Source organism: Callithrix jacchus, chromosome 17 (genome assembly GCF_049354715.1).
Source record: "Callithrix jacchus isolate 240 chromosome 17, calJac240_pri, whole genome shotgun sequence".
Lineage (NCBI taxonomy): Eukaryota > Metazoa > Chordata > Mammalia > Primates > Cebidae > Callithrix > Callithrix jacchus.
The window spans coordinates 1,138,230-1,210,318 of NC_133518.1; the positions used below are offsets into that span (position 1 = coordinate 1,138,230).

Genomic DNA, 72,089 nt, shown 5'->3' on the forward strand with positions numbered 1-72,089 from the left:
ATCTTTAGTTCTGTTTATGTGATGAATCATATTGATTTGTGTATGTTAAATTAACCTCACATCCCATGGATGAAGCCTACTTGACTGTGATGAATAATTATTTTGATGTGCTGCTGGATGAAGTTTGCCACTATTTTGTTAAAAATATTTGCATCAATGTTCATCAAGAATATTGGCCTGAAGTTTTCTTTATCCCTTGTGTCTCTGCAGGGTTTTGGTACCAGGATGATATGGTCCTATAAAAAGCGTTAGGGAGAAAATCCTCTGTTTTAATTTTTTGAAATAGGTTTAGTAGGAATTGTACCAGTTATTCTTTGTAAATCTGATAGTATTCAGCTGTAAAATCGTTGGGTCTGGGCTTTTTGTGGTTGGTAGAATGTTTGTTACTGCCTCAATTTCAGAGCCTGTTATTTGTGTTTTCAGGGATTCAATTTATTCATGGTTTAGTCTTGGAGGGTGTATGTATTCAGAAATTTACCCATTTCTACTAGATTTTTTAGCTTATGGGCATGGACTTGTTTATAGTATTTTCTGATGGTTGTTTTTATTTCTGTGAATTCAGTGGTCACCCTTACTCTTTCTGATTGTGTTTATTTAAATTTTTTCTTTTCTTTCTTATTAGTCTATCTGGTTGTCTGTCTATATAATTAGTTTTTAAGAAAAAAACCAGCTTCTGAATTTGTTGATCTTTTGAATTATTTGTTATATTTCTATCTCCTTCAGTTCAGCTCTTATTTTGTTAATTCTTGTCTTCTACTAGCTGCAGAATTTCATTGCTCTTATTTCTGTAGTTATTTCAGTTGTGATGTTAAGTTGTCAACTTGACTTTCTGGCTTTTGAATGTGGGCATTTAGTGCTATAAATTTTTCTCCTAGCACTGCTTTAGCTGTGTCCTAGAGATTCTGGTATGTTTTGTCTTTGCTTTCATTGGTTTCAAAAAATTTCTTAATACTCGCATTAATTTCATTATTAACCTAACAGTCATTCAGGAGCAGGTTATTCGATTCCTGCTTAATTTTATGGTTTTTAGTAAATTTCTTTATTTTCTGCTCTAATTTGTGCTGTGGTCTGAGACACTGTTTATTATGATTTCAGTTCTGAAGAATGTTTCACTTCAGACTATGTGACGGATTTCAGAAATAGTGCCATGTGGTGATGAGAAGAATGTACATTCTACTGTTTGGAAGTGGAGAGTTCTGTAAATATTTATCACATCCATTTGATCCAGAGCTAGGTCCGGATCCTGAATATCTTTGTTAATTTTCTGTCTCAATAATCTGTCTAATATGGTCAGTGGGGTGTTAAAGTCTGCCACTTTTTTTTTATAGGTCAGAAACATAATTTTTTTTAAATTGCATTTTAGGTTTTGGGATACATGTGCAGAACATGCAAGATAGTTGCATAGGCACACATGTGGTCTGCCACTATTATTGTGTAGAGGCAGTCTAAGTCTCTTTAAACATCTCTAGAGATTTATTACATGCACCTGGGTACCCTTGTGTTGGGTGCACATATATTTAGAATAGTTCGTTCTTGTCGAATTGAATCCTTTGCCGTTATATAATGACTCTCTATGTCTTTTTTTGTTTGTTTTGTTTCTTCCTGTGTTGGTTTAAAGTCTATTCTGTTGGAAACTAGGGTTGCAACCCTTGCTTTTTCTGTTTTTCATTTGCTTGGTAAACTTTTCTCCATCCCTCTATTTTGAGCCTATATGTGTCACTTCATGTGAGATGGGTGTCTTGAAGACAGCATACCAATGGGTCTTGGTTTTTTATTTACTTGCCGCTCTGTGTGCTTTAATTGTGGCATTTAGCCCACTTACATTATTTTTATATGTAGATTTGATTTTGTTATCTTATGCTAGCTGGTTACTTTGCAAACTTGTTCATGTTGCTAATTGATAGTGTCAATGGTCCGTGTACTTCAGTGTGTGTTTGTAGTGGCTGGTAATAAGTTTTCATTTCAACATTGGAGAATCTGATAATTGTATGTCCTTGGTATGATCTTTTCATGGAGTATCTTACTAGAGTTCTCTGCATTTTATGGATGTTAATATTGGCCTGTATAGCAAGGTTAAAAAAGTTCTCATGGATGATATAGTGAAATATTATTTCCAAATTGGTTTTGTTCTCCCCAGCTCTTTCTTTCCTCTTTTTTTTTTCTTTTTTGGAGATGGAGTTTTGCTTTTGTTGCCCAGGCTGGAGTGCAATGGTGTGATCTCATCTCACCACACCCTCTGCCTCTCATGTTCAAGCAATTCTCCTGCCTCATCCTCTTGAGTAGCTGAGATTACAGGCATGCACCACCACACCCAGCTAACTTTGTATATTTAGTAGAGATGGGGTTTCTCCACGTTTGTCAGACTGGTCTCAAACTCCCAATTTCAGGTGATCTGCCCACCTCAGCCTCCCAAAGTACTGGGATTACAAGCATGAGCCACTATGCCAAGCCTCTCCCTAACTCTTTCAGGTATACTAATCAGTTATAGATTTGGTTTTTTTACATAATCCCATATTCCTCAGAGATGTTGTTTATTTCTTTTTTTTCTATTGTCTGCCTGTCTTATTTCAGAAACACAGTCTTTGAGCTCTGAGATTCTTTCCTCTGGTTGGTCTATTCTGCTATTAATACTTGTGATTGCATTATGAAATTATTGTGTTTTTCAGCACTATCAGGTTGGTTAAGTTCTTCTCTATTCTGGCTAATTTGTTTATCTGAAATGTCATATATATTATAATCTTTAACTTTCTTGCATTGAGTTAGAACATGTTCCTTTAGCTCAGTGAAGTTCACTTTTATCCACATACTGGAATCTACTTCTGTTATTTCAGTCATCTCAACCTCAGCCTTATTCTGAAAGCTTGCTGGAAATGTGGTCATTTTGGGGAAAGAGGGCACTGTGATTTTTGAGTTTTTAGTATACTTGAGCTAACTACTTCTCAAATGTGTGTGCTTATCTACCTTTAATCTTTGAGGTTACTGACCTTTGAATTTTTTTTTTTGTTTATTTGTTTGTTTCCCTTTTAATAGTTTGGCTATTTTGTGTAGGGCTGTTACAGTTTGTAGGGCTTCTACTCCAGTCTCCAGTCATCTCACATTTCCCAGTAACTGGAAGTAGCACCAGTGAAGTCTGTAAAACAAGAAATATAGGAGCCCACCACTTTGGGAGCTCCATCCCAGGGGAGGTGCAGACCTGTTGCTGGCTTAAATACACCTGTAGGAGGTGCCTGGAGACCCTGGTTGGTAGGTATCACCCACAAAGAGGAACAGAATTGGAGACACACTTAAAGAAGCCATCTAGCTTCACTTTCATAGATTAGCCATGCTGTGCTGGTACCATTTCTACCCCTCATCAGATTGGGCTCTCCATAGCTGAAAGACTGAAAGAGCTAAGTTGCTGAAACAGCATAGATGGTAGCCCACTCTTTCTCTAGGAACTCTCAGAAAGTTTTTAAACCTCTGTTGGCCAGACAACATCTGGCTCACCCGGAGATGAGGAGCATATCAGGGTCCCACTTAAAGAAGCAGGCTGATTACATTATGTTGGAGCCACTGTGCTGTGCTGGGGTACCCCTTCTGCTCCTGAATGATTTGGATACTCCTAAGCCAACAGGCTGGAATGGTTTAGTTGTCCAAACAGCAAATATGGGAAACCACTCCTTCCACTGGGCACTGCATCCATGAAGAAATCAAAACTCTGTCTGCTGGAGAATATGAAAGGGGCTGTCCAGAGGCTCTGGCAGAAGGCCCCACCATTAGATTAAAAATGCCTCAGGGTCCCACTTCAAGAAGCAGTCTGGCCACATTTTGGTAGAACCACAGTGCTGTGTTGAGGGTTCGCTCCATCTGCCGTCAATTTTATTTGGACTTTCCTAAGTCCAGGCTAGAATGGCTGAGTCATTCAAATAGCAAACATGGCAGCCTGCCTTGACTCCGAGAACTCTGTTTCATCCCAAGTAGGTGCAACACTGTTGCTGGCGGCTGGCTGGAATTCCAAGCCAATGAGTCTTATCATGTAGGGCATCATGGAAATGGGGCCCACAGACTGACGCTGCTCAGGCCCATGGATTCAGCTTCCTCTCTAGGGGTGTTTACAGAGGTCCAACCTCCCACCTTGTCTGAGTTGCAGTCATCTTTTCCAGAGATCCCGGAGCCAAAGCACGTAAAGCTCCTGAGATCCTGTTTGTGTCTGAGCAGTTGTTTTGCCAAGACCATGTAGCTGTGTGTGTCAGACCAAAGGCCCTGGTGGAATGGGTTCATAAGAAAATCTCCTAAACTGAGGTTGCAGAGATCCATGGGAGAAGTGTGGCTTCCCAGGGTCACACATTTGCTCACCACTTCCCTGGACAGGGCAGGTTCCCTTGGGTTTGTGTTACTTCTGGGTGAGTGGTTGCCATGGCTTGCTTTTCTCCATTCTTCATTAGTCCCAATGCAAATGCCTGGGTGTTTCAGTTGGAGGTGTTGTATTTACTTTCCTCCTTTGTTTCTTTCCATGAGAGCCACACCCCATAGCTACTTTTAGTCAGCCCTCTTGGCATCATTACCTGCTACAATCTTTTGGTAGACGGTTTTATCCTGTAGGCTGTCTCTGGCCCTAGATGACTGTAGGAGCACCAGCCTGCACCAAAAACTACGTGCATTTCAGAGAGCAAGAAAGAGAAAAAATAAAAGGTCAAAGTGACTCACACAGCTGTGTCAGCTCCATCTGAGGAGTCTTCCCAAAGTCCCATCGATACTTCTGATTATTTATGCCCAGTTGTCTAAAATGTCCTATAGTCATTGTTAGCTTCAATAGTGGTCAGGAGCTACAACTTTTGTGTTTGGTAAGTTGCTGTTTGCATAAAAGTGAATCTCTGTTTTGAAGAATGAAAGAAAAATAAGAAATGTGGCAATGACAAGTGCTCTTTTTGTACACTAAATTTAAAGATAAACAGGAGAAGATGGAGCTTTTCTCAGATAAAGTGGGCGTTCATTTTCAAAACAAAAATTCTTTTGGTGTTTATTACTTTTCAGACCCAATGAGAAAAAGTCTTGGTTGTGATAAAAATGTCCTTTATGACCAAAGGTTAGTCAAGATTAACTGAACCCTTTCTTTGACTATTCCAACCTTGATTTATTACCTGGCTTGTGGTTTAAGAAGCTCATTTTCAGAAATCGTGTTATGACTTAGCATATTGCACATATCTTCTGCATCCACTCAGATTCAGACTCCCCTTTCTTGATATTTAAGTCCTCAGCCAGCCTGTAGCCAGAATTCTGTTAGAAAATATTCTTCTTCCTTTGATATTTTAGCGAATGTTTTTCAGTAATTTCTTATCCACTGATTTATTCCACTTATTGAGTACAAATTCTGAGTTGTCGGTGTTCAGAGTTATGATCAGTTTCTGAGCCCTATTACAATGGCCATAATAACTACTGCAATTGTATTAAGGTCTTCCTTCCCAACGTTTAACAAATGTCAGAATTTTTTATTTGATAGTTGGCCAACAAAATGCTTGTGTATAAAAACAGTTTTAAGTTCTCCTCAGAAAATGATGTGAACCACCGTGTAGCTGCATCTGCCTGACCCTTGTGTGTCCAAAAAAGGATGTTTTTTATTCAAATGGGATGAGAGTGGAAGATATAGAAAAGTGGACTTGTAGAAATTATGGTCCCTATAGACAATGTGTAGAAGCAGAAGCTGTAAATTTTGATATAAAAAATCAGGTAATTTTTATTTCAATGTAGTGATCCTCATGAAAATAATTCAATTTAATTAAAAATTAGAGCAAGTTAACTTGAATTAATTATATTTTTGAAAAATATAAATTCATGAAGTTAAAATGTCCTATCTAATTTTGCTCTGGAAAACACATTTTCAAATGAATAAAATCTGTTTTATTTGATTGTTTCATTTTATCTGTTTATTAAATCCATAACAAAATTATTTTGTGTGGTTCAGTTTCTTTTTTTTTGTTTCTTGAGACAAAGTTTCACTCTTGTTACCCAGGCTGGAGTGCAATGGCATGATCTCGGCTCACTGCAACCTCTGCCCCCTGGGTTCAGGCAATTCTCCTGCCTCAGCCACCTGAGTAGTTGGGATTACAGGTACGCACCACCATGCCGAGTTAATTTTTTGTATTTTTAGAAGAGATGGGGTTACACCATGTTGACCAGGATGGTCTCGATTTCTTGACCTCGTGATCCACCTGCCTTAGCCTCCCAAAGTGCTAGGATTACAGGCGTGAGCCACCGCGCCCGGCTCATGTTCTTTTATATAACATAGTATGGTAAAAATGGAAGGGTGAAAATTGCAAGACCAACTTCACATTTTTCATCCTAAATAGTCATAAGAATGCATTTTAAATTAATTCAGTAATTTAAAGTATTCAAGTGCATGTTTTAGCTTATGCTGAAGTGTCAGATGCCAACCCTCTAATTTGCAGTAGATTAACAGCATATTTTATCACACGTAACAGTGCTGTTGGGTGACCAGATTGAAAAGGCCCCTCCTCTCTATGTAGTCATTCAGGAACTCAGAGTTCTTTCATTATTTTTCTTTACCATTCATGACTCTAAAATATAGACTTGATTTGTTATGATTTGATTTGATAATGGAAAGCATGGTAAGTCCACTGGATTCCGTAAAGATGAGCACATTGCTACACTTTGGTTGTGAAGTGGATTTCTTGGTCCGAGCAAGGCTGAGTGGAATACCATGTGGGTGGATAAAGGATTCTGTGAGTCCATGGATGGCAGTTTTGGTAGAAGAATTTTATGCACGGTAAACAAATTTATATCCATGGTGAGAGCCTACTCCATTGAGTACAAACTATTTCCCCTTATATTATGTAAATTATTAAGTGTAATAAACGTAGTATCAGGCACCTGGAGAATCACTGCAGAAACGACATCATATCAAAAACTCAATGTTGATCTGTGGTGCTGTCAGATTGAACACTCAGAGTTGGCTGTATAGAGACTGGGCTTTTGGATTCCAAGTTCATGTTGCTCAGGCTGTGCATTGCTTCTATTTCTGCTACTATGTTCACCTTGTTCATAAGTCCATGGGGTGATGACGGGAGTGGGGAGGAAAATAAGAAAAATCAATACCCATAGAACAAGTCATTCTGTCCACGTTATTATCAACATCCTACTCTGACGCAGTCACCCCATGGTGGGCATTCACATGGAACATACATATCTTTTGTTTGGAAAACTCTGTCCCTACCGTGAAAGCTCTCTCTCTCTCTCCCTCCCCCACAAAGAGGCTCCCTTATTTCTCACTTTACATACCGGCCCGAGCCCTTCCGCCGCTTCTGCCTTATCAGCACTCCCCAGCTCCCCTCCCGCCACTTCTGCCTCATCAGCACTCCCCAGTTTCCCGCCGCCCGGTTTCTGCCTCATCAGCTCTCCCCAGCTTCCCACCCCCTGGCTTCCCGCCTAGCGGTTCAAACTGACCAACAGTTGCCCACCACCTCAGCCCTCGACTTCCCCACTCCTTCAGCCCTTCAGCTTCCTATAAAACAACCCTGCCCCTCTGAGCGGCACAGCCATTTTTCCTTTTCATCCCGGCTGGCCCGCCCGGAGGCTCTTTCCTCTCAATAAAGCCTGAACTTAAGGAATTTCCTCTAGCCTGTGGTCCGGTTTCTTTCCCAATGAGCCCAGTCCTCCCGCAGAGGGTAGGTCGGACAAGTGGTGCCAGAAACCCAGGACGGGAGAGGCTGTTGGTCCAGCCACGGCCCCCCTCCCCGACCTACCCAACACTGGCCCTGCCACCACGCTCCAATTAAGGTAAGCCAAGTTTTTATCTTGCTTTGCCTTCCCCCGCTTCCCGTCTCCTCTTCCTACGGCATGGTGCAGTTGCTCCCTCTCCAGCGTTCCGCACGGACTCCTTGCCTAGTCTCGGCCGAGCCAAGGTAGTCTTCTGTTCCGGCTCCAGGAGCCTTCTGAGGGACAGCCGCCAGACGGGGGACGCCCCTCTGACCACTTCCCTATATATACTTAATTGTACTCTGGGGAATTTGCAGTGAACGGGGACGCCTTTTCGTTGCATCTGCCCATCCGCACCAGAGAGTCTGTAGCTGCGCCTACCATGGGAAATTCGGAGTCCAAAATACCTCTGAGCACCCCCCTTGGGTGCTTGCTGCGAAATTTTACCAAATTGGGATATTCCCAAACCGTCAGAAAGAAAAAGCTTATCTTCCTGTCCCAGGTGGCTTGGCCCCAATACAAACTCGGTAACCAGTCACATTGGCCCCCGACTGGCACATTTGATCTCAACACCCTCTGAGATCTCAACGATTTTTGTCGCCGCGTGGGCAAGGACAATAAAATTCCTTACGTCCAGGCTTTTTGGGACCTCTGTACCCACCCCGACCTATGTTCTTCCTGCTCCACCTACCAAATCCTCTTAGCTCGAACCCCTCGCAAATCTTCCTCCACTACCTCTCCCCCTCCCTACTCCTCACCGGAGGATCTGCCTGAACATCTGTCCTCTCCTGCCAATCTCAGCAACCAGTTGCCATCAATGGCACACCCTTCCCCCACTCCCTCTCCACCTCCTACCTCAGAGGCCATGCCTTGCTCTTCCTCTACTCCCTCCGAGACCCTCCCTCAGAGGCTGCACTTCCTCTTGCCTCTCCAGTGGCGGCCCACACCCGCTTTCACCAGCCAGCTATCCTGGCCCCACTCCGAGAAGTAGCAGGCGTGGAAGGTTTAGTCAGGGTCCATGTTCCTTTCTCACTCCAAGACCTGTCCCAAATTGAGAAACGTTTAGGATCCTTCTCAGCTGACCCGTCCACCTATATTAAGGAACTCCAATACCTCACTCAAGCCTACAGCCTCACTTGGCATGATATTCGCGTTATCTGTTCCTCCACCCTCACAGTGGAGGAGCAAGAGCGCATCCTCGCTGCAGCCAGAAACCAAGCAGATAAAGACCATGCTATAGATAACCAGATCCCCCTAGGCCCCGAAGCAATCCCAGGTGAAGACCCCCAATGGGACTATCAGGCTAATCGAGGGTCTGATATACCCAAGAGGGACCGCATGATTAGATACCTCCTCAGGGGAATGGATGCTGTATCTAACAAAGTTGTAAACTATGATAAACTGAGAGAAATCACCCAACTACCTGATGAGAACCCCGCCCTCTTTCTCGCCCACTTGCAAGAAGCCCTAGTCCGGTACACTCGGTTAGATCCAGCCTCCCAAAACGGGGCCACTGTATTAGCCTCCCATTTTATCTCCCAATCAGCACCCGACATAAGAAAGAAACTAAAGAAAGCAGAAGAGGGGCCAGAGACTCCCATCCAAGACCTGGTAAAAATGGCCTTTAAAGTATTCAATGCCAGGGAGGATGCGGCTGAGGCTGCCCGCCAAACTCGCATGAAGCAGAAGGCTGCCCTCCAGACCCAAGCCCTAGTGGCGGCTCTAAGGCCGGCAGGAAACCAGAAGCCCAAGGCCGAAACCCATGCCCCTCCGGGAGCATGTTTCAAATGTGGAAAGGAAGGACACTGGTCCCAAGCCTGTCCACAACCACGGCCACCAACTAAGCCTTGCCCTATCTGTCGGCTCCCGGGACACTGGAAGTCAGACTGCCCCAGCTTCCCCAGGGTGCCGGTTCCTCAAAACAGACACACTGGCGTTACGCAGCCGGCGGTCAACCTCAGTAGGGAGGAGCCTGCTTGCCAGGAACCGACCTCTGAGGGAGCTCCATTCCCCAGTCTATTAGGCTGCTAGACGACTAGTGGGGCCCTGGCTTTCCGACTCCGGTTACCCTCGCCGAGCCTAGGGTCACAAGACATGGGGGCTACCTACTCCGCTCTTCCTTCCTATTCTGGCCGTCTCACCCCTTCCCAGGTCTCGGTCATGGGAATCGATGGGACCCCGAGTATCCCCTACCAAACCCCACCACTCATGTGCTCATATAACTCCACTCCATTTACCCACTGTTTTTAGTAATCCCCACCTGCCCAGTTCCCCTTCTGGGGCGAGACATCCTTTCAAAGCTGAAGGCCGTCATAACCTTCCCCACCACCAGCCCACACAGCCTCTTTCTCCTAGCCCTCAATACTCTGCCTCAGAACTCCAGGCCCTCCAGTCTACCCCCAGGGTACGGTTCAAGGATGACTGGGCCTTCAAGCATATCCTCCTCATCCTCCCCGAAAAGCAAAAGTACCAGATAATCCAAGACATCCACAATTCACTCCACATTGGGCCTAAAGCCTTATACCGGTTCCTCAACCCACTTTTTCACCCTCACCATCTCCTCAGTACCATACAGGAAGTCCAGTCCTCATGTACTGTCTGCGTGAAAACTAATTCCCAGGGTTCCTGTCATCCTCGGCGCCAGCTTCATCAGCTACGTGGGTTCCTACCTGGCCAAGACTGGCAAATTGATTTCACCCATATGCCAAAGCACAAACAGTACCGGTATCTGCTAACCATTGTTGACACTTTTTCAGGCTGGATTGAAGCTTACCCCACAGCCTCTGAGTCTGCCGGGACAGTAGCCACTCATCTCATTCAAGACATCATCCCACGCTTTAGACTCCCAGCCACCATACAGTCAGACAACGGCCCAGCCTTTATCTCCAAAGTCACTAATGCTGTTTCTACCTCTCTAGGAATTCAGTAGAAGCTACACGCTGCCTACCATCCTCAGTCCTCTGGTAAGGTGGAACGGGCCAATGACCTAATAAAGGAGCATCTGACCAAGCTCATGCTTGAGCTCTGCCAATCCTGGGTAACCTTACTTCCTATCGCCTTCACCAGGGTAAGAGCAAGCCCCCAGGGCCCATCACAGCTTAGCCCGTTCGAGCTGCTGTATGGTCGCCCCTTCCTACTTTCAACTCCCCCACCTCCAGAGACCACTCCTCTAGACAGCTACCTCCCCTACTTTACTCTCCTTCGCAGCCTTCTCAGAGAACACACCAACGCTTCTCTTCCCCAACCCACCCAGCCATCTGAAAATACACAGAAAGTCTCCCCCGGGGACTCAGTTCTTATCAGGTCCCTCTCCCCAAAGCCCCTCGCCCCCAAGTGGGAAGGACTATACACAGTCCTCCTTACCACTCCATCAGCTATAAGAGTTGCTAAAATCCCATCTTGGGTCCACCTGTCTCGGGTAAAAAAGGCCCCTCATGGACCCTCCCTATGCTGGAAGGCTGTTCCTACTGGCCCTTTATCTGTCAAACTTACCAGGGCCTAGCAGCCACACTCCCTACAGATGGAGATTCTTCCTAACTGAAAACTATACCAAAACCACCTTCATCTGTAATACCCCCCCATACAGCCGCAACCATCTTCTTGAAACTTCCGACTGCCCCGCAGCCAGATGCCAAAGTGCCATATATATGAACTTCACCAAATTCCGCAACGTCCATACTAATATACCTCTCATGTGCTTCAACCATGACCAACCATCAGGAGCATGCAATAATACTCCTTGGCGCTCCTGCATGGGATGTACTTGGATGAACTGTCGACTACATATAGCCGTCAAGTCCACAGTACCTGCCTGATCTCAGCTCAAAATCATCCCAGACATAGATGGAGAAGGAAACACCATTATCGGTTCTACACGGTATTCCCTTCTCATACCTGACCCCTGGGACAACCGGTGGAAAAGCCCCCAGAAAGCTGCCATGTATGACCACATAGATACCAAATATCCCTCTTCCCACCTGTACATCTGGCGGGCATACGTACGTACAGTCCACCAAGTCCACTCTGATATTAGCCTACAAGAAAAATCTCTGAATGACCAATTGCAACCACATTTGCCTCCGTTTTCCTGGTTAACTTTTCTCCAAGAAGGAATCAAGTTAGCTAACCTCTCAGGACTAACTGACCTAACCTCATGCCTCATGTGTGCCTTCTTAGGACAGACTCCCTTCGTTGCAGTCCCTTACCCCATCCCTCTCAACCTTTCAGCCTCAACTTCTTCCTTCTCCCCCGTCAGGGAAGTTGATCTCTACACTCCAGCTGATTTTGAACAGCTACCTGTGTGCTATTCCCTAGGCCGAAACTTCCCTAGCTGTAACAGAACTATACTGGTAACCACTAATATAACAGCCCCACGAGGAACGGTTTTTTTTGGTGTAACAGGACCTTAACAAAAACTCTCTACATCGGTCTTTCCTCATCTCTTTTATGCCTCCCAGTAACCCTAGTCCCTCGACTCACTATATATTCCCCAGCCGAATTCCAGATGCTGCAAACTCCCCATCGCCGCACCTGACGAGCTGCCTTCCTACCCATTGCCGTTGGAGTCTCCCTTGCTGGTTCAGCACTTGCAGCAGGATTAGGGGGAGGGGCACTAGTCCTCTCTCACCTGGCCTTAGCCCGACTGACCTCACAATTCCAAGCAGCTATTGATGATTCTACTGAGTCTTTAGCATCAGTAGATTTTGAACTTCCAGGATTCATGGAACAAGATTCCTAACTGATTCACAAGAGAGTGAACGTTGTGAAACACGATTAAGTAACAAGCACTGTGGAAGAAACAACTGGCCATGGACAACAGTGAGTGTTCACACCGTCTTATCTGTGAAAGGCTTTGCTCAGAGCACGCTTTTTATTCACTTCATTCTATGGTGATGCATATTGCTACTCTGAGTCGGTGAGAGATTGAAGCTGTGGTCCACTGTGAAACCCTGAAGACTGGCCTTCTGTCTGAGGTAGCTCCTGCCTCTATCCGTACCTGTGCCACACACCAATGGAGACTCTTCTCTCTGGATAAATGGAAGTTCCCAATGATCCGACTATCATTCCTAGGGGCTCTGGTTGAATTGTTTTTGGAACCGTCTGGGAGGATGTCCTGCATTCCGAAACAATGGCCAAGGGAAATCACGAGAAAACGTTCGACTGCCTGTGCCTGTGTCCCCTGCACTTCGTCGCTTACCCTTCCATCAGGGATCCAACTTATTCCAGGATGACATTTGTTTTGGTTGTCGTTGGGTGTCACCTAGCGGCGGCCAATATTGAAAATTTAAGCAGCGCTCATGACCAGCCTGGCCAATATAATGAAAACCCGTGTCTACTAAAAATACAAAAATTAGCCAGGCGTGGGGGCAGGTGCCTGTAATCCCAGCTACTCAGGACGCTAAGGCAGGAGAATTGCTCGAACACTGGAGACAGAAGTTGCAGTGAGCCAACATGTTGCCATTTCCCTCCAGCCTGGGCAACAAAGCCTCTGTCTCAAAAAAATAAAGAATAAAAAATAGAGAAAGAGAAGAAAATTTAAGAAGCACAGAACAGAAAAAGCTCCGGTCGCCTGCACACAGCACACTCACTGCAACAGTGAACTTCTGTGCTTAAGCACTTCTCCTGCCTCAGCTTCCTGCGTTGCTGAGAATATAGGCATGTTCCACAATGCTCGGCAATTTTTTTAAGTAGTGCTAATCTCTCTCGTTGTGTTTCCCAGGTTAGTCTCAGACTCCTGGCCTCTAGCCATTCTTCCACCTTGGTCTGTAGAAGTGTTAGAATTACAGGCATGAGCCACTGTGCCCATTCCTATAATTTGATATTTTCAACAATACTTTTAGTGAAATCCATCACGAAGGCATTTAGCAAAGAAAGTTCACTATTATGATACAAAGTTTTATACATATTGTGTGCTCATGTGAGCGTTCCTCCGTGTCTGTTTTCTAAGAAATGGTATTCTTTTACCTAGGGGCATTTGTTGAAGAGCTCCCAGTGGGGAGTGTCTGGGAGGGTGCTCTTGGCCAGTAACATAATGAAAAGAAATCAGAAGACTGGCGACCCCATGTGCCTTCATATCCTTCCCCTTCATCGCTCACTCCTAAACCAGGGATCCCAATTCCTGGATGACATGTCATTCGCTTGTCATCTGGCGTCACCTACCGGTCACTTTTATTGAAAACGTAGGTGTTAAATTTGTAGGCAAAACTTCTGGCTGCCCGAAAACAATCAGGTAAAGCCGTGTTTTCTCTGGAGCCCCACCCACCCTGAACTCAGAGGCACTCCTTTCCTCCCTTCCCACGAGGCCTTGTTGTCTAGGAAACCTCCACACTGGCTGGGCTCCATTGTTCTATCGTTATTTATCTTTCTTTGTTTTGTTTCTTTTTCATTTTTTTTCTTTTCTTTTCTTTCTTTTTTTTTTTTGAGACTGGGTTTTGCTTTTGTTGCAAAAGGTTGGAGTGCAATGGTGCCGTCTGGGCTCACTATAACACCCACCTCCTGGGTTCAAGCGATTCTCCTACCTTGGCAAAGTAAATTTTCTAAAATAAGTGAGACCTGTCTCAGGTGTTCGAGGTTCACAATGATAAGTGCATTGTAGCTCCATACTTGGAGTTATCATGAACAAGAACGATCCTAAATCTCTACAGATGCAGCGAAGCCGGGTATTTGTAAACTAAATGAAACTAAATGGCACTTCCTGGAAGTAAATGAATGCATGTTGGGAAAAAACAATGAACCTCCCACCTTTTAAAAAAGCGATAACACTGAATTATTTGTCATTTCCAGAGTCAGCTTTTTCCTTGAGTCATCCCCACCCAGGTTGGAAACATTCCAGAGTGAGCTAAGGTGCCTCCAGCCTTTGCTCCTCCCCACTTTGTCCCCTGGGCCCTCCTCTCAACCTTTGCCCCAATCACATTTCAGATCCTGCAAAAGCAGATGGGAGCCCTGGAGAGAGTTCTCTTTTCTTTTTTCTCCAGTACAATGGCGTGACCTTGGCTCACTGCAACCTCCACCTCCTGGGTTCTAGGGATCTCTTACCTCAGCCTTCTGAGTAGCTGGGATTACTGGCCCTCACCATCGCGCCCGGCTTTTTTGTATTTTTAGTAAAGTGGGGTTTTGTCGTGTTTTCCAGGCTCGGATTACAGGCTTGAGCCACCGCGCCCGGTGAGTTATCTTTTTTTTTTGAAGGGCAAGGCAGACTGGAATAGATTCACCCCAGAGCAGTGCATATGCTTGGAAATCATCATGGTTAGACGTGTGAGACAGGTTAGTTTCACTGTATCTGTGCCCCATGTGTTGTTACCTATGTGTTGCCACAGTACACTAGAAACCGCAGATTCAGAGGTTTGGTGTATGTGCTTGGCTGAGTAGTAAATGGGGCAAAGCTACCCTCTGTGAGATTATTATTGATGCCTCTAAGTCAGAATTCCTCCTAGGCAGAACTATAGGGCAGCCGCAGAGCCTCAATTGGTCTCAGATAGAGGGTCTCTTTCATCTCCTCAGCGGGCCGGTCCACCACAGGCATCACTGGGACTGGGGTCCATTTCGGAGAGCCCTCCTCCTGGGAAATGAGGTGTGACCAGGAAGACGGTCATTCCATGGGCCATCACATAATGAGATTGTGGGAAGCCTGATGTTAAACTATTTTTGGATGCCCTGCTTCAGGGGTCAGCGTTTTCTTTTTTCATTTTTCTTTTTTGAGATGAGGTCTTATTCTCACTGAGTGCAGTGGCATGATCTCAGCTCACTACAACCACCACTTCCCGGGTTTAAGCAATTCTCCTGCCTCAGCCTCCTGAGTAGATGGGATTACACGCATGCACTACCATGCCTGGCTAATTTATTTATCTACTTTTCTTTTTATACGGAGTCTTCCTTTGTCACCCAGGCTGAAGTTCAGTAGGGCAAACTTAGTGCACTGTAACCTCCACCTCCCGGGTTCAAGTGATTCTCCTGCCACAGCCCACTAAGTAGCTGAGATTACAGGTGCTCACCACACCAGGCTAATTTTTGTATTGTTAGTTTCCCCATGTTTCCCAGGCTGTTTGGCTTTTGTGACTGCCGGTGATCCGTCTGCCTCGGCCTCGCAAAGTGCTGGTATTACAGGACTGAGTCACCACGATGGGCCCTGAGTCAGAATTTTCTATGGAGCAGAGCAGCTGCCTCACTGCAATCTACTGAAACTCAGCCTGAACCTGGAGATGTGGCATGATCAGTGTAAGTTAGCTGTGCTGCTCTGCCTTTCATTCTCCCTCCTTTTGCCCCGGAGACATCCCTGCAAACCTGTTTACATCCACTGTACCTGGAGCCCTGGAGCATGCAGTCTGTCTTTCTTGAAAAGAGCCCATCTGGGGCTATCGGGTCATTGGGAGGCTCCCATCCTCATTCTCCGGCTTTCCAAAGTGCCTTGTCGATGGTTGCTGAAGTAAAGATGGCATCTTTGCTTGGCTTTTGCCTCTTTGATTCTGCCTTATCCCTCCGCCACACTGGAAACTACTGCATGGGCTGAGAACAGATTCATCCAGTCTGGTAACAATGACTGAGGTGCACATATCAGATGGCATACTCTTACTAAAATCTGTAACTGACACCTCCGGAATCGTTGAAAATGGTGGGTGCAAGTTTTTCCTCCTTGTTACATAAAATGTGGTCACTGTTTTTTTATTTTGGTACTCTGTCGACCGTCGAAAGTTGGGGGGGGAACAGAGAAAGAACTCGGACTTTGGTAGGTTTCACGAGAGACATAGGAGACCCAGGAACGTAAGATGAGTGCTTTGCTGAATGTCCCGCTTGTTCTTCCGACTAGGCTCGTAAGAGTACAAACACGGCCGGTGCGTTGGGAGACCTCTATGTGGTCATGACTCTGCTCTTATACTTGGCGATAGTGGCGATGGCTCGGAAACGTGAGCTTTTTTGGTGCCGATTTGGCACGGTGACGACAGATTCCAAAGGGCCTGTGTCTGTTCCTGATGGTACCGTGTATCCGCTCTGGTGTTTAGAAAAAGGTGGAGCTTCCCCATACTGCACCGTTTCCTTGCATTTTTCTTTTGATGTTAATTTATTTACTTATGTGTTTGTTTATTTGAGATGAAGTCTCAGCTGGGGCTGTCAGCGTGGGCCTATAAAATGAATGAATGAATGAATGAATGAATGGACGAACGAGTCGGTTTTCGGAAATACTTACAGGCGAGGTGGGGTGCCTCAGATAACCGCAGGGTTTTGCTCTGAAATCCTCGAGGCCTCCGCTGTGAGTTGGAATGGTGGCCACCTCAAGAGGATGGTCCTGTTTATCTGCTCTGGTCTTTAGGAACGAGCGGAGCCTTCCCGTGCTCCGCCACCTCCTTGTATGTCTTCTACGACCGTCCATGCTTCCATGTACTTTTTTAGAGATGGGGTCTCCCTGTGTCGCCCAGGCCGATCGTAGGTCACTGTGACCTTGAACTGACTGGTGGGCTTAGAGAGATCCTCCCCTGCCTCAGCCTCCTGAGGAGCTGGGCCTACCGGCCCGGGCGGGTGCCAGGACGCAGCACGACACAAAATGGCCGGCTGATGATCTATCTATCTTCCTTCTTTTTAATTGTTTTCTTCTGCGACAGAGGTCCCGCTCACTCGCTCGCTCTGTCGCCCGGGCTGGAGTGCAATTGGTCCCGGACCCAGCAGGAGGGTCGGGTCGGGTCGGGTCGGGCTGCTTATTCTTGCGGCCTGATGATGAGCTGAAGACGAATTGGGAAAGGAGGGAGTTTTCATTTCTGTGACTGCTTACGGGGAAACGGAAGGCCTGGAAAATATCGCCAGACCGACTCAAAACCACAGAGAGGAGGTCAGAGCCTGTGTACCTTCCGAGCTCTCTGTGTACGTGTCACGGTGCGTGGTCACCTAAAGAGGGAAGCGAATCCCCCCCACCACCCCCCCGCCCCCGGAGTCTCGCTCTGTCGCCCAGGCTGAAGTGCGGTCGGTGGTGAGATCTTGGCTCACTGCGACCTCCACCTCCCGAGTTCCAGCGATTCTCCTGCCCCTGCCCGGCCTTTCGAGGGCCTGGAGGCGGGGGTTTCGCCATGTTGACGGGGATGGTTTGGAACTCCTGACCCCGGGTGACCCGCCCGCCTCTGCCTCTGACTACCGGCGTGCTGGGGTGAGGGGCGTGGGCCGCCGGGCCTCGGCCTGCTTTTTCTTTTGTTACTAGAGAAGAAAATGGCGTGGGCCCTCTCGCTATCACGGTATACACTCTGCTATTCTGTGGGATACGCCGTGCGTGTGAGTGCGTGCGTGGGTACGTCCGTGCATGCGTGCGTGCGTGCGTACGTACGTACCTACGCACGTACGTAGGTGCGTGTGTTTCTGCGCGTATTGCCGAGTCACGGTGCTTCCTTCCCCCTCAGGGTCTCCGCTCCATTAGTTGTGGGGGAAATGCCTGGGAGGGTGCTGGGCTGACACTTGCATATGTTGTCATCGGGCGTCACCTAGCGGTCACCGGTTCTCCGAAGTCTAGGCGGCGTGACGGGACGCTCTGGCCGCCCGCCCACCGTCAGGAGAGATTGTGGCTTCTCTCTGCCACCCGCCCCCCACCTCCCCCCACTTAGAGGCCCGCCCTCCCTTAGTCCATTCGTCCCCCACCCCCACCCCCACCCCCGACTCCCTCGTTGCCCAGACGCCCCCTGGAGACCCTGGCCGGGCCCGATTGTTCTTCTCTTTGATCCGTTGTTTCCCTTTCTTTCTTGGTGTCTTTCTTAACCCATATGGACCCTTCTGCCTGGGTTTTGTGGATGACAGCTCCACTTTAGGCCTTGTCGTTAGTGGGGACTTTCCCGATTCTCCCCAGATGTAGTGAAAGCAGGTAGATGTCCAGAGTGTGCTCGTAAATGTCGTTTCCCAGAAATCATCGAATGAGTGTGGAGGAAGAAACATGCGGTGCCCCCCTTTCAAGGCAGCGATGCCAGCAATCATGAATTAGGTGTCATTGCTGGAGTCGGCTTGTTTCCTGAGTTGCCCTCCGTGCCCACCCCCACCCCAGTCTTGAATACATTTTAGAATAACCTACTGTGCCTCCGTCTTTTCTCCTTCCTCTTTCTGTCCCCTCCTGCTCCCCTTGGTTTCTCTCCTTCCACTCAGGCACATTCCCCTCCCCCCTCTTTCTCTCTCTCCCCCCTCCCCCCCACTTACCACCCCTCCTTCCTTCCCTAGGTAAACTCACTCAACCACCCTGGCCCGGGCCCTCATAGTCTTTTTTTTTTTTTTTGAGACAGAGTCTCACTCTGTCACTGAGGCTGGAGTGCAATGGCGAGATCTCGGCTCACCGCAACCTCCGCCTCCCGGGTTCAAGCGATTCTCCTGCCTCAGCCTCCTGAGTGTCCGGGATTACAGGCGCCTGCCACCGCGCCCAGCTAATTTTTGTACCTTTAGTAGAGACAGGGTTTCAACATTTTTGCCAGGCTGGTCTAGAACTCCTGACCCTGAGATCCACACAACTTGGCCTCCCAAAGTGCTGGGATGACAGGCATGAGCCACCTTGCCCGGCCTCTCTCTTTCTTTCTTTTTCTCTCTCTCTTTCTCACTCTTTCTTTTTTTCTTTCTGTCTTTCTTTCTCTTTTGCTCTTTCATTCTCTCTGTCTCTCTGTCTTTCTTTCTAGACGGAGCCTTGTTCTGTTGCCAGGCCAAATTACGTTGAGTACAGAGTTTTATTTTCTCTATTTTCTGTCGTTTTGTTCCTTCCTTTTCTTTTTTTTTCTTTTTACCCGGATACAGGTGGGCTAACACCAAAAAGAACATTAGCCTCTTCTTTCTTTCTTCTCGTATCTTTTTCTTTCCTTCCTTCCTCCCTTCCTTCCTTCTTTCCTTTTTTCTTTCTTTCTTTGTCTTTTATACTATCTTTTTTCCTCTCTTTCGCCCTTCTTTCCTTCATCTCTTTCCTCATTTCTTCTCTTTTTCATCTTTCTTCATTTTCCACCTCTCTTGCATCATATATTTTCTCCAGGTTTTAAAAATTCTGTCTCTCTGTTTTCTCCATCTCCTTCCTCCACCTTCCCTGCTTTCTTTCTTCCCTCCCTCCTTCCTCCATGTGTCTTTTTTCTATCCCCTCCCTCCCTCCATTCCCCTACCTTGTGGATTGTGAAAGTGTCCTCATTCTGTGTCTCTCTGTCACCTGAATGACTCGCGACCGAGTCCTGTGTGTTCTTTCTCCCTCCGAGATGCCTGTCTAAACACCCACACATCATTGGCTTGTCTTTTGAGCCTGTCTCAGTCTACGCAGAGACACGTTTGGAGGACGGTTTCTGTGGAGTTGGGGTGGAGGGCTGCATTTTCGGCCGTGGGAAGACTTTCGGTTTTGCCGTCCGCCAGCTGCCTTGCCATCCGGATCTATCTTTGTGACAGGTTTGGAAATGGTTGTCACCGATTGTTGGTCTCCAACTGGCAGCCACTTTTATATAGTTCTCTTGGCTTCTGGACCTTCGTTGGCAGCTGCCGAGGGAGGGGACCATTCCCGCTGTGAGCTAGGCAGTGCTCCAGAAAGCCTGCGGTCATCAGGAGTGCTGTCCCTCTGGCACCAGAGCTCTGGCGAGTCACTTGAGAGTCAGAGCTTGGGTGTGCAGGCTATTACAGGGGCAGGCTTTTGCTGAGTTTCCAGGCCTGAGAGCTGTGTGAGGGCTGCCCAGGCTGTTCGACCAGCATGCAGTAGCTCCCGAGGCTCCACCCGCGACCCGCGGCGACCCTCTGGGCATGGCGCTAGTAACCGGGGATCCCTTCCCCGGCGCTATCACGGGCCTGTGTGGGCCCTGGCCACCTAAGGCACCCACCAAATTTCTTTTCCAAGTCCCCACGGGGAGTCAGTGGCTATCCTGCTCCATCCTCTCAGGGTTCTGCGCCCGGCAGTGGTCCCTCTGCTGTGACACTTTTCTTCCAAGTCCGCGTTCGTAGTCAGAGAGTGGTCCCTGAGTACCTTGAGCCTCTTGTGTTCCCCTCGCGTGTTAGGGGACGGACGAAAGAGTCTTGCTCTGGAGGCACGGGCTGGTCCCTGCATGGCACCAGTGGCCCGGAGGGCATCCCTGGCACCACGGATGCTCCAGTGTGTCTTGGGGTTGACCAGACACCCCTGGATGCTTCGTGTCTGGCTGCGATGGTGGACTTTTTGGGGACGGATGTCTGGGTCGCACATTTCTGAGTCAGTGATGTGGCAAGTGACTCAAACCCCTGCCCCCTGGGTGGGGTATATCTTTCACTCTGAGTTGGCATTTTGGGCCACCGGGTTATTGCTGACACACTGTCCTCTGGCGACCTGTCGCTGGAGAAGTTGGGCGTCTAAATGCCTGGGGGGGGTCTCTGGTCTACTGGTAACCTGGGTAACCCACCCTGCTCTCGCTTGAGCCGCCAGTTGGGGCCCGTGTGCCTAGCCTCCTGTGCGTCTGCCTGAGTGTTCTGACTCCCTGGGGGCACCCTGGGCTGGGGTCTTCTCTGACCCAACTAGGTGTGGCAGGGAAAGGTCGAGGCTGGCGGGCTCCCCACTGCTTGTGTGTGCGCTCCCTGCTGCGGGCACCCAGGGCAGTGGTGACAACCCCACCCTGTTGGCTCTGTGCCATGTGTGTCAGGCGTTCTCCTCTCCCCTGGGGTTGTTCACCGTCTCTTCCGCAGAGTGGGGCTGGCCAACTGCAGGCTGGTCAGCTCGGTGGTTTTGGTGAGGCTGACCCCCATTGCTCTGCTCTGGGTCTTTTTTCGATCGATGTGGTGATGTCATGCTCTCCTGGGCCGCAAACGATTCATGGTGGGCCAGTGACGGATATTCACAGGGGATGGTACTGTTCTTGTCCTGCCTGTGGGGGCCCCTTGCTTCTTCTCTCCCCTCCTTTGGGGATTGTGTCAGGAGGTGTCGGGGTACGGGATCTGGCCCGACTTCGCTGTGCTATCCCACCCTCTACCTGGTGAAGGCAGCGGAGTTCTCTGATGCAGAAGGCATCCCTCGCTGTCGCTTCCTGTGATTGTTGCCCTGCATCAGTGGCCCCTCTCCACGGCGATGGAGGCTTACCTGCTGGCGTGTCATGTTGCCCTTGTTGGGGTTGTGCGAGTGTTGGCTCCTCTTGGGCTTTTGAGGTTCTCCAGGAGCGCTCTGGGTTGTCCCTCAGGTGTCCCAGGTGGAGCGGTGTTGTCCCCGCAACCGGGGCCTGCTCCTTTGGTTGCTGCATCGGGGTCTGCCTGTGGGTCCTAAGGAAAAGCTCAGCTTATCAGGGGGTGTCATGGAGGTGGTTGAGAGGGGTGCACCCCTCCCACGTGTGGTCAAATTTGCCTCGGGTTTTCCCCCTCTCACCGTAGACTGCACCTCTCCCTTCACCAGGTGTCCCTGAGTGCTTTCGTGGGCGGCCCAATAAGGGGAGACTGATGGGTAGGGGAGTGTGACCCGCACTCGGTGAAAAAGTCTTTTCTAGCAATCCGAGAGGTGTGCCTTGGGATACCAAACTCCCCCTTGCCTGCTGCTTCTGTTGTGGTAGCGCTACCATAGTGATTGGATTCATTTATGTGAAGCAGAGTTCCCTCTTGGTGACTGGGAGTAGAAGGGTGTGCTGGTCCCTGTGCTCAGGACCGAGCGCTGCTCATCTCCTATTGTGGCCCGCACCGTTCCCCTCTGGGTGGGGGGAGGGTCCCAACAGGCCTGGCCCTGCGTCCTAGCTGTTAGGGAGGTCGTCGCTTGAACGCTGGGTGCACGTGGTGCTCCATCTGGCTCGTGACCCACTTCCACTGCGAGCCGGCCCTCTGCTTCCTCCCGTGCCTAGCCGTGGCCAGTGCCAATGACTGTGATGTGTGCAGGGCAACAGGTCGGGCCGCCTGGGCCCAGGGAAATGTCCCCATTGTGGGGTGTGTCAGTCACCCAAAGTGAGACCGAGTCAGGGATAGATAAGATTCTGGGCATGTTGCCCTGGTGTAGGGTTTGTGGCTGGAGTCTCTTCGGGGCCCCCAGTGGTGGGCTCAGGGTCCCATGAGGAAGCTCTGCAGTGTTGCCAAGGGCCGGCCGGCATTCCCGGCAAAAGAACGTGGGACCGCCATTGTGTCTTTGGCAGTGGGATGCTGCGGTCGTATTTTCTAGGTGACCCAGCTGTGCCAGAGATTTCTGCCTGAGCTCTTGGCTGAGATGCGTGCCCCTGCCCTGGTGAGCACTGGCCTTGCATGTGTGCTCCTTCCCCGCTGCCACCTGCAGATCCTTCCCATGTGAAATGCTCTTTGGCCATGCTGGCGAGGCCCAGTATCGAACCCAAGCAGGCTCAGCCTTGTGGGGTGTCAACCCCAGCAACCATAAACTAATGTCCGCATACCAGTAGTGTGTGCCTTGGCTTCGTGACCGGTGGTGGTCGGCCCCGTGCGGGTCTGGTTGATGTCAGAGTGGTCAGGTATGCCTGGCCTGTGTGCAAAAAGACGGTTCTCAAGCGATGGCTGCAGCAGCAGTAGCAATAGGTGGAGCCCTGAGATCCGAAGAGGTGTGAAAGGGTCGCTGAACAACCCAGGAGACAGGTGTTGCACTCCAGCCTAAGTGACGAGAGGGAGACTGACTGTACGTCATAATGAAAGGCGTGGCAGGGGGTGGAGTCACCCGACTCCTCGTTTTCTTACAATTGTACACGCTGCTGTGTTGGACTACTTTTCGTTTTCTGTTTCTCCTTTTTTCAGTGAGGTGGGTTTTCACCGGGCTGCCCAGGCTCACCTCGAACTCGTGACTTCAGGTGACCCACCCACCTCGGCCTCCCAAAGGGCTGGGATAGCTGGCATGAGTCACAGCACCCAGCTCAGTTACTTGGACACCTTTTCTGACCATAAAGTCGGCGGGCCAGGCACAAAGGCTTTTGGGAACCTGTCCTCCAGGCGTTTCAAAGACCAAGGCGGGCGGATCACGTGAGGATGAGGGTTCGAGACCGGCCCGACCATCATGGTGAAATCCCGTCTTTAAAATGTATACGAAGCTTGGGTTGGGCTTGGCGGCAGCTAACGCCTGTGATCTTAGCACTTTGGAATGCCGAGGTGGTCCGATCGTGAGGACACAAGTCCGAGACTGGCCTCAAACAAGATGGCTCAGCCCATGCCCTATAAATAAATGTAAAAAAAAAAAAAAAACGAAAATTAAAACGCTGAGCCGGAAATGGCATGTGCTCGCTTCAGCAGAACCTACACTAAAATTGGGACTCCATGCAGAAGGCCGCCATGGCGACGGCCCTACGATGATACTCAAATATGTGCAGCGGTTTGTACATTTTCCTTTTTTTCTTGCCATTGTGGCCGTTCTGGAGAAATAACATAGAGGGAGATTTTAGGTACAAAAACGAAAGAAAAATAGAAACTTAGCTGGACGTGGTATTGTGAACACCTGCAATCCCAGCTACTGGGGAGGCGTTATCAGGACAATAGCTTTAACCCAGGAGGGAGGTGTTACAAGAAGCCAAGATCGCAGGGTTGCACTCCAGCCAGGGTACAAGAGGGAGACTGTGACTGTACGTCATAAAGAAAGGCGGGGTGGGCGGTGGAGTCACCTGACCCCTTGTTTAGTTACAATTGTACACGCTGCTGTGTCAGACTACATTTCTTTTTCTTTTTCTCCTGTTTTAAGTGAGGTGGGTTTACACCAGGCTGCCCAGGCTCACCACGAACGCGTGACCTCAGGTGACCCGCCCGCCTCGGCCTCCCAAAGGGCTGGGATTGCTGGCATGAGTCACAGCACCCGGCCCAGTTCTTCAGATTTCTTTTCTAACCATAAAGTCCGCAGGCCGGGCACAAAGGCTTTCGGGAGCCCGTCCTCCAGGCACTTCGAAGACCAAGGCGGGTGGATCACACGAGGTTGCAGGTTCAAGACCGGTCCGACCGTCATGGGGAAGCCCCGTCTGTAAAAGGAAAACAAAGCTTGGGTCGGACTCGGCGGAGGCTCACTCCTATGATTCCAGCACTTTGGAATGCCGAGGTGGGTCGATCGTGAGGTCACAGGTTCGAGACTGGCCTCGAACGACACAGCGCAGCCCTCTCTATATAAAATAACGTTTAAAAAAAAACGAACGAAAATTAAAAAGCTTAGCTGGGCATGGCATGCGCTTGCTTTGGCAGCACCTACACTAAAATCGAAATGCCATGCAGAAGGCCGCCGTGGCCGCGGCCCAACGATGACACGGAAAGGTGCAGTGCTCTGTATATTTTCTTTGTTTGCCATGGTGGCAATTCTGTAGAAATAACATAAAGGGAGATTTGAGGTACAAAAACGAAAAAAAGAATAGAAAGTTTGCTGGACGTGGTGGTGTGGACACCTGCAACTCCAGCTACTGGGGAGGCCTTATCAGGACAATAGCTTGAACTTAGGAGGTTGGTGTTGCACTCCAGCCTGGGTGACAAAAGGGAGACTTACGGTACGTCATAAAGAAAGGTGGGGCGGGGGACGGAGTCACCTGACACCTCCTTTTCTTACAATTGTACACGCTGCTGTGTCGGACTATTCGTTTTTTTTTTCCTTTTGTTTAAGTGAGGTGAATTTTCACCAGGCTGCCCAGGCTAAACTCGAACTCGTGACCTCAGGTGGCCCGCCCGCCTCGGCCTCCCAAAGGGCTGGGATTGCTGGCGTGAGTAAAAGCTCCCGGCCGAGTCCCTCGGATTCATTTTCTGACCATAAAGTCGGTGGGCTGGGCACGGAGACTCATGGAAGCCTGTCCTCCAGTCACTTCGAAGACCAAGGTGGGTGGATCACGCGAGGTTGCGGGTTCGAGCCCGGCCTGACCATCATGGTGAAACTGTGTCTTTAAAATGAAAACAAAGCTTGGATCGGGCTTTGCAGCAGCTCACGCCTGTAATCCCAGCACTTTGGAATGCCGAGGCGGACCTATCATTAGGTCACAGGTTCGAGACTTGCCTCGAATGACAGCGCAGCCCACTCCCTATAAAAAAAATGTAAAAAAAAAAAAAAAACAGAACGAAAATTAAAAAGCTCAGTTGGGCATGGCGTGCATTCACTTCGGCAGCACCTACAATAAATTGGGACGCCATGCAGAAGGCCGCCGTGGCCGCAGCCTAACGCTGACACAAAAAGGTGTGCAGCGGTCCGTACATTTTCTTTTTTTTCCTTCTTGCCGTTGTGGACATTCTGTAGAAATAACACAGGGAGATTTGAGGTACAAAAAAGAAAGGGAAATAGAAAGTTAGCTGGACGTGGTGGTGTGGACACCTGCAACCCCAGCTACTTGGGTGGCGTTATCAGGACAATAGCTTGAAACCAGGAAGGAGGTGTTGCAGGAAGCCAAGATCGCACTGTTGCACTCCAGCCTGGGTGACAAGAGGAAAACTGTACGTCATAAAGGAAGGCGGGGCAAGGGGTGAGTCACCCGACACCTCGTTTTGTTACAATTTTACATGTTGCTGTGTCAGACTACTTTTCCTTTTCTTTTTCTCCTTTTTTAAGTGAGGTGGGTTTTCACTGCCCAGGCTGACCTCGAACTCGTGACCTCAGGTGCCCCTCCCGCCTCGGCCTCCCAAAGGGCTGGGATTGCTGGCGTGAGTCACAGCGCCTGGCCCAGTCTCTCGGATTTATTCTTTGACAATTAAGTCGGCGGGCCAAGCACAGAGGCTCACAGGAGCCTGTCATGAGGTGCTTCGAAGACCAAGGTGGGCGAATCATGCGAGGTTGTGTGTTCGAGACCGGCCTGACCAACATGATTAAACCCCGTCTTTAAAACAAAAACAAAACTTTGGTTGGGCTCGGCAGCTCATGCCTGTACTTCAGCACTTTAGTATGCTGAGGCGGGCCTATCATTAGGTCACAGGTTCGAGACTGGCCCGGAACGACACAGTGCAACCCACTCCCTATTAAACATTAAAACAGAAAAAAATTAAAAAGCTGAGCCGGGTATGGCATGTGCTCACTTCGTCAGCACCTACACCAAAATTGGGATGCTACACAGAATGCCGTCGTGGCCACAGCCCAACGATGACACGCAAAGGTGTGCAGCGGTCTGTATTTTTTTTTTTTTTTTTTTTTTTTGCCATTGCGGCTGTTTTATAAAAATAAAATACAGGTAGATTTGAGGTATAAAAAAAAATAGAAAGCTGGGCATGGTGGTGTGGACACCTGCAACACCAACTACTTGGGTGGCAATATCAGGAAAATAGCTTCAACCCAGGAGGGAGGTGTTGCAATAAGCCAAGATCGCACTGTTGCACTCCAGCCTGGGTGACAAGAGGGAAACTGTACGTCATAAAGGAAGACGGGGCAAGGGGTGGAGTCACTCGACACCTCGTTTTGTTGCAATTGTACACACAGATGTGTCAAACTACTTTGTTTTCTTTTTCTTTTTTTTAAGTGAGGTGGGTTATCACTGGGCTACCCAGGCTGACCTCGAACTTGTGACCTCAGCTGACCCGCCCACCTCGGCCTCCCAAAGTGCTGGGATTGCTGGCGTTTGTCACAGCACCCCGCCCAGTCTCTCCGATTCCTTTTTTTACAATAATGTCGGCGGGCCAGGCATGGTGGCTCACAAGAGCCTGTCATTCTGGCGCTTCGAAGACCAGGGCAGGCAGAACACGCAAGGTTGCAGGTTCGAGACCAGCCCGATCGACATGGTGAAACCCTGTCTTTAAAACAAAAACAAAACTTGGGTTGGGCTCAGCAGCTCAAGCCTGTAATCCCAGCACTTTGAAATTCCAAGGGAGGCTGATCGTGAGGTCACAGGTTCAAGACTGGCCTCAAACGACACAGCACAACCTGCTTTCTATAAAAAAAAAAACAAAAAAATTAAAACCTAAGCTGGGCATGCATGTGCTTGTTTCGGCAGCACCTACACTGAAATTGGGACTCTACATAGAAGGCCACCGTGGCCACAGCCCAACGATGACATGCAAAGGTGTGCAAGTGGTTCGTATTTTTTGTTGTTGTTGCCATTGTGGCTGTTTTGTAGAAATAAAATACAGGTAGATTTGAGGTGCAAAAAAAAAAAGAAAAATTGAAATTTAGCTGGACGTGGTGGTGTGGACATCTGCAACCCCAGCTACTTGGGAGGCATTATCAGGACAATAGTTTGAACCCAGGAGGGAGTTGTTGCAATAAGCCAAGATCGTACTGTTGCATTCCAGCCTGGATGACAAAAGGGAAACTGTAGGTCATAAAGAAAGGCGGGGCGGGGCTTGGAGTCACCCGACACCTCGTTTTGTTACAATTGTACACATTGATGTTTCGGACTATAAGTTTTCTTTTTCTCCTTTGTTAAGAGTGGTGGGTTTTCACCAGGCTGCCCAGGCTGACCTCGAACTCGTGTCCTCAGGTGACACATCAACCTCGGCCTCCCAAAGTGCTGGGATTGCTGGCGTCAGTCTCAGTGCCTGGCCCAGTCTCTTATTTTTTCTCTTGACAATAAAGTCGGCAGGCCAGGCACAGAGGCCCACAGGAACCTATCATCCAGGTGCTTCGAAAACCAAGGGGGGTGGATAACGCAAGGTTGCCAGTTCGACACAGGCCCTACTGAAATGGTGAATCCTCCTCTTTAAAAAAATAAAATAAAATTTGGGTTGGGCTCAGCGGCTCACGCCTGTAATTCCAGCACTTTAAAATGCCGAGGCGGGCCGATCGTGAGGTCACAGGGTGGAGACTGGCCTCGAACGACACAGCGCAACCCGCTCCCTATGAAAAAAAACAACATTAAAACAGAAAAAAATAAAAAAGCTGAGTTGGGCATGGCATGTGCTCGCTTCAGCAGCACCTACACAAAAATTGGGATGCTACACAGAAGGAAGCCATGGCTGTAGCCCAACGATGACAGCAAAGGTGTGCAGTGGTGCGTAATTTTTTTTTGCCGTTGTGGCTTGTTTGTAGAAATAAAATACAGGTAGATTTGAGGTACAAAAAAAAGAAGAATATAGAAAGTTAGCTGGACATGGTGGTGAGGACACCTGCAACCCCAGCTACTTGGGAGTAATCATCAGGAAAATAGTTTGAACTCGGGGGGAGGTGTTGCAATAAGCCAAGATCGCACTGTTGCACTCCAGCCTGGGTGACAAGAGGGAAACTATACGTCATAAAGAAAGGCGGGGCAGGGGGTGGAGTCACTCGACCCCTCGTATTGTTACAATCATACACACTGATGTTTTGGACTACTTTAAGTTTTCTTTTTCTCCTTTTTTAAGAGTGGCGGGTTTTCACCGGGCTGCCCAGGCTGACCTCGAACTCGTGACCTCAAGTGACCCGCCCATCTTGGCCTCCCAATGTCTGGGACTGCTAGCGTGAGTCACAGTGCCTGGCACAGTTTCTCAGATTTCTTTTTTTGACAATAAAGTTGGCAGACCGGGCACGGTGGCTCAAGGGAGACAGTCATCCAGGCGCTTCGAAGACCAAGCTGGGCGGATCATGCGAGGTTGCGGGTTCGAGACCAGCCCGACTGACATGGTGAAACCCCGTCTTTAAAATAAAAATAAACTTGGGTTGGGCTCAGCGGCTCACGCCTGCAATCCCAGCACTTTGGAATGCCAAGGCGGGCCGATTGTAAGGTCACAGGTTCGAGACTGGCCTCGAATGACACAGCGCAACCCGCTCCCTATAAAAAAACATAAAAACAGAAAAAAATAAAAAACCTGAGCCTGGCATGGCATGTGCTCACTTTGGCAGCACCCACACTAAAATTGGGACGCTACGCAGAAGGTCACCATGGCCGCAGCACAAGGATGACACATGAAGGAGTGAAGCGTTCTGTATTTTTTTTTTTTTTTTTGCCATTGTGTCTGTTTTGTAGAAATCAAATACAGATAGATTTGAGGTGCAAAAAAAACGAAGTTAGCTGGACGTGGTGCTGCGGACACTTGCAACCCCAGCTACTTGGGAGGCATTGGCAGGACAATTCCTTGAATGCAGGAGGCAGGTGTTGCAATAAGCCAAGATCACACTGTGTCACTCCAGCCGGTGACCAGAGGGGAACAGTACATCTTAAAGAAAGTTGGGGCGGGGGGTGGAGTCACCTGACACCTCCTGTTGTTTTGACTGTGCACACTAATCTGTCTGATTTCTTTTTCTTTTTCTCCTTTTTCAAGTGAGGTTGGTTTTTACCGAAATGCCCAGGCTGACCTCGAACTCTTGACCTCAGGTGACCCATCCACCTTGGCCTCCCAAAGTGCTGGGATTCATTGCATGAGTCACAGTGCCTTACTGTATCAAATACAGATAGATTGGAGGTACAAAGAAAAAACAGAAAGTTAGGTGGATGTGGTGGTGTGGACACTTGCACCCCCAACTACTTGGGAGGCTGCCCCAGGACAATCACTTAAACCCAGGAGGCAGGCATTGCAATAAGCCAACATCACACCATTGTACTCCAGCCTGGGTGACAAAAGGGAAACAATACATCATAAAGAAAGGCGAGGAGTGTGGTGGAGTCACATGGTACCTCGTTTTGTTACAATTGTACACACTGATGAGTCTCATTTTTTTTTCTTTTTCTCCTTTATTAAGTGGGGTGGGTTTTCATTGGGATGTCCAGGCTGACCTCGAACTTGTGACCTCAGGTGAGCCACCCACTTCGGCCTCCCAAAGTGCTAAAATTGCTGGAGTGAGTCACACCGTCCGGCCCAATCTCTCGGATTTTTTTTTAACAGTAAAATCGGCCAGCCAGGCATGGTGGCTCATGGGAGCCTGTCATCAAGGCACTACGAAGACCAAGGTGGGCAGATTATGCCAGGTTGCAGGTTCTAGACTGGCCCGACCAACATGGTGAAACCCCATCTTAAAAAAGAAAAGAAAACTTGGGTTGGGCTCGGTGGCTCACGTCTGTAATTTCAGCACTTTGGAAGGCCAAGATGAGCCAATCCTGGGGTCCCAGGTTCGAGACAGGCCTAGAATGACACAGTGCAACTTGCTTCGTATAAAAAACAGTAAAACAAAAAATAAGAAAGCTGAGCCGGGCATGGCATGTGCTCACTTCGGCAGCACCTACACTGAAATTTGGATGCTACAAAGAATGCCAGCGTGGCCACAGCCCAAGGATGACACGCAAAATGTGCAGCGTTCTGTAATTTTTTTTTTTTTTGCTGTTGTGGCTGTTTTGTAGAAATCAAATATAAATAGATTAGAGGTACAAAAAAAAAAACCTGCCCGGCAGTCAGGTGTTGCAATAAGCCAAGATCGCAGCATTGCGCTCCAGCCTGGGTGACAAGAGGGAAACAGTATGGCATAAAGAAAGGCAGGGGGTTGAGTCATCCAGCACCTCGTTTTTTTTTTTTACAATTGTACACACTGATGTGTCAGATTTCTTTTTTTTTCTTTTTTTAAATGAGGTGGATTTTCACTGGGATTCGCAGGCTGATCTCGAACTTGTGACATAAGGTGACCCGCTCACCTGGGCTTCCCAAAGTGCTAGGATTGCTGGAGTGAGTCACAGCGCTCAGCCCAGTCTCTCTGACTTCTTTTTTAACAATAAAGTCAGCCGGCTGGCCACGGTGGCTCACGTGAGCCTGTCATCCAGGAGCTGCGAAGACCAAGGCGGGCAGATCACACGAGGTTGTGGGTTCGAGACTGTCCCAACCAATGTGGTGAAACCCTGTCTTTAAAACAAAAACAAAACTTGGGTTGAGCTCGGTGGCTCATGCTTGTAATTTCAGCTCTTTGGAGGGCCAAGATGGGCCAATCCTAAGGTCACAGTTTCGAGACTGGCCTCGAACGACACAGAGCAATTTGCTCCTTACAAAAAACATAAAAATAGAAAAAAATTAAAAAACTGAGCTGGGCATGGCATGTGCTCACTTCGGTAGCACCTACCCTAAAATTGGGATGCTACACAGAAGGCCGGCATGGCCGCAGCGGAAGGATGACATGCAAAGGTGTGCAGTGTTCTGTAATTTTTTTTTTTGCCATTGTGGCTGTTTTCTAGAAATGAAATACAGATAGATTGGATATACAAATAAAAACACAGAAAGTTAACTGGACCTGGTGGTGTGGACACTTGCAATTCCAGCTACTAGAGAGGCTGTGGCAGGACAATCGCTTGTACCCAGGAGGCAGGTGCTACAATAAGCCAAGATAGCACCATTGCACTCCAGCCTAGGTGACAAGATGGAAAGAGTACATCATAAAGAAAGGCGGGGAGAGGGGTGGATTTCTCTGGCACCTTGTTTTTTTTTTTAGAATTGTACATACTGCTCTGTCTGATTTCTTTTCTTTTTCTTTTTTCTTTTTTTAAATGAGACAGGTATTCACCAGGATGCGCAGGCTGATCTCGAACTTGTGACATCAGGTGACCCGCCCACTTTGGCCTCCCAAAGTGCTTGGATTGCTGGCAAGAGTCACAGCACCCAGCACAGTCTCTTGAGACGTATAGTAAAAACAAAATTTCCCAGAATCAAAACTCATAAAATATACGGTGAAAATGCTTTTTGATATGTGGATTCAGCTCACAAAATTGAACATGTGGTTTGACTTGGAATTTTGAAAACACATTCTTTGTAGAATTCAGAAGGGATTTCAGAGCCCATTGAGTCCTATAGCTAAAAACAAAATATACCAGAATGAAAAATAAGAAATGTTCAGTGAAAATGCTTTTTGATGTGTGGATTCAGCTCACAGAACTGAACATGTGCTTTGACTTGAAATTTTGGAAACACTTCATTTATAAAATCCAGCAGAAAGAATTTCAGAGCTCATTCAGTCATATAGTTAAAAACAAAATATCCCAAAATGAAAACTAAAATTGTATGGTTAAAATGCTTTCTGATGTGCGGATTCAGCTCACAGAATTCAAAATGTGGTTTGACTTTGAATTTTGGATACAGGTGCTTTGTAAAATTCAGGAGAAAGAATTTCAGAGCCCATTGAATCTTATAGTTAAGAACAAAATATCCCCTAATGAAAAATAAAAAAATGTACGGTCAAAATGTTTTTGATGTGTGGAATCAGCTCACAGAATTTAACATGTGGTTTGACTTGGAATTTTGGAAACACTTTCTTGTAAAATTCAGGAGAAAGAATTTCAGAGCCCATTGAGTCCTATAGTTAAAAACAAAATGTCCCAGAATGAAAACTAAAAAAATGTATGTTAAAAATGCCTTTTGATGTGCGGATGCACCTCACAGAATTGAACATGTGGTTTGACTTGTAATTTTGGAAACAGTTCCTTTGTAAATTTCAGGAGAAAGAATTTTAGAGCCCATTGAGTCCTATAGTTATATACAAAATATTCCAGAATGAAAAATTTTAAAACTGTACCGTGAAAATGCTTTTTGATGTGCAGATTGAGCTCACAGAATTTTAAATGTGGTTTGACTTGGAATTTTGGAAACACTTTCTTTGAAAAATTCAGGAGAAAGAATTTCAGAGCCCAATGAGTCCTATCTTTAAAAACAAAATATCCCAGAATGAAAACCAAAAAAAAAAAAAAAAAAAAGCACAGTGAAAATGCTTTTTGATGTGTAGATTCAGCTCACAGAATGGAAAATGTGGTTTGACTTGGAATTTTGGAAACACTTTCTTTGAGAAATTCAGCAGAAAGAATTGTAGAGCACATTGAATCCTATAGTTACAAACAAAATATCCCAGAATGAAAACTAAAAAAATCTATGGTGAAAATGGTTTTTGATGTGTGGATTCAGCTCATAGAATTGAAAATGTGGTTCGACTTGGAATTTTGGAAACACCTTCTTTGAAAAATTCAGGAGAAAGAATTTCAGAGCACTTTGATTCCTATACGTGAAAAAAAAAAAAAAAAAAATCCCAGAATGAAAGCTAAAACACTGTATGGTGAAAATGCTTTTTGATGTGCGGATTCAGCTCACAGAATTTAACATGTGGTTTGACATGGAATTTTGGGAACACTTTTCTGGTAAAATTCAAAAGAAAGAATTTCAGAGCACATTGAAACCTATAGTTAAACAAAATATCACAGAATAAAAACTAAAAAAAAGTACTGTCAAAATGCTTTTTGATGTGCAAATTCAGCTCACAGAATTTTACATGTGGTTTGAGTTGTAATTTTGAAAACACGTTCTTTGTAAATTCAGGAGAAAGAAATTCAGACCCCATTGAGTCCTGTAGTTAAAAACAAAATATCCCAGAATGAAAAATAAAAAATTTACGGTGAAAATGCTTTTTGATGTATGGATTCAGCTCACAAAATTGAACATGTGGTTTGAATTGAAATTTTGGAAACACTTTCTTATAAATTTCAGGAGAAAGAATTTCAGAGCCTATTGAGTCGTATCTTTAAAAGCAAAATGTCCCAGAACTAAAAAAAAAATAAATACCATAAAAATACTTCTTGATGTGTGGATTCAGCTCACAGAATTGAAAATGTGGTTTGACTTAAAATTTTGGAATCACTTTCCTTGTGAAATACAAGAGAAAGAATTTCAGAGAGCATTGAGTCCTATAGTTAGACACCAAATATCCCAGAAAGAAAACGAAAAAAAACGGTATGGTGAAAATGGCTTTTAATGTGTGTATTCACCTCACAGAATTGAACATGTGGTTTGACCGGGAATTATGGAAACACGTTCTTTGTATAATTCAGGAGAAATAATTCCTGAGCCCATTGAGTCCTATAGTGAAAAAAAAAATCCCAGTATGAAACCTAAAAAAAGTAAGAAAAAAATGCTTTTTGATGTGTGGATTCAGCTCACAGAATTGAACGTGTGGTTTGACTTGGAATATTGAAAAGACATTCTTTGTAAAATTTAGGAGAAAGAGTTTCAGAGCCCATTGAGTCCAATAGTTAAAAACAAAATATCCCAGAAAGAAAACGAAAAACATGTATAGTGAAAATGCTTTTTGATGTGTGGATTCAGCTCACAGAATTGAACATGTGGATTGAACTGGAATTTTTGAAACACTTTTTATGTAAAATTCAGGAGAAGGACTTTCAGAGCCCATTGAGTGCTATCATTAAAAAGAAAATATCCCAGAATGTAAACTAAAAAATGTACGGTGAATATACTTCTTCATGTGTGGATTCAGTTCACAGAATTGAACATGTGGTTTGACTTGAAATTTTGGAAACACTTTCTTTGTAAAATTCAGGAGAAAGAATTTTAGAGCCCATTGAGTCCCACAGTTAAGAACAAAATATCCCAGAATGAAAACTAAAAAAATGTACGGTCAAAATGTTCTTGATGTGCAAATTTATCTCACAGAATTGAACATGTGGTTTGACTTGGAATTTTGGAAATACTTTCTTGTAAAAATCAGGAGAAACAATTTCAGAGCCCATTGAGTCATATAATTAAAACAAAATATCGCAGAATGAAAACTAAAAAACTGTACAATGAAAATTTTTGTTGATGCGTGGATTCATCTCACAGAATTGAACATGTAATTTGACTTCACATTTTGAAAACACTTTAGTTGTAAAATGCAGGGAAAAGAATTTCAGAGCCCATTGAGTCCTATATTTAAAAGAATATAAACCAAAATGAAAATTAGAAAAATGTACGGTGAATGTTCTTGTTGATGTGTAGATTCAGCTCACAGAATTTAAAAATGTGGTTTGACGTGAAATTTTGAAAAGACCTTTTTTGTAAAATTTAGAAGAAATAATTTCAGAGGCAAATGAGTCCTATAGTTAAAATAAAATATCCCAGAATGAAAACTAAAGAACTGTACGGTGAAAATTTTTGTTGATCTGTGAATTCAGCTCCCAGAATTGAACATGTCGTTTGACTTGAAATTTTGTAAACACATTCTTTGTAAAATTCAGGAGAAAGAATTTCAGAGCCCATTGAGTTTTATAGTTAAAACAAAATAACCCAGAATTAAAATTTAAAAAATGTACGGTGAAAATACTTGCTGATATGTGGATTCAGCTCACAGAATTGAACATGTGGTTTGACTTGAAATTTTGAAAACAGTTTTATTGTATAATTTATGAACAAAGTATTTCAGAGCCCATTGATTCCTATAGCTAGAACAAAATATTTCAGAATGAATACTAAAAAAATGTACGGTGAAAATACTTGTTGATGTGTAGATTCAGCACACAGAATTGAACATGTGGTTTGACTTATAATTTTGAATACACTTTCTTTGTAAAATTTAGGAGAAAGTATTTCAGATCTCATTGAGTCCTAAAGTTTAAACAAAATATCCCAGAATAAAAACTAAAAAACAGTTTGGTGAAAATTCTTGTTGATATGTGGATTCAGCTCACAAAATTGAAAATGTGGTTTTACTTGAAATTTTGAAAACACTTTTTTTTGTAAAATCCAGGAGAAAGTATTTCAGAGCCCCTTAAGTTCTACAGTTAAAACAAAATATTCCAAAATCAAAACTAAAATAATGTACAGTGAAAATTTCTGTTGATGTGTGCATTCAGCTCTCAAAATTGACCATGTGGTTGTACTCGAAATTTTGAAAACACTTTTTTTGTAAAATTCAGGAGAAAAAATTTCAGAGATCATTGAGTCTTACAGATAAAACAAAATATTTCAGGATGAAAACTAAAAAAAACATATAATAAAAATCCTTGTTGATGTTTGGATTCAGCTCTCAGAATTGAACATGTGGTTTGACTGGAAATTTTGAACAGATTTTCGTGTAAAATTCAGGAGAAATCATGTCAGATCCCATTGAGTTGTATAGTTAAAACAATATATTCCAGAATGAAAACTAAAAATTTTCGGTGAAAATTCTTGTTGATGTGTGGATTCAGCTCATAGAATTGAACATGTGGTTTGACTTCAAATTTTTTTTTTTTAATTTTTTATTGGATTTTAGGTTTTGGGGTACATGAGCAGAGCGTGCAAGACCATACGCACATGGCAGTGTGCTTTGCTTTTCTTCTCCCCTTCACCCACATTTGGCATTTCTCCCCAGGCTATCCCTCCCCACCTCCCCTTCCCACTGGCCCTCCGCTTTTCCCCGCAATAGACCCCAGTGTTTAGTACTCCCCTTTCTGTGTCCATGTGTTCTCATTTTTCATCACCTGCCTATAAGTGAGAATATGTGGTGTTTCATTTTCTGTTCTTGTGTCAGTTTGCTGAGGATGACGTTCTCCAGATTCATCCATGTCCCTACAAACGACACGAACTCGTCATTTCTGATTGCTGCATAATATTCCATGGTGTATATGTGCCACATTTTTCCAATCCAGTCTATTATCAGTGGGCATTTGGGTTGATTCCAGGTCTTTGCTATTGCAAACAGTGCTGCAATGAACATTCGTGTGCATGTGTCCTTATAGTAGAATGATTTATAGTCTTTTGGATATATACCCAGTAATGGGATTGCTGGTCCAATGGAATTTCTATTTCTAAGGCCTTGAGGAATCGCCACACTGTCTTCCACAATGGTTGAACTAATTTACACTCCCACCAACAGTGTAAAAGTGTTCCTTTTTCTCCACATCCTCTCCAGCATCTGTTGTCTCCAGATTTTTTAATGATCGCCATTCTAACTGGCATGAGATGGTATCTCAGTGTGGTTTTGATTTGCATCTCTCTGATGACCAGTGACGATGAGCATTTTTTCATATGATTGTTGGCCTCATATATGTCTTCTTTCATAAAGTATCTGATTATATCCTTTGCCCACTTTTGAATGGGCTTGATTGTTTTTTTTCTGTAAATCTGTTTGAGTTCTTTGTAAATTCTGGATATCAGCCCTTTGTCAGATGGGTAAACTGAAAAAATTTTTTCCCATTCTGTTGGTTGCCGATCCACTCTAGTGACTGTTTCTTTTGCCGTGCAGAAGCTGTGGAGTTTCATTAGGTCCCATTTGTCTATTTTGGCTTTTGTTGCCAATGCTTTTGGTGTTTTGTTCATGAAGTCCTTGCCTACTCCTATGTCCTGGATAGTTTTGCCTAGATTACCTTCTAGGGTTTTTATGGTGCCAGGTCTTATGTTTAAGTCTTTAATCCATCTCGAGTTAATTTTAGTGTAAGGTGTCAGGAAGGGGTCCAGTTTCTCCTTTCTGCACATGGCTAGCCAGTTTTCCCAACACCATTTGTTAAACAGGGAATTCTTTCCCCATTGCTGGTTTTTCTCAGGTTTATCAAAGATTGTATAGTTGTAGATATGTTGTGTTGCCTCCGGTGTCTCCGTTTTATTCCATTGGTCTATTTCTCTGTTTTGGTACCAGTACCATGCTGTTTTGATTACTGTAACCTTGTAGTATAGTTTGAAATCCGGTAGTGTGATGCCCCCCCGCTGTGTTCTTTTTGCTTAGAATTGACTTGGCTATGCGGGCTCTCTTTTGGTTCCATATGAAGTTCATGGTGGTTTTTTCCAGTTCTGTGAAGAAACTCAATGGTAGCTTGATGGGGATAGCGTTGATTCTGTAAATTAATTTGGGCAGTATAGCCATTTTCACGATATTAATTCTTCCTAACCATGAACATGGAATGTTTCTCCATCTGTTTGTGTCCCCTCTGATTTCGTTGAGCATTGGTTTGTAGTTCTCCTTGAAGAGGTCCCTTACGTTCCTTGTGAGTTGTATTCCTAGGTATTTTATTCTTTTTGTAGCAATTGTGAATGGCAGTTCGTTCTTGATTTGGCTTTCTTTAAGTCTGTTATTGGTGTAGACGAATGCTTGTGATTTCTGCACATTGATTTTATATCCTGAGACTTTGCTGAAGCTGCTTATCAGTTTCAGGAGTTTTTGGGCTGAGGCGATGGGGTCTTCTAGGTATACTATCATGTCGTCTGCAAATAGAGACAATTTGGCTTCCACCTTTCCTATTTGAATACACTTTATTTCTTTTTCTTGCCTGATTGCTCTGGCTAGAACTTCCAGTACTATATTGAATAGGAGTGGTGAAAGAGGGCATCCTTGTCTAGTGCCGGATTTCAAAGGGAATGCTTCCAGTTTTTGCCCATTCAGTATGATATTGGCTGTTGGTTTGTCATAAATAGCTTTTATTACTTTGAGATACGTTCCATCGATACCGAGTTTATTGAGGGTTTTTAGCATAAAGGGCTGTGGAATTTTGTCAAATGCCTTCTCTGCGTCAATTGAGATAATCATGTGGTTTTTGTTTTTGGTTCTGTTTATGTGGTGAATTACACTGATAGACTTGCGTATGTTGAACCAGCCTTGCATCCCTGGGATGAATCCTACTTGATCATGATGAATAAGTTTTTTGATTTGCTCTTGCAATCGGCTTGCCAATATTTTATTTAAGACTTTTGCATCTATGTTCATCATGGATATTGGCCTGAAGTTTTCTTTTCTTGTTGGGTCTCTGCCGGGTTTTGGTATCAGAATGATGTTGGTCTCGTAAAATGATTTGGGAAGTCTTCCCTCTTTTTGGATTGTTTGAAATAGTTTTAGAAGGAATGGTACCAGCTCCTCTTTGTGTGACTGGTAGAATTCGGCTGTGAATCCGTCTGGACCTGGGCTTTTTTTGAGTGGTAGGCTCTTAATTGCTGCCTCGACTTCTGACCTTGTTATTGGTCTATTCATAGTTTCAGCTTCCTCCTGGTTTAGGCTTGGAAGGACACAGGAGTCCAGGAATTTATCCATTTATTCCAGGTTTACTAGTTTATGTGCATAGAGTTGTTTGTAATATTCTCTGATGATGGTTTGAATTTCTCTGGAGTCTGTGATGATTTCCCCTTTATCATTTTTTATTGCATCTATTTGGTTGTTCTCTCTTTTCTTTTTAATCAATCTGGCTAGTGGTCTGTCTATTTTGTTGATCTTTTCAAAAAACCAGCTCTTGGATTTATTGATTTTTTGAAGGGTTTTTCGTGTCTCAATCTCCTTCAGTTCAGCTCTGATCTTAGTTATTTCTTGTCTTCTGCTGGGTTTTGAGTTTTTTTGATTTTGCTCCTCTAGCTCTTTCAATTTTGACAATAGGGTGTCAATTTTGGATCTCTCCATTCTCCTCATATGGGCACTTATTGCTATACACTTTCCTCTAGAGACTGCTTTATATGTGTCCCAGAGGTTCTGGCATGTTGTGTCTTCGTTCTCATTGGTTTCGAAGAACTTCTTTATTTCTGCCTTCATTTCGTTGTTTACCCAGTCAACATTCAAGAGCCAGTTGTTCAGTTTCCATGAAGCTGTGCGGTTCTGGGTCGGTTTCTGTATTCTGAGTTCTAACTTGATTGCACTATGATCTGAGAGGCTGTTTGTTATGATTTCAGTTGTTTTGCATTTGTTGAGCAGTGGTTTACTTCCAATTATGTGGTCAATTTTAGAGTAGGTGTGATGTTGTGCTGAGAAGAATGTGTATTCTGTGGATTTGGGGTGGAGAGTTCTGTAAATGTCTATCAGGTTTGCTTGCTCCAGGTCTGAGTTCAAGCCCTGGATATCCTTGTTAATTTTCTGTCTGGTTGATCTGTCTAATATTGACAATGGAGTGTTAAAGTCTCCCACTATTATTGTGTGGGAGTCTGAGTCTCTTTGTAAGTTATTAAGAACTTGCCTTATGTATCTGGGTGCTCCTGTATTGGGTCGATATATGTTTAGGATCGTTAGCTCTTCTTGTTGTATCAATCCTTTTACCATTATGTAATGGCCTTCTTTGTCTCTTTTGATCTTTGTTGCTTTAAAGGCTATTTCATCAGAGATGAGAATTGCAACTTCTGCTTTTTTTTGCTCTCCATTTGCTTGGTAAATATTCCTCCATCCCTTTATTTTGAGCCTTTGTTTATCCTTGCATGTGAGATGGGTTTCCTGGATACAGCACACTGATGGGTTTTGGATTTTTATCCAATTTGCCAGTCTGTGTCTTTTGATTGGTGCATTTAGTCCATTTACATTTAGGGTTAATATTGTTATGTGTGAATTTGATACTGCCATTTTGATGCTAAGTGGCTGTTTTGCCTGTTAGTTGTTGTAGATTCTTCATTATGTTGATGCTCTTTAGCATTCAGTGTGATTTTGGAATGGCTGATACTGGTTGTTTTTTTCTATGTGTAATGCCTCTTTTAGGAGCTCTTTTAGAGCAGGCCTGGTGGTGACAAAATCTCTGAGTACTTGCTTGTTCGCAAAGGATTTTATTCTTCCTTCACTTCTGAAGCTCAGTTTGGCTGGATATGAAATTCTGGGTTGAAAGTTCTTTTCTTTAAGAATGTTGAATATTGGCCCCCACTCTCTTCTGGCTTGTAGTGTTTCTGCCGAGAGATCTGCTGTGAGTCTGATGGGCTTCCCTTTGTGGGTGACCCGACCTTTCTCTCTGGCTGCCCTTAGTATTTTCTTCTTTATTTCAACCTTGTTGAATCTGACGATTATGTGCCTTGGGGTTGCTCTTCTTGTGGAATATCTTTGTGGTGTTCTCTGTATTTTCTGCATTTGAGGGTTGGCCTGTCTTGCATGGTGGGGGAAATTTTCCTGGATGATGTCCTGAAGAGTATTTTCCAGCTTGGTTTCATTCTCTTCGTCCTCTTCTGGTACACCTATCAAACGTAGGTTAGGTCTTTTCACATAGTCCCACATTTCTTGGAGACTTTGTTCATTCCTTTTTGCGCTTTTTTCTCTAATCTTGGTTTCTCGTTTTATTTCATTGAGTTGGTCTTCGACTTCATATATTCTTTCTTCTGCTTGGTCAATTCGGCTATTGAAACTCGTGCATGCTTCCCGAAGTTTTCGTATTGTGCTTTTCAGCTCCTTTAATTCATTCATATTCCTCTCTAAGTTATCCATTCTTGTTATCATTTCCTCATATCTTTTTTCAAGTTCCTTAGTTTCTTTGCATTGATTTAATACATGTTCTTTTAGCTCACAAAAGTTTCTCACTATCCACCTTCTGAAGTCTAATTCCGTCATTTCTTCACAGTCAGTCTCCGTCCAGCTTTGTTCTCTTGCTGGTGAGGAGTTTTGGTCCTTTCTAGGAGGCGAGGTGTTCTGGTTTCGGGTGTTTTCCTTTTTTTTTCGCTGGTTTCTTCCCATCTTTGTGGATTTATCCACTTGTCGTCTGCATAGTTGCTTACTTTTCGATTGGGTCTCTGAGTGGACACCCAGATTGTTGATGATGAGGTCTTTCTGTTACTTGGTTTTCCTTCTACCAGTCTAGCCCCTTCGCTGTATGACTGCTGAGGTCCACTCCAGGCCCTGCTTGTCTGGGGTGCACCTCTAGCAGCTGTGGCACAGTGAGGGATGCTACCAGTTACTTTTTCTGCTATCTTTGTCCCAGGATGATGCCTGCCAAATGTCAGTCTTTTGGATATACAGGGGTCATGGAGCTGCTTGAGGAGACAGTCTGTACTTTATAGGAGCTTAGTTGCTGAGCTGTGATCTCTGTTTTTCATTCAGGGCTGTTAGGCTGCTATGTTTGATTCTGCTGCAACAGAGCTCATTGAAAAAACCTTTTTTCTCAAATGCTCTGTGTTGGGGGGTTTGGGCTTTATTTTTGGATATTCGTTGAGGTGTTTTGCCCAGCTAGGAGGCAGAGTAGCCACTGTTTGCCTGCCGAGGCTCCGCCCTGCTGTTGTGAGGCTTGCCCTGTTGGGGCAGGTTCTGGTGTTCCACTGTGGTCTCCGCCACGCCCTGAGGCAGAGTCTCTCTGTTGTAGCGGGTTGCCTCGGCAATGGCAGGCTGCGTCAGCAGTGGGCGTGTATCTCAGTAGGGACGGGTTGCCTCGGCAACGGCTGGCTGCATCAGCAGTGGGCGTGTATCTCAGTTGGGGCGGGTTGCCTCAGTAGTGGTGGGCGCCCCTTCCCCACAGAGCGTCTCAGACCGACTGCACGGGGATCGCTTGAAATCGTGGTCTTGTTCGTCCCACTCGGCTAGCCCAAACGCTCTGTCCCTGCAATCCCCTGGGCAGGCCCACTGTCCAAGTCTCGCTCAGTCTCAAGTCCAGCCCTCTCAAGTCTCAGGTTGCCAGCTCAACAGGGCACCCGGACAAGCACGCCCTGTGGGGAGTGATTGGCAGGGCTGGCCGCCACCACCCCGGCTTCCAGCTTTGCCAGGCAGAGGCACTGCCAGGCATCCAGCGTCTCCCCTATACTTGGGAATCTCTCCGTTCTTTGGGCAACAAAGATCAGTCTGGAAATGGAGCTCCAACTCACCTCTCCACGGACTCAAAGAGAGCTCCAATCCTGGGTTGTTCTCACAGCGCCATTTTGAGTCCTCCCTCTGACTTCAAATTTTGAAAACGCTTTTTTGTAAAATTCAGGAGAAAAATTTTAAAGCCTATTGAGTCCTAAAATGCAAACAAAATATCCAAAATGAAAACAAAAAAAATGTATGCTGAAAATTCTTGTTGATGTGTGGATTCAGCTCTCAAAATTGACCATGTGGTTTCACTTCAAATCTTGAAAACGCTTTTTATGTAAAATTAAAAAGAAAGAATATCAGAGCCCATTGAATCCTACAGTTAAAAGAAAATATCCCAGAATGAAAACTAAAAAAAATACAGTGAAAATTCTTGTTGATGTGTGGATTCAGCTCACAGAATTAAACACGTGGTTTGACTTGAAAATTTGAAAACACTTTCTTTGAAAAATTTAGAAGAAAAAGTTTCAGAGCCCATTAAGTCCTATAGTTGAAAAAAAATCCCAGAATGAAAACTAGACATATGTACAGTGAAAATGCCTGTTGATGTGTGGATTCAGCTCACAAAATTCAACATGTCATTTGACAAATTGTAACAGCACTTTTTTTGTAATATTCAATAGAATGATTTTCAAAGCCCATTGAGTCTTATATTTACAACAAAATATTCCAGAATGAAAACTAAAAAACTGTACAATAAAAATTCTTGTTGATGTGTGGATTCAGCTCACAAATTTGAACATGTGGTTTGACCTGAAATTTTGAAAACATTTTCTTTGTAAAATTCAGGAGAAAGAATTTCAAAGCTTATTGAGTCCAAAAGATCAAAGTATCCCAGAATGAAAACGAAAAAAATGTACGATGTAAATTTTTGTTGATGTGTGGATTCAACTCTCAAAATTGACCATGTTGTTTGACTTGAAATTTTGAAAAACTGCTTTGTAAAATTCAGGAGGAACAATTTCAGAGCACATTGAATTCTACAGTTAATATAAAATATCCCAGAATGAAAACTAAAAAAATATAAGGTGAAAATTCTTGTTGATATGTGGATTTACCTCACAAAATTGAACATGTGGTTTGACTTGAAATTTTGAAAACCCTTTCTTTGTAAAATTCAGGAGAAAGAATTTAAGAGCCCATTGGGTCCTATAGTTAAAACAAAATATCTCAAAATAATAACTAAAATAATAGATGGTGAAAATTCTTGTTGATGTGTGGATTCAGCTCACGAAATTGAATATGTGGTTTGACTTCAAATTCTGAAAACACTTTCTTTGTAAAATTCAGGAGAACAAATTTCAGAGCCCATTGAGTCATATAGTTTAAACAAAATACCTCAGAATGAAAACTAAAAAGCTGTATAATAAAAACTCTTCTCTTGTTGATGTTTGGATTCAGCTCCCAAAATTGCACATGTTGTTTGACCTAAAATTTTGAAAACACTTTCTTTGTAAAACTCAGGAGAAAGAATTTCAGAGCCCATTGAGTCCTAAATTTGAAACAAAATATCCCAAAATGAAAACAAATAAATTACGTTGAAAATACTTCTTAGGTCGGGCGCGGTGGCTCAAGCATGTAATCCCAGCAGTTTGGGAGGCTGAGGCAGGTGGATCACAAGGTCAACAGATCGAGACCATCCTGGTCAACATGGTAAAACCCCCGTCTCTACTAGAAATACAAAAAATTAGCTGGGCATGGTGGTGCATGCCTGTAATCCCAGCTACTCAGAATGCCGAGGCAGGAGAATTGCCTGAACCCAGGAGGTGGAGGTCGCAGTGAGCTGAGATCACGCCATTGCACTCCAGCATGGGTAACAAGAGAGAAACTTTCAAAAAAAAAAAAGAAAGGAAATACTTCTTAATGTGTGGATTAAGCTTTCAAAATTGACCATGTGGTTTGACTTGAAATTTTGAAAACACTTTGTAAAAATCAGGAGAAAGAATTTTAGAGCCCATTGAGTCCTACAGTTAAAATAAAATATCCCTGAATAAAAACTTTTAAAAAGTATTGTGTAAATTATTTTTGATGTGTGGATTCAGCTCCCAGAACTGAACATGTGGATCGCCTTGAAATTTTGAAGACCCTTTCTTTGTAAAATTCAAAAGAAAGAATTTAAGAGCCCAGTTAGTCCTATAGTTAAAACAAAATATCTCAGAATAAAAATTTAAAAAATGTACGGTGAAAATTTTTGTTGATGTGTGGATTCATCTCACAGAATTGAACATGTGGTTTGACTTGATATTTTGAAAACACTTTCTTTGTAAAATGCAAAAGAAAGAATTTCAGAGCCCATTCTTCAATTCTATAGTTAAAACAAAATATACCATAATGAAAATTTAAAAATGGTGAATGTTCTTTTTCAGTGTGTCGATTCAGCTCACAAAATTTAACATGTAATTTGACTTGCAGTTTTGAAAACACATTTGTCATACCATAATGAAAATTAAAAATTCTTAAAAAAAATTCACGGTTTTTTTTTAGTTTCCATTCTGGGTTATTTTGTTTTATATATAGGACTCAATGGGCTCTGAATTTTTTCCTCCTGCATTTTACAAAGAAAGTGTTTTCTTTGTAAAATTACAAGTGAAACCACATGTTCAATTCTGTGAGCTGAATCCACATATCAACATGAACATTCATTGTATATTTGTTTAATTTTCATCAAAGTATATTTTGTTTTAACTATAGGACTCAATGGGCTCTTAAATTTTTTCTCCTCCATTTTACAACAAAACTGTTTTCAAAATTTCAAGACAAACCACATGTTCAATTCTGTGAGATGAATCCACACATCAACAAGAATTTTCACCATACAGTTCTTTAGTTTTCATTCTGAGATATTTTGTTTTAACTATAGGACTCAATGTGCTCTGAAATTCTTTCTCCTGAATTTTACAAAGAAAGTGTATATAAAATTTCAAGTCTAACCACATGTTCAATTCTGTAAGCTGAGTCCACACATAAACAAGAATTTTCATTGTATATTTCTTTAGTTTTCATTCTGGGATATTTTGTTTAAACTATAGAAATCAATGGGCTCTGAAATACTTTCTCCTTAATTTTACAAAGAATATGTTTTCAAAATTTCAAGTCAAACCACGTGTTCAATTCTGTAAGCTCAATTCAAACATCAGCAAGCATTTTCTCCATAATTTTTAGTTTTCATTCTGGGATATATTGTTTTAACTGTAAAACTCAATGGGCTCTGAAATACTTTCTTCTGAATTTTGCAGAGAAAATGTTTTCAAAATTTCAAGTCAAACCACATGTTAAATTCTCTGAGCTGAATCCACACATCAACAAGAATTTTCATCATAAAGCTTTTTTGTTATCATTCTGGGATATTTTGTTTAAACTATAGGACTCAATGGGCTCTGAAATACTTTCTCCTGAATTTTACAAAGAAAGTGTTTTCAAAATTTCAAGTCAAACCACATGTTCGATTCTGTGAGCTGAATCCACACATAAACTACAATATTTATTATAAATTTTTTTGAGTTTTCATCCTGAGATATTTTGTTTTAACTGTAGGACTCAATGGGCTCTTAAGTTCTTTCTCCTGAATTTTACAAAGAAAGTGTTTTCAAAATTTCAAGTCAAACCGCATGTTCAATTCTGTGAGCTGAATCCACACATCAACAAAAATTTTCACCATATTTTTTTAGTTTTCATTCTGGGATATTTTGTTTTAAATATGGGACTCAATGGGCTCTGATATTCTTTCTCCTGAATTTTACAAAGTTTTTTCAAAATTCGAAGTCAAACCACATGTTCAATTGTGTGAGCTGAATCCACACATCAACAAGAATTTTTACCATACAGTTTTTTTGTTTTCCTTCTGGGATATTTTGTTTTAACTATAGGACTCAATAAGCTCTGAAATTCTTTCTCCTGAATTTGACAAAGAAAGTGTTTTCAAAATTTCAAGTCAAACGACATGGTAAATTTTAAGAGTTGAATCCACACATCAAGACGTATTTTCACCGTACATTTTTTTAGTTTTCATTCTGGGATATATTGTTTTAACTCTAGTACTAAATGGGCTCTGAAATTCTTACTCCTGAATTTCACAAAGAAAGTGTTTTCAAAATTCCAAGTCAAATTAAATTTTAAATTCTCTGAGATGAATCCACACATCACGAAGTATTTTCATTGTAGATTTTTTTAGTTTTTATTCTTGGATATTTTGTTTTAACTTTAGGACTCAATGGGCTCTGAAATTCTTTCTCCTGAATTTTACAAAAAACGTTTCAAAATTTCAAGCCAAACTACATGTTTAATTTCGGAAGCTGAATCCACACATCAACAAGAATTTTTACAATACATTATTTTAGTTTTCATTCTGCGATATTTTGTCAACTTTAGGACTCAATAGGCTTTGAAATTTTTCTCCTGAATTTTACAAAGAAAGTTTTTTCAAAATTTCAACTTAAACCACATGTTCAATTCTGTGAGCTGAATCCCCACATCAAGAATAATTTTCACCGTACAGTTTTTTAGATTTCATTCTGAAATAGTTTGTTTAAACTCTAGGACTCAATGGGCTCTGAAATCCTTTCTCCTGAGTTTTACAAAGCAAGTATTTTCAAAATTTGAAGTCAAACCAAATATTCAATTTTGTGACCTGAATCCACACATCAACAAGAATTTTCACCCTATTTTTTTAGTTTTCCTTCTGGGATATTTTGTTTTAACTACAGGACTCAATGCACACTGAAATTCTTTCTCCTGAATTTTGTAAAGAAAGTGTTTATAAAGTTTCAAGCCAAACTACATGTTCAATTCTGGGAGATGAATACACACATCAACAAGAATTTTCACCATACTTTTTTATAGTTTTCATTCTGGGATATTTTAAGTGTAGGACTCAATGGCCTCTGAAATTCTATCTCCTGAATTGTACAAAGAAAGTGTTTCCAAAATTTCAAGTGAAACAACATAGTCAATTTTGAGAGCTGAATCCACACATCAACAAAAATTTTCAACATACATTTTTTTTAGTTTTCATTCTGGGATATTTCTTTTGAACTTTAGGACTCAGTAGGTTTTGAAATTTTTCTCCTCAATTCCACAAAGTTTTTTCAAAATTTCAAGTTAAACCACATGTTCAATTCTGTGAGCTGAATCCACAGATCAACAAGAATTTTCACCGTACAGTTTTTTAGATTTTATTCTGAAATTTTTTTGTTTTAACTATAGGACTCAATGAGCTCTGAAATTCTTTCTCCTGAATTTTACAAAGAAAGTGTTTTCGAAATTTCAAGGCAAAGCATATGTTTAATTCTGGGAGCTGAATCCACACATCAACAAGAATTATCACCATATATTTTTTTAATTTTCATTCTGGAATATTTTGTTTTAACTGTAGGACTGAATGGGTTCTGAAATTCTATCTTCTGAATTTTACAAAGAAAGTGTTTTCAAAATTTCCAGTCAAACCACATGGTCAATTTTGAGAGCTAAATCCACACATCAACAAGAATGCATACCTAATGTGTGCAATAGGTACTCATGTATTGTGCACATATATAATGATTGGGATAACACCATATGTACACGTGTGCAAATATGTGCCCACTAAACTATGTACACATGTAGATATAGGTGCAAACTATGTACCTATGGAGAGCATGCTATCACCAGAGCCCCCCTTTTAGCAGCCCCCAAGTCCACCCTGGCTGCTTAAGGACAACCTGGCTAGGGGGCTTTACTCACAGCTTTTACCAGAGGGCCTGTAAGAGCTCCTAGGACAACCCTGGCTTTTTACAGATTTGCTGGTTAGAAAGCTGTGCCCACAGCCCCAGCAGAAGTCCTGCAGCGGCCCCCAGGCCCAACCTGGCTGCTTAAAAACACCCTGGCTAGGGAGCTGTGCCCACAGCCCTTGCCAGAAAGCCTGTAAAAGCTCCCAGGCCCACTGTGAATTTTTAAAAACCTCCTGGCTATAAAGCTGTGCCCACAGCCTTGCCAAAGGTCCCATAGCAAGTGCCAGGCCCACCCTGGTGTCTTAGACACCCCCTGGCTAGGGGCTTCGTCCAAGGCCCTGCCAGAGGGCATGTAGCAGCCCCCAGACCCACCCTGCTGCTTAGGGACACCCTGACTAGGTGACTGTGCCCACAGCCACCCCCAGAAAGCCTATAGTAGACCCCAGTCTTACCATGGCTGCTTAGAAACACCCTGGCTATGTGGCAGTACCCACAGCCAGTGCCAGACTGCCTGTAGCAGCTCAAAGGCCCACCATGGCTGCTTAGGGACCCCAAGGCAAGTGCACTGTGCCCACAGACCCCATTAAAGGGCCCGTAGCAGGCACCAGGCATATAGTGGTTGCTTAGGGACCCCCTCACTTGGCCGCTATGCCCACAGCTTCTGGGGACCAGCTATTTTGAAAATGTGGTGCAATATGATACTGGTGACCATATCATACAGAAATGAAAATTTTTTTTTATATATTAGGCAATAGCTCTAGTCACATCTCTGCCATATTGACAAAAATGTCACCCTCACTCCCCTTATATTAGAATTGAGAGCATAGGGGGGTTTCACCCCTTGCAATGTTTAATTCAATATAACTGTTTTCTTGTTTACATTAGTGACCATATCAGAGCATGGTGTACACCTCTTGCCATATTCAGAATATTCCCTATAGGTGGTAACATTTTCCTCTCCTTCTCTGGATATTAGAAACAATATCCCAAGACCAGCGTTCAGCCCCAGTCATGTCGTGAGTAATGTCATCTCTAATCCCCTGGTTATTAGGAACAACATCATGGGGGGTTTGTGCACTTTCTAAGATATTTGGAGTAATATCTTTAAGTTGTTAAATATTAGAAACAATACTACAGTGGTGGTGTACACTTTCTGCAATATTCAGTCTATAGTCATCCTTTGTCCCCAGGATATTAACTGCATCACAGAAGTGTTTTACTTTGACTGTGATATTGAAATAATCTCATAGTGTACACTTGCTATCACAATGACAGTAATACCTACTTAAAATATGATGCATAATATCAAAAAATGGACAAACATGTGGGTATACCAACTTTGATATCGAAAGTCATTTTTATCTAATATATTAGAAATCATATCCCAGAATATACTCGATATGTACACTTATTGGAATATTACAAACAATGCACAGAATACGTACCATATGTACATTGACTGTTGGGCATATGTGTACAGAATACAAATGTACAATAAATGTACATAATCTGTACAATATGTACAATTATATGTACACAATGTATACACAATAGGTATATACATAATGTGTACAATATATTCATTTATTGTAACACTGCAATGATATAATCACAACAGCTTATAACATCACAATACACTAATAATATATAATATAAACATATTGCACACATTATGTACATTTACATTTATTGTGATATTCTGATACATACACATTTACATCATGTACCCATTACATATGGATGTACAATATATGCACATGTATATATGTGTACAAAGTATGTACATATGCACACTATGTCCATATACATACATGTAATATAGATATATACCTTCTGTGCCTAAGTACATACTATGTACACACATGCGTGTACACCCACTTGGGTAATCGAAGTAATTTCTATCTAATATGCTAAAAGAAATATCCCAGAATGTACTCATGTGTACATGTATTGGCATATAGCAATAAATGTATATAAGATACAGTCTGTACATTTAGTCTGCTATATATATGTGCACACAACACAAAAGTTAAAAAAATGTACATAATCTGTAAAATATGTTTTATATTTTTATAATGTGTACACAATTCATAGGTACAAAATGTGTACAATATGCATATTTATTGTAATATCACAATGATATATCACAACAGCATATATAATCACAATAAACATGTAATACATATTAATATAAATGTACATATTGCAAACATTATGTACATTAACATTTACTGTTAAATGATGATGTGTATCCATGTACATCATGTACCCATTATGTACAGATGTAGAATATATGCACGTGTACATGTGTGCACAGTATGTACATATAGACACTATGTACACATATGTACATATAATGTAGACATGTACATTCTGTACACAAATACATAATATGCATAATCTGTACAAGTATAAAACATGTACACACCTGGGTGTACACCCACCTTGGTAGCGAAGTAATTTCTATCTAATATGCAAAACATTTTATCCCAGAATATACTAATAATGTGTACATTTATTGGCATATCACAAGAAATGTATAAAATAGGTACAGTCTGTACATTTGCTCTGGTGTACATATGTGTACACAATAAAAATGTGCAATAAATGTACATAATCTGTACATTATGTATATTATATGTTCATGATGTGTACACAATAGGTATGTACATAATATGTACAATAGGTCCATTTATTTTATATCACAATGATATCATATAATCACAACAGCATATAAAATCACAATGCACATGTAATACATAATATCAATATAAATGTACAGATTGCAAACATTATGTACATTCACTTATTGTAATATTATATGTACACATGAGCATTATGTACACATTTTCACATGAACACCATGTACCCAGTACGTACACATGTACATCATGTACCCATTATGTACACATGTACAATATATGCACACGTATATATGTGTGCACAGTATGTACATATGTACACTATGTAAAAATACCTACATATAATGTAGATATGTACTTTCTGTACACGAGTACATAATATGCACAGTATGTACATGTATAAACTATGTACACACATGCGTGTACACCCACGTTGCTAGCGGAAGTAATTTCTATCTAGTATGCTAAAACAAATATTTCAGAATGTACTCATAATGTTTACATTTACTGGCATATCACAATAAATGTATAAAATAGGTACAGTCTGTACATTTACTCTGCTGTATATATATGCACCCGATATGCAAGTTGAAAAAATGTACATAATCTGTAAAATGTTTCTTTATATTTCTATAATGTGTACACAATGCATAGGTACATAATCTGTACAATATGTACATTTATTCTAATATCATAATATCATCACAACAGCATATATAATCACAATAAACGTGTAACACATATCAATATAAACATACATATTGCAAACATGTACATTTACACTTAGTTAAATGATGATGTGTATGCATGTACATCATGTACTCATTATGTACAGATGTACAATATATGGGCGTGTAAATATGTGTGCACAGTATGTACATATGTACACATAATGTAAATATATAGTAGACATGTACATTGTGTACATGAGTATATTATATGCACAACATGTAAACATATAAACCATGTACACACCTAAGTGTACACCCATTTTGGTCATTGGAGTAATTTCTATCTAATATGCAAAAAATTATATTTCAGAATGGACCCATAATGTGTACTTTTATTGGCATATCGCAAGAAATGTATAAAAGAGGTACAGTCTGTACATTTACTCTGGTGTACATATGTGTACACAATACAGATGTACAATAAATGTACATAATCTGTACAACATGTACATTTATTATAAGTAAATAATGTGTACACAATAGGTATGTACATAATGTGTACAATAGGTCCATTTATTGTAATATCACAATATCATATAATCACAAAAGCATATAAAGTCACAATGAACATGTAATACATAATATCAAAATAAAGGTACAGATGGCAAACATTATGTACATTTACATTTATTGTAATATTACGATATGTACACATGAACATCATGTAACCAGTATGTACACCTGTTCATCATGTACCCAGTACGTACACATGTACATCATGTACCCATTACCTACAAATGTGCATCATGTGCCCATGATGTACAGATGTACAATATATGCACATGTACCTATGTGTGCAGTATGTACATATGTACACTACATACACATATGTACATATAATGTACATGTGTACATTCTGCACGAGTATATAATATTCACAATATGTACACTTACAAAATATGTACACACATGGGTGTAAACCCACTTTGGTAACGAGAAGAATTTCTAATATGCTAAAAATATCCCAGACTGTACTCATAATGTGTACATTTATTTTCATATCACAATAAATATATAAAATAGGTAAATTCTTTACATTTACTCTGCTGTACACATGTGTACACAATGCACATGTACAAAAAATGTACATAATCTGTAAAATATGTACCTATATATTTCTATAATGTATACACAATGCATAGGTACATGTGTGCACTATGCAAATTTACTAGAATATGAGTGATAAAATATAATCACAATAAGATATATAACAGTAATATATACATATCGTGTAGTATCACAAAGAGTACATATTGCACATATTAGGTATGCATTAGGTACACATGTATTGTGCACACATTATGTACATATATAATGATTGTGATAACACCATATGTACACGTGTACAAATATGTGCCCACTATTTAAACTATGTACACATGTAGAAATAGGTGCAAACTATGTGCCTATGCAGAGCACGCTATTACCACAGCCCCCCTCGTAGCAGCCCCCAGGTCCACCCTGGCTGCTTAAAAACACTCTGGCTAAAGGGATTTTCCCACAGCCCTTACCAGAGGGCTTGTAACAGCTCTCAGTCCCACCCTGGCTTATTATGGACCGGCTGGCTATAAAGCTGTGCCCACAGCCCCACCAGAGGTCTTATAGCAGCCTCCAGGCCCACCCTGGCCATGGGGCTATGTCCAAGGCTCTGCAAGAGGGCAAGTAGCTGCCCTTAGGCCCACTCTGCTGCTTAGGGACACCCTGACTAGGTGACTGTGCCCACAGTCACCCCCAGAAAGCCCATAGTATACCCCAGGCCCACCATGGCTGCTTAGGGACACCCTGTCTATGTGGCAGTACCCACAGCCACCACCAGACTGCGTGTAGCAGCCCAAAGGCTCACCATGGTGGCTTAAAGATTTTCTGGCTAGGGTGCTGTGCCCACAGCCCCCACCAAAGTGCCCACAGCAGGACCCAGGAATACAGTGGTTGCTTAGGGATTCCCTCACTTGCCTGCTATGCCTACAGCTGCTGGGGCCCAGATATTTTTAAAATGTGGTTTAATATGATACTGGCGACCATATCATACGGAAATGATAATGTTACTCCATTTTTTTATATATTAGGCAATAGCTCTAGTTACACTTCTGCCATATTGACAAAAATGTCATCCTCATTCCCTTGACATTAGAATTGAAAGCATAGGGGGGTTTCACCCCTTTCAATGTTTAATTCAGTATAATTGTTTTCTTGTTTACATTAGTGACCATATCAGAGCATGGTGTACACCTCTTGCCGTATTCAGAGTATTTCCCTATGGGCAGCAACATTTTCCTCTCCTTCTCCTGATATTAGAAACAATATCCCAGGACCGGCATACAGCCCCAGTCACATCGTGAGTAATGTCATCTGTAATCCCCTGGTTATTAGGAACAATATCACCAGGGGCTTGTGCACTTTCTAAGATTTTTGGAATTCTATCCTTTAAGTTTTTGAATTTTAGAAACAATACTACAGTGGTGGTGTACACTTCCTGCGATATTCAGGCTATGGTCATTCTTTGTCCCCAGGATATTATTAACTGCCATCACAGAAGCATTTTACTTTGCCTGTGATATTAGAACAATCACAGAGTGTACTGTTGCTTTCACAATGAGAGTAATACCTACTTAGGATACGAGGCATAATATCATGAAATGGACACACATTTGTGTATACCCACTTTGATATTGGAAGTCATTTTTATCTAATATACTAAAAATCATATCCCAGAACATAATCATGATGTGTACACTTATTGGGATATTACAAACAATTCACAGAATATGTACCATATGTACATTGACTGAGATGGACATATGTGTACACAATAGAGATGTACAATAAATGTACATAATCTGTACAATATGTACAATTATTCTTCACAGAACTGGAAAAAAACCACCATGAACTTCATATGGAACCAAAAGAGAGCCCGCATAGCCAAGTCAATTCTACGCAAAGAGAACACAGTGGGGGGCATCACACTACCGGATTTCAAACTATACTACAAGGCTACAGTAATTGAAACAGCATGGTACTGGTACCAAAACAGAGATATAGACCAATGGAACAAAACAGAGGCATTGGAGGTAACACAACATATCTGCAACCATACAATCTTTGATAAACCTGACAAAAACCAGCAATGGGGAAATGATTCCCTGTTTAATAAATGGTGTTGGGAAAACTGGCTACCCATGTGCAGAAAGCAGAAACTGGACCCCTTCCTGACACCTTACACTAAAATTAACTCCAGATGGATTAAAGACTTAAACATAAGACCTGGCACCATCAAAATCCTAGAAGAAAATCTAGGCAAAACCATTCAGGACATAGGAGTAGGCAAGGACTTCATGAACAAAACACCAAAAGCATTGGCAACAAAAGCCAAAATAGACAAATGGGACCTAATGAAACTCCACAGCTTCTGCACGGCAAAAGAAACAGTCACTAGAGTGGATCGGCAACCAACAGAATGGGAAAAAATTTTCGCAGTCTACCCATCTGACAAAGGGCTGATATCCAGAATTTACAAAGAACTCAAACAGATTTACAGGAAAAAAACAAACAAGCCCATTCAAAAATGGGCAAAGGATATGAACAGACACTTTATGAAAGAAGACATATGAGGCCAACAATCATATGAAAAAATGCTCATCATCACTGGTCATCAGAGAGATGCAAATCAAAACCACATTGAGATACCATCTCACGCCAGTTAGAATGGCGATCATTAAAAAATCTGGAGACAACAGATGCTGGAGAGTATGTGGAGAAAAAAGAAAACTTTTACACTGTCGGTGGGAGTGTAAATTAGTTCAACCATTGTGGAAGACAGTGTGGCGATTCCTCAAGGCCTTAGAAATAGAAATTCCATTTGACCCAGCAATTCCATTACTGGGTATATATCCAAAGGACTATAAATCGTTCTACTATAAGGACACATGTACACGAATGTTCATTGCAGCACTGTTTACAATAGCAAAGACCTGGAATCAACCCAAATGCCCATTGATGATAGACTGGATTGGAAAAATGTGGCACATATACATCATGGAATATTATGCAGCAATCAGAAATGATGAGTTCGTGTCATTTGTAGGGACATGGATGAATCTGGAGAACATCATCCTCAGCAAACTGACACAAGAACAGAAAATGAAACACCGCATATTCTCACTCATAGGAGGGTGATGAAAAATGAGAACACATGGACACAGGGAGGGGAGTACTGAACACTGGGGTCTATTGGGGGAAATGGGGAGGGCCAGCGGGGGGGGAGGTGGGGAGGAATAGCCTGGGGAAAAATGACAAATGTGGCTGAATGGGAGAAAGGAAGCAAAACACACTGCCATGTGTGTACCTATGCAACTGTCTTGCACGTTCTGCACATGTACCCCAAAACCTAAAATGCAATAAAAAAAATATGTACAATTATATGTAAACAATGTGTACACAGTAGGTATGTACATGTGTACAATATGTACATTTATTGTAATGCCACAATATCATACAATCACAACAGCCTATTAAATCACAATACATAGGCAATACGTAATATTAATGTACATATTGCACACATTTTATACATTTACATTTATTGTGATATTATATGTACACATGTACATCATGTACCCATTATGTACGGATATACAATATATAAACGTGAATATATGTGGGCACAGTATGTACATATGTACACTATGTACACATACGTATATATAATGTAGACATGTATCCTATGTACACAAGTACATAATATGCACAGTATGTACATGTATAAACTATGTACACATGCATGTACCCCCACTTAATTAAAGTAATTTCTATCTAATATGCTAAAATATTTCAGAATGTATTCATGTGTACATTTATTGGCATATCACAATAAATGCATAAAATAGGTACAGTTTGTACGTTTACTCTTCTGTACATAAGTGCACCCAATACGCAAGTAGAAAACATGTACATAATCTGTAAAATATGTTTTATTATATTTCCGTAATATGTACACAATGCATAGGTACATAATGTGTACAATATGTACATTTATTGTAATATCACAATATCTTATCACAACAGCATATATAATCAACAATAAACATGTAATACATAATAACAATATAAATGTATTGCAAAGCTTATGTACATTTACATTTACTGTGATATGATGTGTACACATGTACATCATGTACCCATTATGTACAGATGTACAATATATGCACGTGTACATATGTGTGCACAGTATGTACATCTGTACACATGTACATACAATGTCGACATGTACATTGTGTACATGAGTACATTATATGCACAATATGTTCCCGTATAAACCATTTACTCACCTAAATGTACACCCACTTTGGTCACCGGAGTAATTACTAGCTAATATGCAAAAAATTATATCCCAGAATGTACTCATAATGTGTACATTTATTGGCATATTGAAATAAATGTATAAAATAGGTATAGTCTGTACATTTACTCTGCTGTACATATGTGTACACAATACAGATGTACAATAAATGTACATAATATGTACAATATGTATATTATATGTACATAATATGTAAACAATAGGTATGTACATGTGTACAATATGTCCATTTATTGTAATATCACATTATCATATAACCACAACAGCATATAAAATCACAATGCACATGTAATACATATCAATATAAATGTACAGATTGCAAACATTATGTACATTTACATTTATTGTAACATTACCATATATAAACATGAACACATACACATTATGTTCACATGTACACCATGTATCCAGTACGTACACATGTACCCATGTTGTACAGATGTACAATATATGCACGTGTACATATGCACACACCATGCACACATATGTACATATAATGTAGACATGTACATTCTGTACACGAGTACATAATATGCACAATATGTACATGTATAAACCATGTACACACCTGGGTGTACACCCTCTTTGGTAACCGAAGGAATTTGTAATATGCTAAAAATAATATCCCAGATTTTACTCATAATGTGCACATTTATTGGCATATCACAATAAATGTATTAAATACGTAAGGTCTGAAAATTTACTCTGCTGTACCTATGTGTACACAATGCACATGTACAAAAAAATGTAATCTGTAAAATATGTAACTATTTCTATAATATGTGCACAATGCATAGGTACATAATATGTGCACTATGCACATTTTAAAAAATACCAATGATAAAATATATTTAATCACAATAAGATGTATAATCACAGTAATATATACATGCCATGTAGTATCACAAAGAATACATATTGCACACATTAGGTATGCATTAGGTACATATGTATTGTGCACGTATTATGTACATGTACATTTATCGTGATAACACCATATGTAGATGTGTACAAATATGTGCTCACTATTTAAACTATGTACACATGTAGAAATAGGTGAAAACTATGTACCTATGCACAGCACGCTATTACCACAGCCCCTTTTTAGCAGCCCGCAGGCCCACTTTGGCTGCTAAAGGACACCCTGGCTAGGGGGCTGTGCCCACAGCTCCTGCCAGAGGGCCGGTAACAGCTCCCAGGCCCACCCTGGCTTCTTACGGAGCCCCCGGTTATAAAGCTGTGCCCACAGCTTTGCCAGAGGTTCTGTAGCAGCCCCCAGGCCCACCCTGGTGTCTTTGGGACCCCTGGCTATGGGGCTGTGTCCAAGGCCCTGACAGAGGGCAAGTAGCTGCCCTTAGGTTCACCCTGCTACTTAGGAACACCCTGACTAGGTGACTGTACCCACAGCCACCCCCAGAGGGCTTGTAGTACACCCCAGGCCCACCACAGCTGCTTAGGAACCCCCTGGCTATGGCACTGTGCCCACAGCCCCCACCAAAGGTCCTGTAGCAGGCCACAGGCAGGCAGTGGTTGCCTAGGGACCCCCTCACTTGGCCGCTATGCCCACAGCTGCTGGGGACCAGCTATTTTGAAAATGTGGTGTAATATGATACTGGAGACCATATCATATAGAAATGATAATGTTATTCTGTTTTTTCATATATTAGGCAATAGCTCTAGTTACACCTCTGTCATATTGACAAAAATGTCATCCTCACCCCCTTGACATTAGAAGTGAAAGCACAGGGGGGTTTCACCCCTTGCAATGTTTAATTCAGTATACTTGTTTTTTTGTTTGCATTAGTGACCATATCGGAGCATGGTGTACATGTCTTGCTGTATTCAGAGTATTTCCCCAAGAGCTGCAACAGGGGTCCCCATAGCCAGGGGTCCCAAAGACTCCAGGGTGGGCCTGGGGGCTGCTATGGGACCTCTTGCAGGGCTGTGGGCACAGCTTTCTATCCAGGGGGTTTGTAAGAAGCCAGGGTGGGCCTGGGAGCTGTTATGGGCCCTCTGGCAGGGGCTGTGGGCACAGCCCCCTAGCCAGGATGTCCTTAAGTAGCCAGGGTGGACCTGGGGGCTGCTACGAGAAGGGCTGTGGTAACAGCATGCTCTGCATAGGTACATAGTTTGCACCTATTTCTACATGTGTACATAGTTTAAATAGTGGGCACATATTTGTACACGTGTACATATGGTGTTATCACAATCATTATATATGTACATAGTATGTGCACAATACATGTGTACCTAATGCATACCAAATGTGTGCAACATGTACTCTTTGTGATATAAGATATGTATATATTACTGTGATTATATATCTTACTGTGATTATATTTTATCACAGATATTCTAAGAAATTTGCATAGTGCACACATTATGTACCTATGCATTTTGTACACATAGAAATCTATAGGTACATATTTTACAGATTATGTAGATTTTTTTCTACTTGTGTATTGGGTGCACATATGTACAGTAGAGCAAATATACAGACTATACCTATATTATGCATTTATTGTTATATGCCAATAAATGTACACATTATGAATACATTCTGGGATATTACTTTTAACATATTAGATAGAAATTACTTTGGTTACCCAAGTGGGTGTACACGCATGTGTGTACATTGCTTATACATGTACATACTTTGCATATTATGCACTTGTGTACAGAAGGTACATATGTACGTTATATGTATGTATGTGTACATAGCATACATATATACAAACTGTGCACACATATATACACATGCATATATTGTACATTCGTGCATTATGGGTACATGATGTACATGTGTACATACTGGGTACAGGGTGTACATGTGAACATAATGTATACATGTTCATGTGTACATATCGTAATATTACAATAAATGTAAATGTACATAATGTTTGCAATCTGTACATTTATATTGATATTATGTATTACATGTGCATTGTGATTTTATATGCTGTTGTGATTATATATCATTGTGATATTACAATAAATGGACATATTGTACACATTATGCACATACATATTGTGTACACATTATGTACATATAATATACATATTGTACAGATTATGTACATTTATTGTACATCTGTATTGTGTACACATATGTACATCAGAGTAAATGTACAGACTGTACCTATTATATACATTTCTTGCAATATGCCATTACATGTATATATTATGAGTACATTCTGGGATATATTTTTTGCATATTAGATAGAAATTACTACAGTGACCAAAGTGGATGTACACCCAGGTGTTTACATGGTTTACACGTGTACATACTGTGCATATTATGTACTCTTGTACACAATGTACATGTCTACACTGTATGTACATATCTGTACATATGTACATACCATGCACACATATGTACATGTACATATATTGTACATCTCTACATAATGGGTACATTATGTACATGCATACACATCATCATTTAACAATAAATGTAAATACATAATGTTTGCATATGTACAATTATATTGTTATGTGTTACACATTTATTGTGATTATATATGCTGTTGGGATATGATATTATTGTGATATTGCAGTAGATGTACATATAGCAAACATGTACCTATACATTGTGTACACATGATAGAAATATAAAGGAACATATTTTACAGATTTTGTACATTTTTCAACTTGCATATTGGGTGCACACATGTACAGCAGAATAAATATACAGACTGTACCTATTTCATACATTTATTTTGATATGCCAGTAAATGTACACATTATGAGTATATTCTTTGATATTTCTTTTAGCATATTAGAAATTACTTCAGTTACCCAAGTGGGTGTACACGCATGTGTGTACATAGTTTATACATGAACATACTGTGCATAATATGTACTCATGTACAAAATATACATATCTACATTATATGTACATGTGTGCATAGTGTCCATATGTACATACTGTGCACAATATATACGTGCATATATTATACATCTCTACATAATGGGTACATGATGTACATGTGTACATATCACAATAAATGTAAATGTACATAATGTGTGCAATATGTATATTTATATGTATTACCTGTGTATTGGGATTGTATAAGCTTTTGTGATTATATGATATCATTGTGGTATTATAATAAATGTACATATTGTACACATTATTTACATACCTATTGTGTACATATTGTGTATATATAATTCTACATATTTTACAGATTATGTACATTTAATGTACATCTCTTTTGTGTACACATACGCCCATCACAGTCAATATATATATGGTACATATTCTGTGCATTGTTTGTAATATCCCAATAAGTGCACACATCCTGAGTATATTCTGGGATATGATTTTTAATATATTAGATAAAAATGACTTCTAAAATCAAAGTGGGTATACACACATGTGTGTCCATTTCGTGATATTATGCATCGTATCCTAAGTAGGCATTACTCTCATTGTGAAAGCACGTGTACACTTTGTGATTGTTCCAATATCACAGGCAAATTAAAACACTTCTGTGGTGCAGTTAACAATATCTTGGGGACAAAGGATGACCATAGCCTGAATATCGCAGGAAGCGTACACCACTACTGTAGTGTTGTTGGTAATATTCAAAAAGTTAAAGGATATTACTCCAAATATCTTAGAAATCACACAAGCCCCGGTGATACTGTTCCTAATAACTAGGGGATTACAGATGACATTACTTACGATGTGACTGGGACTGGTCGACCGTCCTGAAATATTGCTCCTAATATCCAGAGAAGGAGAGGAAAATGTTGCGGCCCATAGGGAAATACTCGGAATATGGCAAGAGGTGTACACCATGCTCTGATATGGTCACTAATGTAAACCAGATAACAATTATACTGAATTAAATATTGCAAGGGGTGAAACCCCCTATGCTTTCAATTCTAATGTCAAGGGTGTGAGGATGACATTTTTGTTAATATGGCAGAGGTGTAACTAGAGCTATTGCCTAATGTATAAAAAAACAGAATAACATTATTATTTCCATAGATAAGCTACAGTTTGGGAAAAACTTTTACAAACCAACTATCAGATGAAGGACTCATCTCCAGAGACTCATTTCTAGAATACATAATGAACTCAAAGCTCAAATGTAGGCCACACTTGTATTCCTAGCACTTTGGGAGGCTGAGGAAAGATGGCTTGAATATGGGTGGTCAAGGCTGCAGTGAACCATGACTACACTTCTGGCTGCATGATGGAGTAAGAGCTTGTCTCACAAAACAAAACCTGCAAAGTAAAAATGGGAAATAAACACATCAACCATGTTTGCACTCCCAGCCATAGAGAAACAAGGTAGTGCTACACACCTGAGCTCCAGTGAGTTCTGGCACGGGTTGGTGAGTTGCAGGGACTGTGTCATAAAGCATTAGTTGAACATCCAAATGACCGGGTTGTGGTCTCAGCATCCACCGATGAACGCACTATAAAAAACGCACTGTTCTAGTACCAAAAAGGTGGTGGCTGCTAAGAATAAACCTACGGATAGAAGCAGGAACCAAGGTCACGGTCTGCCAACCAGATCCTCTTGGGAAAGACCACTGGACTCATGAAGTGCCAAGACAGGAGGTGGTGTGACTCCATGGGAAGGTTGGAGAATCTGGGAATCAAACAGAAGCACTCAATGTTCTGACCATGTAAATACAAAACTTTCAGCGACTACAGCCATCAACAGAACATCTGAGACGACAGGCATCTCAGAAGATATATAGCCACAGGGTAACAATGGAGTACTATCTGCAGTTAAGGTCCTCTGTCTTCCTCTTAGGGTGGGTGGGTGGGTTTGATTGATTGATTGATTTCTTTATTTAGATGGAGTCTTGCTCAGTCGCCCAGGCTGAAGTGAAGTGGAGCATTCTCAGCTCACTGCAACCTTCTCCTCCTGGGTTCCAGCAATTCTCCTGCCTCAATCTTCTGAGGAGCTTGGATTATAGGCATGTGCCACCATGCCCCGCTAGTTTTTTTGTGTTTTTAGTGGAGATGGGGGTGCACCATGTTGGCCAGGATGGTCTCAAACATCGGATCTCATGATCTGTCTGCTTCGGCCTCCTACAGTGCTGGGATTACAGGTGTGAGCCACCGTGTCTGGCCGGGTTTATTTATTTTAAATCAAGGGCTAAATTCTTTTTCTCTCTTGAATGCCAGTGAAGTATTTAAGAAAAACAGTCACCAGTTAGAGTTAACACTTGAAGGACAAATTTAAAGGTGATTGTAAGTTACAAAATAAAGGCATCTTATGAACTCTCATAAAAAAAAAAAAGAAATATTAAGACACTTTTTATTATCTTTTTGAGATACGATCTTGCTCTGTCCTTCAGGCTGGAGTACAGTGGTGCAGCCTCCCAAGTAGTTGGGATTACAGGCGTCCACCACCATGTTTTTGTATTTTTAGTAGAGACAGGGTTTCACCATGTTGGCCAGGCTGGTCTCGAACTCCTGACTTCATGTCATCCTTCCCCCTAGCACCTGACCAGAGAAATTAACACATAATTTGTTTCAATTAGTACAAAAAAAGCATTTCATGAAGTTTAATATCCTTTCATTATTAAAAACAAATTGACTAGAAATCAAAACAACCTCAACGTAATAAAGGTCATATGAACAACATCCAGCTAGTATCGTTCTCAATGATGAGACAAAGTTTTCCAAGATGAGTAATAAAACAATGATGCATGCTTTCATAATACTGGAAATCCTAGCCAGAGCTATTAAGAAAGAAAGGAAAAAGAAAAGGCATCGAAATTGGAAAGGAAGAAGTAAAATTTTATCTGTTAACAAACTACATGATCTTCTTTGTAGAAAATCTTGAAGACTGCACAAAATAAACTGTTAGAACTAATAATTTGTCCAAGTTTTAGGATTATGAAATCAATATACAGAAGTCAGTTGCATTTCTACGCACTAACAGTCAACAATCCCAGAAGGAAATTAAGAAAATAGTTTCTTCTGGCTTGGTTGTGGATGCCTATATTCCCAGCTACTTGGGAGGCTGAGGTAGGAGAATCACTTGAGCCTGGCAGGTCAATGCTGTCAGTTTTTATAATAATTATGCCTGTAAATAGCCAGTGTACCCCAGCCTGGGCAACATAGTGAGACACTATCTGGGAAAAAAAAAACTCAGTTTACAATGGCATCAAAAAGAATAAAACAGGAATAAACTCAACCAGGAGGCAGACTCTCACAGGGTTTTCAGTTCCAGAGACCGACTGTGTAACAAATGTAAAGGCATCTCATATTTATGTATTAAAAGGCTTAGTTTCATTAGGATGTCAATACGACTCAAAGTGATCTACAGGTTTAGTTTAATTGCTCTCAAAATCTCAGTGACATTTTTTCTTCAATTACAGAAAAATCTATCCTTATAAATTGTGTAAAGTTTATATGCAATTTCAAGAGATTCCAAATGGCCAAAGCAATCTTGAAAAAGTAACAAAGCTGGAAGTGTTTTACTTCTCAGTTTCAAAATGTATTATTGAAAGCCACAGAGGGCTGGGCATGGTGGCTCAAGCCTGTAATCCCAGCACTTTGGGAGGCTGAGGTGGGCAGATCATGAGGTCAAGAGATCAAGACCATCTTGGCCCACATGATGAAACCTCATCTCTACTAAAAATACAAAAATTAGCCAGGTGTGGTGGCACACGCCTGTGGTCCAAGCTACTCGGGAGGCTGAGGCAGAAGAATCCCTTGAGCCCAGGAGGCAGAGGTTGCAGTGAGCCGAGATTGTGCCACTGCACTCCAGCCAGGTAACAGAGCAAGACTCTATCTTTAAAAAAAAAAAAGCTACAGTGGTCAAAAGTGTGGTATGGCAATAAAGACATATAGAGAGACCAGTGGAATGGAATACAGAGTGCAGAATAAAACTCTTACACATATGGTCAAATGAGTTCAATAAGGATGCCAAGACTTCAATCAGGGAAGGGACAGTCTTTCAACAAATGGCGTTGGAAAACTAGATGTCCACAGGCAAAAGAATAAAGTTAAAGCCTTACCTTATATCATGTTTTTTTTTTTTTTTTAAAAAAAAACCCTCAATAATGAATCAAAGAACCAAGTGTAAGATCTGAAGCCATACAACTCATTTTTTTTTTTTTTGAGACAGACTCTCACTCTGACACTGAGGCTGGAGTGCAGTGACGTGATCTCGACTCACTGCCACCTCCGACTCCCAGGTTCAAGCAACTCTCTGCCTCAGCCTCCCAAGTAGCTGGGATTACAGGAGCCCATCACCACGCCTAGCTAATTTTTGTATGTTTAGTAGAGACAGGGCATCTTGGTCAGGCTGGTCTTGAACTCCTGACCTCATGATTCACCCACTTCGGCCTCCCAATGTGCTGGGATTATAGGTAGGAGCCACTGTTCCCAGCTGACAACTTCTAAAACATAGAAGGATAGCTTCCTTTGGCCATGATTTCTTAGATATGACACCAAAGGCCCAAACAACAAAAGGAAAAGTAGACAGATTGGATTACATCGAAGGATACTATTAACAGACTGAAAAGGAAACCTACGGAATGACAGATGTACAAATTACATGTCAAAGAGTTCCCATCTAGAACAGATAAAGCACTCTCACAATGCAACAACAAAAACCCCACTAACGTGGTTCAGAAATGTGCAAAGGATGTGAATAGACAGTCTACCAAATAAGAGGTGCAAATGGCCAATCAGCACATAAAAAGATGCTCACCATCACTATTAGGGAAACCAAAACCACAGAGAAGCTGGACTTACTGGCTCACGCCTGGAGTCCCAGCACTCTGAAAGGCCGAGATGGGCGGATCACTTGAGGTCAGGAGTTTGAGACCAGCTTGGCTGATGAATTCCCAGATGCTCAGGAGGCTGAGGCAGGAGAATTGCTTGAACCTGGGAGGGGGAGATTGCAGTGAGCCAAGATTGCACCACTGTACAGTAGCCGGGGTGACAGAGTGAGACTCCATCTCAAAAAAAGAAGACCTACATGGAGAGGCCACCTCAGACTCATTAGGATGGCTGTAATCCATACAGAAAATAAAGTCTTAGAGAGAATGCTGAGCAGCTGGAAGCCGTGCGTACTCTTACTGGGAATATAAAATGGAGCTTAACTATGGAAAACAGTGTTTAAACTTTTCATCAAAAAGTGTAAAACAGGCCAGGCATGGTGGCACAAACTGGTAATCCCGGCACTTTGTGAGGCCGTGACAGGTGAATCACTTGAGGCTAGGAGGTCAAGACCAGTCTGGCCAACGTGGTGAAATCCATCTCTACTAAAAACACAAAAACGAGCCACGCGTGGCGGTGCAGGCCTGTAATCCCAGCTACTTGGGAGGCTGAGGGTTAAGAATTGCTTGAACCCAGGAGGCAGAGGTTGCAGTCAGCCAGGATTGCACCACTGCATTCCAGCCTGGGTGACAGAGCGATACTCTGTCTCCACACAAGGATTACCATATAATCCAGCATTTCTGCTTCTGGGTGTGTACTCTCTACAATTCAAAGGGCCTCACACATTTATACACTGATGCTCATAGCAGCGTTGTTGAGTGAGAAATTATATTGTTTGCTGAGAAATCCTATTGAGAGAGGTGGCAAGGGAAACTTAGTCAGCCTCCCAAAGCGGAAAACTGCCCCAAAGCAGCAAACTGCTCAGAGCACTATAAACAGTATTCAATATAATTGTGTCTCACGCCAGATGAATCAGTTCTTTGAGCACAGGATGGGTAACCCTTTCTTTGTTCCCTTGTAAAGAGCGCTTTCTAGTTTGTCTTTAACTTGTAGTAAACACACACTAGCTGCCTGGTAAGTTTACCTTTAACCAATGAAAGAACACAGAGCATCTTCTAGTAAAACTTGTCACTGGAACGTAAAGAATAAATACATAGGTTAGAGTCTGCTCTGGACTCTCAGCTGGAAGTGCTGTGAGACCCCTGGTGCCCCACTCTGAACCCACCTTTTGCTATGTCGGTGTCTGTTTCTTAATTCCTTCACTGCCGCATGAGTTGCGGTCTCTGAGGCTGAGCTGGTCTCGGCACAGCATTGTTCATAGGAGCTGAAAAATAGCTGCAATCCAAGTGCCCGCCGAGAGATAAACAAATGTGGTCTCTCCATACAGTCAAACATAATTCAGCCTTAAAAAGGAAGGAAATTCCGACACATGCTAAGACATGGATCAACCTTTAGGACGTTATGCAAAGTGAAATAAGGCAGTCACAAAAAGAGAAATGCTGTATGATTCCACTGATGGGAAGGACCTAGCATAATCAGATTCACAGAGACAGAAAGTAGAGTGGTGGCAACCAGGAGCTGGGAGAGCCAGTAAGGACTTATTGAATGGGGACAGAGTTTCAGTTTGGCAGGATTTAGTGAGTTCCAGTGTTTGTTTGGCTGCACAAAAATATAATTGTACTTACACTGAAGTGGGTACTTTAAATGGTCGTTGTAAATTTTTTGTGTTTTACCACACTGAATATTTTTGACACTGGAAATGTATATTTATTGAGCACCTCCGTGCTGGGCATGATGATACGATTATCAACACCGTAGTAATAAAAAGCACACTTAGGGAGGTACAATTCTCAGTGTAAAAACTAGCACAGACAGACAATAATAGACAGACCCACAAGACTCAGATAGTAGGCTCATTAGACAGAGATCATAGATTTCAGCAGGAAACCAGAAATTATTTAAATTACTAATCACTAAATTTATAGTTTAGTAATTTAGCCAATCAGCTAATTTACTAATTACTGAAAACTACATACTGAAAAAGAACCAGAATGTAGTAGAGAGAGATGGAAGAAAGGCCACCTAAAGCCCATCTTTTAGACATTGCTCTTAGCAGATGAGGGACAGAAGGGCACTTCCTAGCCAGGCGTGGTGGCTCATGCCTATAGTCCCAGCTCCTCAGGAGGCTGAGGCAGGGGAGTCACATGAACCCAGCAGGCAGAGGTTGCAGTGAGCTGATACTGTGCCACTCCACTTTAGCCTGGGCAACAGAGCAAGACTCCATCTCAAAAAAAATAAATAGCAGGGTGTGGTGGCTCATGCCTGTAATCCCAGCACTTTGGGAGGCTGAGGCAGGTGGATCACTGAGGTCAAGAGTTGAGACCAGCCTGACTATACCCCATATTCTAATAAAAACAGAAAAATTAACTGGGTGTGGTGTCAGGCATCTGTAATCTCAGCTGCTCAGGAGGCTGAGGCAGAATTGCTTGATCCTGGGAGGCAGAGGTTGCAGTGAGCCACTGTACTCCAGCCTGGGTGAGAGGGCTAGACTCCATCTCAAAGACGTTAGATAACGCCCATCTTTTAAACCATTCTCCTAGCAGATGAGGGTTACAAGAGCGCTTCCTTACCCTGGTAGCCCTGAGTGTCCAGTCTGTGCCCTTGACCACCACACTTGATAGGGAAACAGTTGAGCAGCCTCCACTGCAAACTGTACTCAAGATCCTACCCACACAGTGAGAGTTCCCTTTAGCTTGCACTTTGGGTTAGATGCATCCTGAGCTCTCAATGCATTGTGGGCTAAGGTTACGCCCTCCCCTGGGCTGGGAAGTATGTCTTGGTCTTCTGTCTTTAGGGTGCTGGTGGCAGAGCCTGACATGGAGTGAGGGCTCCATAGATGCTTGTTCAATTTTCCAGGAACGCAGCAGGCTGGGCCTAACACCACTGCCTGCAAAGGCCTGGCTGGTGTCAGGACTCATCGACCCATCCCTGATGCTCTTACCGAAAGGGGAGAGGGAGATGGGTGGGAGTGGATGGAGAGCTGTCCTTTCGATAAGGAGGGCCAGGGGCTGTACTAGGGGCCTCGGCATAATTTATTTCAGAAAACAGCTGGGCCCCCTCTCCTCTGGGGCCCATAGTCTGGCCTTACTTCTCTCTTCTCTCTTCTTTTCAGTTTGAGATTTCATCTAAGCTAGCACTAGGCTGCCAAAGACTTCAAACTCCTCCACCTTCTACTCTAATTCCAGCTCCTTGACAAGGGCAAGATTCTTGGCTGCGACAGACTAACCAGCATGGAATGCTGGGAAACTCAGAACCATACATGCTTCAAATGCAGAGAAGATGAGCTGTTTGCCATTGCATTCAAAATACTTGTGAGGACATGAAACTCTCCCACTGGTCTGGTTAATTCTCCCCCTTCCTCCACACCTCCACTGTAAACCAAGAGACAGCGTAGCCAGCGAGTCCTGGCCCTGCAGAGAGAGCTCTACCAGCTCCTATTCATGCCCAAGGTATTTATTAACTTATTCAACAGCCATGTGGGAAGCCACCACTTCAGAACGCTGACTGTGCACAGGAGGACATGAAGTCAGCTTCTCAGCTGCCCAGTCCTGGCTTTCCCTGCCTGATCCGGGGATCTCTTGAGGCAGGAGCTTCTTTGAGGGGAACTGATAGCTCTTCAGAAGCCCAATAGAGAGCTGCTCTCTGGGGTAGACACACGGGGACAGAAGGCTTTCGAAGGCCTCTGTTTTGGTAGGGGCACCTGTGAATTGAGCCTCCCAGGCTAGAGCATTCGAAGTTTTTTTTACTTTCTTTTGGAACATAACATTTTCCTTTGAGTTTTCAACTGAAGAATAAACCTAGCAGAATCCAAGAATGTGTCTCTGGATTGCTGGGGCTGATCATCAGCTCAGGAGATGGGGAGACGTGGGCAGGTATGCATTCTTCTCACTGATAGGGGGCGTCCTCTTTGGGCTGAGCATTTGGTAGTAGATTGTAGGGTCCAGATTCCAGAGCAAAGGGCCAGGTGTCAGCCACAGGGACTGAAGTAAGCTGAAGGCCAGATGCCAGACTTGGCTGTCCCTGTCCTCCTCACCCATGAATTCCTGGTGCACAGCAGGTACTAGATGAAGTTCAAAAGAAACAACTCCAGGGTAAATGGAAATGAGAAGGTTGGTTCTCCACATCCCCACACTGGAGGGAAGAGAAGCGAGGGTGGTGGGGATCTGAGTGTTTGCTATGGTTACAGCCTAAAGACCCAGAGCCCAGCACTGCTCCGAGTGCCTTGAAAGACGTTTGATCTTAAGCCTTAAAATAGTCCAATGAGGAATGGATGATCTCCTTAATGAGGGAAGAAACAAAGACTCAGAGAGTTGAGGGGATTCCCCTAAGGTCATATAACCTACAAATGGCCAGGACGGTGCTGATGCCGGTCTGTCTGCCTCCCAATGCTGCCCAAGCTCAATCACCCCTCACCACTTCTGCTTTTGCAATAGCCTTATGCCACATACTCTACCAGTTACTTTATGAAAGTAAGTCAAGTAAACTTTAGCCCTAGCCCAAGCCATAACAGGTAGCACCTGTTCAAAACACCCTATAAGTCAGGTCATGCAAGATCAGATATGCACCCACAACTGTTACAGGTGCTGTGCTAGCCACTGTTTGGGGAACTCATCCTAGGAATATGAGTGAAGAGATAACTCACAAAGAAAAGCAAGTCACTGGCATGCAGGGGGCCCTCAGCAATTCAGAGTCAGAGGCAACTAGAGTGTGCAGCCACCTGACCTGCTAATTTCCCAATATGCTTAATGGATTCATGATGTCAGGTCCACAAAGGAAATGCAGAAGCCTTCCCTTCCTGCCTCCCAAACTCTGTGGGTCAAGTATTTACCAAAAACACAGCAGTGGACTGAACACCAGCAGAGATACAAAGAGGGAAAAACAGTTCTCCCTTTCCAAGGCAGGTTGGACAACATCAGTATTTTTCAGTTAGGATGTGCAGGTGGAGTGTGTGTGCATGCCCAGAATTTAAAGACAAACAGATGGGAGAGGGAATGATTCCAGCAGAAAGACCAGTAAATGTTCACATCTACAGTGTACACTGAACTGCCGCTCAGACAACATAGCAAGGCTCTGTCTCTAAAAAATTTAAAAATTAAGCCAGGTGTGGTGGCACGTGCCTGTAATATCAGCTACCCAGGAGGCTGAGGCAGGAGGATCACTTTAGCCCAGGAGTTTAAAATTACAGTAAAGTGTGATCACATCACTGCACTCCAGCCTGGGCATCAGAGCAAAGCCATATCTCTAAAACAAACAAGAAAAGACAGTTACATAAAAATCAACGTATGAAAATCCAAAATAATATATTAGCAAATAAACCCCACTGGGGCTGAAAAAAAACTTACCTAAACCAAGGGAGACTTGTACAGTGTGAAAGAATGGCTCGAAATTAGAACATCTTCTCTTTTCATTTATATTAGTATGTTGAAAATTATACTCACCATAGATGTTCAAAAGGCATTTGACTACAAAATTTATAAAAGAAACTTATCAAATTAAGAAAAGGAATACTTCCTTAGATTACACACAATAAAGGAAATTACACCCAGACATACACCCATCAAAGCAAAGCCCAGCATCATTTGTAAGGGATTGAAGCAATAGAAGCTTCCATCAACTTTTGGAACAAAAGAATGCCCTCTGTTACCACTATTATTTTGGAAGCCCTACCTGATGCAACTAGGCAAGGAGCAAAGTAAGATATTAAAGAAAAAGGCAGAAGGTGAAATAGTCATATTTACTCTGAAAAATGAGGCAGACAGATTCTGCTAAAGAGTTAGGTACAAAAGGAACATACTAAACAGCCTTTCTTTTTCTTAGTTGTTAAACTACAGAGATGAGGCTGGGCACAGCTCATGCCTGTAATCCCAGCACTTTGGGAGACCAAGGCAGGCAGATTGCTTGAGGCCAGGAGTTTCATACCAGACTGGCCAACATGGCAAAACCCTGACTCTACTAATAATACAAAAATTAGCCAGGTGTGGTAAAACACTCCTGTCATACCAGGTAGTCAGGAGGCTGAGGCATGAGAATTGCTTGAACCTGGGAGGTGGAGGCTGCAGTGAGCTGGAACTGCACTACTGCACTCCAGCCTGGGTGACAGAGCAAGACCCTGTCTCAGAAAAATAAATAAATAGAGATGGGGTCATCTTAGGTTGCCCAGGCTGGTCTCAAACTCCTTGGCTCAAGCAATCCGTCTGCCTCAGTCTCCTAAAGTGCTAGGATTACAGGCCTCAGCCACCAAGCCTGGCCTCAGACAATCTTCCTATGTACAAACAAGCAGTTAGAAAAAAGAAGAAAAC

General features: G+C 42.7%; 1 long non-coding RNA gene and 3 other non-coding genes across 5 annotated transcripts; all 4 read left to right on the plus strand.

Annotated features, from left to right (window-relative positions):
- The first annotated feature begins 14,615 nt into the window (after window positions 1–14,615).
- On the plus strand, window positions 14,616–35,960 carry LOC144579994 (uncharacterized). Of its 2 annotated transcripts, none has more exons than XR_013528801.1 (3): window positions 14,616–14,955; window positions 15,712–15,906; window positions 31,854–35,960. It is a non-coding gene; the product is annotated as an uncharacterized LOC144579994 (long non-coding RNA). The 2 variants fall into 2 exon arrangements; XR_013528802.1 differs by having other exon boundaries at window positions 14,616–14,853.
- LOC118151303 (U6 spliceosomal RNA) lies at window positions 29,269–29,375 on the plus strand. The gene has a single exon (XR_004739470.1). It is a non-coding gene; the product is annotated as a U6 spliceosomal RNA (small nuclear RNA).
- On the plus strand, window positions 30,580–30,687 carry LOC144580062 (U6 spliceosomal RNA). Its single transcript, XR_013528939.1, has one exon. It is a non-coding gene; the product is annotated as a U6 spliceosomal RNA (small nuclear RNA).
- LOC144580060 (U6 spliceosomal RNA) lies at window positions 31,401–31,507 on the plus strand. The gene has a single exon (XR_013528937.1). It is a non-coding gene; the product is annotated as a U6 spliceosomal RNA (small nuclear RNA).
- Window positions 35,961–72,089: the final 36,129 nt, after the last annotated feature.